This window comes from Hyalella azteca, unplaced genomic scaffold (assembly GCF_000764305.2).
Source record: "Hyalella azteca isolate HAZT.00-mixed unplaced genomic scaffold, Hazt_2.0.2 contig7452, whole genome shotgun sequence".
NCBI lineage: Eukaryota > Metazoa > Arthropoda > Malacostraca > Amphipoda > Hyalellidae > Hyalella > Hyalella azteca.
The window spans coordinates 1-52,079 of NW_025937577.1; the positions used below are offsets into that span (position 1 = coordinate 1).

At 35.8% G+C, this 52,079-nt stretch overlaps 1 protein-coding gene across 1 annotated transcript; it reads left to right on the forward strand.

Annotated features, from left to right (window-relative positions):
- The first annotated feature begins 47,064 nt into the window (after positions 1-47,064).
- Positions 47,065-50,708, forward strand: LOC108677641 (carbohydrate sulfotransferase 14-like). Its single transcript, XM_018165896.2, has 6 exons — positions 47,065-47,280; positions 47,460-47,603; positions 48,077-48,683; positions 49,011-49,142; positions 49,690-49,905; positions 50,344-50,708. The coding sequence occupies exons 2-6, from the start codon at positions 47,512-47,514 to the stop codon at positions 50,647-50,649; spliced, it is 1,353 nt and encodes a 450-aa protein (XP_018021385.1). The 5' UTR covers positions 47,065-47,280; positions 47,460-47,511; the 3' UTR covers positions 50,650-50,708.
- Positions 50,709-52,079: the final 1,371 nt, after the last annotated feature.

Consider the following 52,079-nt stretch of genomic DNA (forward strand, 5'->3'; position numbering starts at 1 on the left):
CATTATTGTAGACATCGTGGGATGTGCGACGATAGAATTATACTATTGGTATTGATATTAAAATGTAGGGGGTGTACGGAAACTGCTGGTTTTAAAATGCTTCTCACATGAGACTGCGGAGTTTATTGGGAACTACAACCGCAAGTTTAGATCATTAGAGAACAAATGGTCTACAAGGTCCGACTTAATTGCCACGATTCTCTAAACGACTGGCTGACCACAGCTGCCTCCAGTTATGTTTCTGACCGCCCTTCTAAATTATTGGACCGTGTAATCTAAAGGCTAGTATTTTACCGAGTGAAACCATTTGTATACAAAGCGAGGCCCACGTGAATGCTGCGTTAGTTTTAGGCTAGAATAATCACATTCGAATCGAACGAGGAAAGCGGGACGATGACCCTTGTTCGATCTTGCTATCACTATCAGTAGGATTTGCGAGTGAAATTCCGGCGTGTAAAAAGATTTGCTTTTTAATTGTGATAAACAGCAATTCAAGTTTGTAGCTGATGAAGGACGATTGTTCGACTTACACTAGCGTGATCTAGAAATTATATATGCTAGAAGTTTAAGGTAATTAAATCCAAAACGCGTTCCAGTTACTGATTCTTTTGGGCTTTATGTAAAAATTCTAAATTGTATAGCAATTTTAAATATGTAATTGTTTCAAAGAGAACTCAGAGGCTTTTGCATACAGTTTTTCTCATTGGTCCTATCATTTTATTCAAATATCCGCGATTGGTCTATTCATTATCATTTGTACCTAAGATTGTAAAGACTAATTCTTGAGCGCACTGTTTGTGCTAACGCGTTGGTCAATGCTTTCACTATAATATTGGGTGTTCAGATTGAAGACCCAAAATATCATCTTCAAATGACGGATGAAAGAGGCACTGCTTACTCTGCACGAAATTTTGTGTTGCGTTTGATAATTTTTAATGTGTTATTAGCAATAAGTAAAAATACCTTAACTACACGAACTGCTCTGCATACAACACGTGCTTGGTCAAAATCATTGAGGCTTAATGCAAGTTCTGGCAAGGAGCGCTATTGCTTGGGCAGCGCCAGGGGCACGATGGTATCTCTAACGTTTGAAGAACTAAGAGTGATGGCCAAAGTTGCTGAGAGGCCTTCCACTCTCGGCAAGGCTGAGAAAAAAATCCGAAAGCCTGGCATCTAACCACAACTTTCAGGTGACTGCGACCCGTGGCTCACAATCTGCACTCGAAATGAAAGAAAATGACGAGGATTTTCTCCCAAACGGGAGATTTCTGTGAAGGTTGCTTTAATTAACTTCACCATGTCTCTTGGTACGAGGAGGCTGTCTATTTTTGAGTACTATAAAGACGAAATCTACGCGCCGGATTATTGTTAAATTTTATAGATGGTATACCTAAAATGTAGTGGAGTATCGGATGATCTAAATAAGTTTTGCGTAATGGTAAAACATACTTTGATGCCTTCTAATAGGAAGATTCAGATTAACTTCGAGCAAAATTTATACAATGACCCCCCCCTCCCCCACCTTTACATCGTTGTTTGCAAGATTTATCTGCCCTGTTTATTGTCTATATAGTTGTTTTTCAGCAGAAATGAAAGGTTTCCTGAGAATTAAAGCAAGATTTGCGTCTGTAACAGCGGTTGGGAGCGTTTCTTCGTAGCGACCAAGAGCATATAACGGCGATCTATGACAGCGTTTGCGGTGTTATTTCTATAGCCGCCGGATGCCATTTTTTTGCTTCTGCGGGACGTTAGGATCACTGAGCTACCATCATTTTCTATTTATGAATTCCTCTGACTTCCAGTGGCAGTGTCTCTTCTTCTTACATTGTCAACAGGGAAAAGCTTCCCTAAAAATCAAGATCGTTTTCTCACCATCACGAAACCTCTGTTTTTGAACACAAGGTATAGTTTTTACGTTGCGAGATTGCAGCGCAACAAACCGTTTAGTGACCCCTATCGATGTTTTGAAAAATCGAGACCATGTCATGTCATCGGAGCTTCCTAAGTCCTACCCTTGCTACATGGAGCTGCCGAAGTCATACCTTCACTCTTTTCTTGCTGGATATTGAAAATAAATCTTGCTCATGGCTTTCTTTCCACGGACACTGAGAATTTATGATTCGAGTATGTATGAGATGACGTGTGTCGATGTTATAGGCAAGCAGATAAATAAATGAAGTTCTGTTCGAATGTCCCTGACGAATATTTTCGAATATTTTATTTTAGTTTGACTTCCTGATCATTCTTTGACATTTAATTTCCACTATTTATTTGTAATGTTTTTATATGTGCATTGTTAGATATCCAACACTTTTGAAATTCACGTCATACGATATTATTATTTTCACGTCATTGTTTTTGATACATAAGAAGTTATGTGAGGTTGTTCTTGCCTTTCTGTTAGAAAAGGAAGAATAGAGCGACTTGTTATCGAACCTAATTCTATTATTCTTCTTATACCGTCAATATTTGAGCAAAGAACCACATTTTAAAATGAGATTCATCAGAAAATATTTCATGCTAGTGATTGTATTGACTTAGTTGAAGAATATATTCAATCGCATCAAATAAAGAAAATGCCATGAGCTCAACTCCCAATACTCTGATTCATAGGTTCAAAATCATTATTTTGAACTCAGGCAGCTCTTCCGCGCTAATATTTATGAACAAATTTTCCAAAAAGGCTTAGCATTTATTCATATCGGACTCATTTGTATCAAACTCATGGGCGTGATATTTGCAGAATTTGCTGGAAATCATCGGTCACAATTTGATTCGAATTTTCTAGGAATTGATGGCTGCGTTGGAAGCTTTGGGCGGCCTGTGACCGTGAGATCGGCTTTGAGTGTATGGTAATGCGCTTCCAAACAGTCATTAGGAAGGCATCTCTTAGGTCTGCTCTTAGGTCTGCTCTAAGGTCTGCATTTCTTATAGGATTGCTCTAAGGTCTGTATCTTTTAGGTCTTCTCTAAGGTTTGCATCTCTAAGATCTGCTCAACGGTCTGCTCTAAGGTCTGCTCTAAGGTCTGCATCTCTAAGGACTGTTCTAAGGTCTGCTCTAAGGTCTGCATCTCTAAGGTCTGCTCCAAGGTCTGCTCTAAGGTCTGCTCTAAGGTCTCCATCTCTAAGATCTGCTCTAAGGTCTGCTCTAAGGTCAGCTATTAGGCCTGCTTTAAGGTCTTCTCTAAGGTCTGCTCTAAGGTCTGCATCTCTAAGGTCCGCTCTAAGGTCTGCTTTAAGGTCTTCTCTAAGGTTTGCACTAAGGTCTGCATCTCTAAGGTCTGCTCTAAGGTCTGCATCTCTAAGGTCTGTTCTAAGGTTTGCTCTAAAGTCTGCTCTAAGGTCTGCTCTAAGGTCTGCTCTAAGGTCTGCTCTAAGGTCTGCTCAAAGGTCTGCTCTAAGGCCTGCTCAAGGTCTGCTCTAAGGTCTGCTCTAAGGTATGCTCTAAGGTCTGCTTTAAGGTCTGCTCTAAGGTCTCCATCTCTAAGGCCTGCTCCAAGGTCTGATCTGCTCTAAGGACTGCTCTAAGGTCTGCTCTAAGGTCTGCTCTAAGGTCTGCTCTAAGGCCTGCTCTAAGGTCTGCTCTAAGGTCTGCTCTAAGGTCTGCTCTAAGGTCTGCTCTATGGTCTGCTCTAAGGTCTGCTCGCTAGAAAATCTTAGCCAGGAATAGATGACCTCCTCATGCGACCCGTACGTTCGATCTGCGCCGCAGTGAAAATAATAGTGGAATAGAAAAGTATTGAAGTTTATTTGGTGGGTATAAATTATTTATTCGATTTTGGATTTCTATCATTTAAATCTAGTAGACCTTGCGGTTGAAAATATAGCGTGAGTCGATTGTAATTGGCATTAAAATTGCTCAATAATAGCGAGTTTTAGGCCATGTCTAGAGCCAATGGAAAAATTCAGAACTGATGCCAATCTTGCATAGTTAAATGACATTGTTAAGGTGACATGGAAAACTTATAATAAATGAGTACTTGGAATTTAAAAATAGAGGGAAAATCAACATAATTTTATTTGCAGATTAAATTAATGCAAAATAATCCATTTCTACGTTTCAGTTGTTTCGACAGCAGAATTCCTTTCCATTAGGCAATGTGCGAAAAATCGTTACATAGTTTGCAAACATATTTAGAAATTTTTATAACAATAGTAAGATATTAGTTTTCATCGACATTTTCCGTTCCAGTAATTCCTTATGATTTATTTTTTAATAATTGATTTCAAGATGATTAATAATTGATTCCAAGTCAATTCGTGACTTGGAAGTCTCTGCAGTGACACGACCGCTATTTCCAGCCGCTCGTTCGGAAGGCAGTTTGTCGTTCCAAGAGCCACTGGAGTGACACCAGGAAAAAATGTATTTGGCTGACGGCGTGGTCATTAGCGAGCCAATGCAGGAGGTAATTACGTATTCATTGAATACCGGAATTGATTGTGTGAGATTAGCTGTTGCCGTCGCCGCGCTCGCGTGTATTTAGACTCGATGATACGACAGTCCGCGCTCGTTCATTTAAAGGCATCAGTAGCGAGATGCTCTTCAAACTGGACCAGAATTAATCAGCGCCTGAGAGAATTGCGCTTATACATTTAATTCCACTTGGTATCTACTTGGATAGATAAGATCTGCCTCGGACAAATGGATCTTGTTCCTATTTTGCCCATAAAAATCGGGTAGGGTATCGAAAAATTGCAATTTATAGCTTTGGAATACTTCGAAGCAAACATTGCTCGCGAGCATGCCCAAAATTCATGGCTAATGGCTATTCATGGCTAATGAAAATACTGTGTTTACATTTTTTGTATTGGTGCAAGTCCTCTCGATTAATCGATATAAAGTAATATTGAATACTGAATGAAATCTTAGTTTATTTTATACAGTTGATGCTTCTCAATGTAGTAAACGAGTATCATAGCATTTGAGGTTTTCATCGAGTTAATGTTTACCAATAAAGTTGATACTTTTATACATTTGATGCTAATCATAACATTTAATGTCTATCAATACAGTTTATGATTGTCAATTCAGTTGATGCTTTTTGCGCAAATGTTACAATAAAACAGTTGATGCTTACTAATGCAGTTGATGTTTATCAATGCTGTTGATGTTTATCAATGCAATTTATTATCGTTAACACATTGATGCTCACTAATGCAGTTAATGTTTGACAATCAAAATGATGTTTATTTATGCAGCTGATGATTATTCAGATGATGAATATTAATTCAAATGATGAACATACAGTTATTTTCATCAATACAGTTGTTCATCATATTGGTCGAATTGGCACGCAATGACTCCGAGATCTAAAAAATGTAGTAAGGGTGGAATTTGGAACTCATTTGATGGCTTTTAGCGGGTCTATAAAATGATTCATTATGAAGCATTCCTTGCTAACTTATAGAGAGAAAAAAAATGTACAAATGATGTCAAGCAGATCAGCGTAAAATCGTTCAAATTTAGACAGACAGTTCCTCATTTTCAGTTAATTGAATTCGCCGCTGCTAAAATGTGGGCCTCTGTGCCTAATCAAATAGAAGCTTTCAATTTTTCCCGCACTCTGAATAGAGCAATGACCGACAAACTCTCGTCAATTATTGCAGCCTGTGACTTTAGGAATCGTATGAGCATACTCGGCTGCTGATTTTGCTCAATTTTTTTTTACTACCGAGTGAGAAAAAAATATTAATAAAAAGTGAGAATTAATAAAACACTTCACTTTAAAGAGATGTTAAATAGTATTTCTGCTATAAAGGCCATCTGAAGCTTATGTGTTCAGTCGTAATTTTGCTCTCCTCGTATATAATGTTCCTCGCATTTTTTTGCATTTCCTCTATTTTTGCATAAATCTAATTTATCCAGTTATCATGATCGTTCATTTTGCATGGCTTGAATCGTTTCGCTGCTGGTATAAGAGAAGAGCTTCCGTGGTCTTGAGCTGGTGTATCTAAAAAAACCATGTTTTCTCCGCACACCGAGTAGCTAAGTTTTTATCAAGTCGGGAAAAAATGTTCTGTATAGCATACATCTCTGTAACTAAAAATAAAAAGAAAACAGGCATTCATTTTGCTCGAAGTAGCCATATTTTTATCGAGTCAGAAAAAATGTTATTCGCCGCTTACATCTCTGTAACTAAGGATTAATAAAAATCAGGCATTCATATTGCTCTGAGTAGCCATATTTTAATCGAGTTATGAAAAAGGTTCTGCGCAGCGTGCATTTCTGAAATCAAGAAAAAAAAAGGAATTCATATTGCTGTGAGTAACCATATTTTTATCGAGTCAGAAAAAAATGTTCTGCACAGCACACATCTCTGTAACTATGAATTAAAAAAACAGGCATTCATATTGCTCTCAGTAACTATATTTTTATCGAGTCAGAAAAAATGTTCTGCACAACACATATCTCTGTAACTAAGAATTAAAAAAAACAGGCATTCATCTTGCTCTGAGTAGCCATACTTATATCGATTCAGGAAAAAAATGTTCTGCACAGCGTACATCTCTGTAACTAAGAACTACTATATCATCCTTTATCCCGTTCTCAGGAGCCCAGTCTTCGTCGGGCCAGAAAAGAAAAAGCCGATCGCTTCAAACCGATTCTCACTCTCCTTCGAGGCGATGAGATTGAATTGGACTGGTTCTCGCGATGTGAAATTCAAGTGATGTCAGACAGTCTTTGAGGCCATTCTCTTATCAAAAACCGCTGGCGTGTCGCCTCGTGCGACGTACGGCTCAAAGATCGTTCTTATCCACTTTTTGCCACCACTTCTTGTATCAAAGTGACGTAAAATAATGAAATATTGCAGCTAAATTCAATAGACGCCGTACAAATGGTAGCTTTCAACTCTGACTGTCCTATATATTTGTTAGATCAGAAGCTTTTGGCCAAGGATAATTATATTGCAGCACGGGATCTCATAGTTTCCGCATCCTATCATAAAAAAGTGTTGAGATGACTTTTTGTCTGAAATGCACTATTTTTTTCCACGAATTAATGCACAATGAACACATAAAATAACGCATGTTATTGAGTGAAAAATCACTTTTTATGCTGCATACCAAAATATTAAGGGACTAGATTCAATTCTTAGTTGACTGATATGTTTATACTTTATTGAATTTGATCAAATGAAAATCATAAGAAAAAGTTGTAATATCTTTATGTTCAAATTAACTTAATTATTTGAAGTGTATAATCTATTTAAATGATCTGATCGATGGGTAGTTGTTTGTACTTTATTTCAATAAAACTTCAATTGAATGAGAGGTGAATTGATCTCTAGAACCGCACTCTGACACACCATGATTGGCTTTCTAGAACACACTCTGAGGAGCTTTGTCACCAACGGCAATTAGTCTGTCCAATTGATGTACGACACAAAGTTAACCGTAGTGCTTGTATGCTTGTTTTAATGGACATGACTCGTTTGATTTAGGTCTTCATATTACAATCCTGTGTAGACTACAATACATTATTTTATTTAGATTTAATCGGTGGAGTTGATAATGGCTTGTACAGCTTCAGTATGCGTTACTAATGAAGGCGAAAAATTCATAAAGGTGTCCGAGAATAATTGATCGTGTAACCTGGGCTCAGTGGCTCATAATGAAAAAGGGGCAATTGGGACAATTAAATGCTGATTGAACGCAATTAGTGAACAATTTAAATCGCAAGAAAAATGGTAAATCGAGGAATTGTGTTCGTCATACTACCCTAGAAAAATGTTGCTCGAAAGATTTATTGTTTTAAAATTTCGGACACATTCTTTCAGGTGCAATTGTTTGGTATATACCAGCTATGCCAGAGTGCCCATTTTTTCTATAACAACTTATACATCTTATTTGTAAGGGGAAATAATTTCTTCGAGAAATGTTGATATCATAATACAAAAATTACTTACTGGCCGCAACTAGTGTTCCATATTGAGTTGAGCTTCGATTATTGAAATCGAATGATGAAATCGCTCAGGTTTCTAGGCCTGCGGGCCTTGATGGCTCCGCAAGATCAAATTCTGCTGTTGCCCCAAATTTCCCTGGTCCTCAAGAAGGAATTTAATTTTTTAATTTAGTATATTTTTTATTTTCTGGTGCTGAAAAATTTTGATTGCGAAAATTAAACTTTAATTGAAAATTTATTTACTAGACTGTACAAATATAGGTCTCAGTTTCCATTGGCTCCTATAGCGAAAAAAGTAAGGCACAGTAGCAAATGACTACTCATGCAAAAAATATCTAAAATTAAATACAATAGTTAACTATGACTGAATTTTGATGCTTTAGCAGGGAACATAACCTGACGATCTGAAACTGGAGTCTCGCTCCAAGAAATTTGGTTCATGATTTGGAAAATGTAATGTGACGTTTCACATCGCCGTCCTTCAGCGTTTTTCACCGGTAATTGCTGGACGAAACCCGGGTTGAAACTGAGGCCGGGATACAGCGTCATGCTGCCGTGTCTCACATTAATCTTCGTCAACTTCAACAGAGAGGGCCATGTGTCTCCCTCTGAGTCTCAGGTAACTTCCTATCTTTATGACGTCTATAAAAAGTAGATATCAGAGATACCCGCTCACGCAAGGACTCTCGGTCGAAATTCCAGACACACGGGTGTCCTGATTGCTTGGATTCCACATGGAAGCGATTCCCAAGGTAACTGCGAGTTTTTGTGACGGATATTCCGGCCAAGCGATACAATGCCAAGCATTCTGTTGACGTTGATGGGCACTTGCCGAGCAAAAAAATTCTTTACTCGAGGTAGAAAAAGACGAAAAAGTAGATAAAGGGAAGCAGACAAGCAAGACGAAAAAGGAAAGTAAGAAAATGAATAAAAACCAACAACTAGAGACACATCTCTATTGGTCAGCGAAAGAAACGGACAAACATTATTTCATTGAAGACTCAAAAATTAAAATTTTTGATAATCACCTTTCTCTGCAAAGTAGACTATTCAAAGCGCTAAAATCAAGTTATAGATAACCTATGTGTATATCATGGTTATTCAGATAATACCCGAAATAAACGCGTTGAATAAAGTAGAACTGAAGTATACTTTTGATAGACTCAATTATTAAGCAAAAATTAGGCGCCTAATTTTTTTTATTCTTTTCGACCTGCAAGGAGCAGATCTCTTTGAAATTTGTTGTTCATGTCTGAAACCGATACTCAAATTTTAAATGTCTCATTTTTCACTGCTGTACAGCTGCTTTATATACAAATATTTTAAAGTTAGAGACTTCTTTTCAAGATGTACCACATGACAGATCTGGAAATCTCGGCCTGAAACCTTTCCCCAATCGACTACACAAGCGCGCACTCACTGACAGAAGCGCACCACGCCCGCAGCTGTCATCTACTAAAGCCGTAGACTCGACTTCTATCTGCCCACGTGAATAGATCAGTTCTGAATATCCGTGGCTGTCAATATCGATGTAATACGAGCTATGATCGATGCGATGTAAAAAGGGTAGATCTCACAGGAACAAATCCTGGCCGTCAGCCTTCTTGACAGAAGCCTTCCGTTGCATTCGAGAAAATTATCGGAGCATGAAGCCGGTAGCTTTGAAAATTGTTGGCTTGATGTCGTTTATCGATATGAAACTATTTTGTGGGCACCAGTTGTCTAGCTATAATTTCATAAGTACAATTGAAACCGGCAGATCTTTTATTTCCTCTATGCATATGTTCGAAATATTCTCTTCAAGACCTTTCCATGCCATTGGTTTTTAATATTTTGCCCGAGTTGCAGCTAATACTGCTATGTTAGTTAAACACGAATGCAAATTCATTAGCATAAGTTATTCAAGTTTCACCGAGGCATATCGAGTCCTACACACGCGACACAATAATTTCTCTGTCATAGCCGTAGCGTTGCTGAGACCATCTACATAATATTAAGATATGAAGCAGTGCCCCGCACTGCTTGCAAATGAGGATTAATATGCGCAGATCGGGTGTCCGGGCGCGGTAATCGAATGACCAAGTTAGTGGGAACTGAGAAGCCTAAACATACAGGCAGTAGATAACCGCATAACCATTTCTCATTCATATACAGTTGCTTCTTTATTATGCAAGATACTTTGCACCTGTTACAACCATCGAAACCAATAACTAAAGTTTTTATTGGTGTCATTAAATAATTACCAGCATTAACGTTCAAAACAATTTCCGAATAAAATTGAACATGCAACAAATTATCACAGGCGACGAAAGTAGCGACAGACCTCGCTACTTTCACCCGAATTAGAACATTAATATTGATATAGTTCTCAAGTTTCTCTCGTGTGGTACATGTATAAATTAGTCCATGGAAGTAATTTGAGAAGTAATTAGTACATGAAAGTATCAATTAGTACATCAATTAATACATGTATAATTCATCTATGACATATCACTTTGAAAGAAAATTTTCGCTGTGTGATTTTTACTTACTAAAGTTGTCTGATCGCATCGTCAATTTCGCAAACGTTTCATAATTGTTTTGTTATCAAATTTTAAACTCTCAACGCAACTAACTTGCCATGCCAATTAAAATGGAGTTACTCATGTGAAGGGAAACACAGAAAATCTTTTACAGGTTTACTATCTCAAAGTTTCCTCCGAAGTTTGAAAATTTGAAAAATCAGTTTGAGAAAAATATGGGGTAACAAATTGATCGAAATATATGAAATTGACGAAGATTCTAAGTTTGGATACAGAATAATCCTGATAAATGGGAGGTTCACTATAGTATTCTCAAATTTGGCCTTTTACTTTTAATCTTCCATGAGTACAAAATAAGCGAAGAATTTAGTCACAAAAATATTCATCAAATAGAAGACACTGGTCACTATAAGGCTATCTTCAGGCGAGTTAAATTCCAATTATATTTGTTAAAAAAAATAAAACGTCTTTATGCATTAAAAATGTTCACGCGAAATAATAAACAGAAATAAATTATAATTAAATAACCAATGTTGTGGAAATATAGATTGTCAGAAATATTATTGTTGTTTTATAAATATGTTAGATGTATTTTAAATAAGGACTCGAGATGTTGGGAATGTACTCGATGTTTTTAATTATGTTCGACATGCTAGAAATAGAACCGATCTGTTAAAAAAAATTGTCAGATGTGTTTGAAATATACTTGATGTGCTAATTAAAATATGCTTGAAATATGTGCTAAACTTGTTTGATGTTTTTGAAAATGTTCTATTCGTACAAAATATTTTCGATGTTCCAGATATATTTTCCTTAATTCATTACACAAACTTCTACTTGTAGCACATTGTTTCAATTTCTATTTTTTTAGATTTGTTGGCTTAGTCTAAAAATTTGGTGCTCAAATCTACTCTGGGATCTTTTAAAACTGAGTTCTATTTGAAATATGAACCTTAATGCTGAGCTTCCGAGTCGAGAACACACCTCATTATCTTGCATCCGAGGCGCTTTGCAAAACACTTAGCAAGACGCGAGTTTTATTGAGAGCAAATACAGCACGCGAGTCTCATTAGCCGGTCGCCCACCTCAATATTCTCTCGTCTCGAGTGTTTTGGGCTCATGGGATAATTGAAAACTTTAAGGATCTTAGCTCTTAAGCAACACGAAGCCTCTCCTAATAATATGCAAAATTGCAAAGTGAAGTTTTTTTGGGGACGTGGCTCCGAAATTTTACTCGTAGGATCTTATTTGCAGCGCAGTATGAAGAAATTCCTCAGGCTTCCATCTGCCATGCACGACAGAACTACCGTGCGCCCGCGAATTGTTAGCTTACACAATGGCAGCAAGATGAAAAAATTTCCTTTATATTCCATATATTCTCGTGAAGAACTTCGCGCCTTTATATTGAAATGATTACAGTATTTTATTTACAAATTGATTTGTATAGACAAAGTAAATATTATTCTCGTATAAAAATCATTGCAATCGCAGTATCGAGCATCAAAATTTGTAAATGACGTGTTTGTCAAATCATTGTAATAAAATCATTGTTGAGCGGGAGTGAAATTATCATTAATAGCTTGTGGTTTTTGCATCAGACTTTACAAGCGTTTTTAACTTAATCATGAATGAATGAAATGCTGAGTAAAGCTAAGTAAATAATTTATATAATTTAAGCAAATGATCAATCTCGCACATTATTTGAGAGTTATATCCAGCAAATAGATTCAACTTACCTCGAGAACAGCAGCAGAAATATATTACTAACCTGCAGCTAAGAGAAGAAAAGATCCAGACGATAGGCGCCCCAGAAGCTCCATGATGAGAGCTATCGTAAATTTCATGCCGTCTCAGGGGTAAAGATGATACGGCACCTCAGTGTGTCGTAGAACGCATTCTGCGTCGACTGGATCTCGCGACAAATTATGTTGATTGCAAGTCAACCTCCTGCTGTCGGTGACGCAGAGCTGGTATTGAACACACTCTGGTAATTATTATTTTTTCTATTTAAATATGTTTCAACTTATAATCAGGTCAATGTCAGTAGCGTGGAGTCGGTATTGAAAACAATTTAGTCCTGATTATTCCATTTTATTTAGGCAGGTATTAACTTATGAGGTTTCATCGAGAATATTGACACGGATTCAAACACATGACGTAAGTACAGATGATAGTCAATGCTGATTTGATCCTTATCATTGACAGAGATTTTTTATGAAAGAATAAAGTTATAACAAGTAATTGTACAATTAAATCTACAACAAGTATTTTGCGGTACATTCCGGCTAACTATTTCACCCACAATGACATATATATAATTTTTTCTTTACCAAATTAATCAAGTTCTCATTTATCAAGAATGATTTGTGTGATCAACGTATTTTTTTGCGAACGAGAATAATGATTGCCACCGTATCATTCAAATGAAACAGCCTTACTTTTTAATTCTAGCTCCGAAAAAAATGAATTAAATTTATTCTACCATTCACTAAATCCGAACAAATTGCTGTATTTGTTTCCAAATTTAAAACTCACGATGACAAATTGAAATATCATAATAATTTGATCTTACCGCCGATTTTCATGAAAATTTACTCGTTTAGATTTAATGCCAGTCTTCGAATAATAGGTTAATATTTTCATGGGTAAAGTATTGCAATTGAAAATACAATAAATAGTAATTGGAATGCCTGTTAAACTAAGGTACAATAATTGACATTAATGAGTGTAATGCTACCCTTTGATAATCCTGAATAGATTTGCCGATGAATTTTCCGCTCACATCCCTGTTTAATTTTTCGTTTAAAATTACAAGTAACCATAAAATATTATTTTGGTAGTTTTTAGTGAGTCGATACTAATTAAAATTCAAGATCAAATTTTAAATTTATTCGCAGCTTGAAAAATGAATGAACAACATTCGTTGACTAATTTGGCAATGACAAATATCCAATTATAATACATGATGCTATAACTCCCTATCAAAAATCCAGTCTGATTATAATGTCATCATTCACTGCAATTAAGCTTTTGATGCCAAGCTTTCCTCCCATGACTACTAACAAATTTTTTACCATGCAAATTTATAGAGGTATTCCGAATACAGAAAAAGATTGCTATCTTTTCCTGTATTCGGAAAATTCCTATTGTATTTGTATTTTCCTATATTTACCATGCAAAAATACGGTATTCCGAATACAGGAAAAGATTGCTATCATGCATAGAAATGAGGCGTGAAGTCGTGGCTTCGGGAATAACGTTTTGTTCATAGCAAAAATAACTCTTGGGGGATTGGAAGAGTTTCCGCTCAAATCTGAGCTAGTTGAGCATGATGCAAGATGTTATTTCAAACATTAGATCAGCAAGGAAATTTTCTGTCAGTGTATTTTTAGCCTTTAGCAGGACTGCGAAAATGTGGCGAAAACCTCCAAATTATTATTTGTTATGTTTACATCCATGCCCGGGATATTAACTGAGAAAAATGACATCCATAGTCGGTGATATAATAATTGTTAATTAATAGTTTCAGATTCTATTAATAAATTTGTGCTAAAAATTTGCATTCAATTTACCATCTAAGCCGCTATTTAGAGGTGAATCAAATTTCATCTGCACCGATACTCAATTTATACTAAATGAGAATCTATGGTTTTGAGGTGAAAATCTTAATATATCACATTGTTTTCCACTCAACTTATGAAAAACGCAATTAAAAAATAATATATGTTTTTATTTATACTTCAGCGCGAAGAAATTCAGGACGAGCCTCTCTTTAAGAAAATGGATCATAAATCCATATCCGGCTGATGGTCTGTGTGGCGATAGAATGACCCCGTGATGTTTGTAGTCCTGCAGTTTGGGTAGCAACTGCGGTATGAAGTTTGGTGGGGGAAAGATGTACACCTCCTGCCACTGATTCCAGTCGACTGCTAGGACATCTAAGCGGCTGAGCGAAACGGGCTAAGGCTATTTTGTGCAGTGCTTATGCAAGTAAAATGAACCTTATTAAGTAATCACTGGCGGAGCAAGAAAGTAATCTCACTGAGTCACCGGAGCACTGAGTCACGCCCAGCGTGAGTCAGCCTAGCTGACGCCCGGCGACTCTCGCTTACAAGCGCAAAACCAAACACTGCACTCGCGAACTGGTAAACAGTTATTAGTTATTGCGCCTGCAGGGCTGTGGTAAACTGGTGTGGTAAACACTGGACTGGTAAACAGTTATTGCGCCTGCAGGGCTGTGGCACCACTCAAGGTCAACGGTAGAAAAGCTGCCAAAGGCGGCTTTCTTCCTTTTTCTTTATTGCTACGATTAAATTCGAGGAAGAAACAATCCAAAGATCAAATAGAGCTTTTGAAATGTTAAAAGCAAACAGCCTAAAACGGAGTTTGCTCTAATTTGGATCATAAATCCGGCTGCAATTTCAATTTCATGTGTGCGGAGAAATTTGGACGAGCCTTTCATTAAGAAAATGACTCAGAAATCCAGCTTCAATTAAAAGTACACCCCCTTCCGGTACTCGAAGTTTTGAGAGGCCAGTAAAAAACAAGATATTGGTTCCCTGCAACACAAATGAAAGATGCAGAGATAAACATCAATATGGACCAGTCGAGAATGAAAATGAAGTACGTGGCACACATTGAATTATATAAAAATTCAGACTAATTGGTTAGTGGCAGTTACAATACTAAATGTATTTAAAGATCGAACGGATGATCTAAACATTAGAGGGTATATTAGAAATGAAGAACCATGAAAGTCGCACAAATAGTCGCTGTAATATCTAAGTAAGAAGCAATCATGATTCAGCAAGACCAAAAAATGCCTTATGTCAAAGCCCTTCGAAGCGATAGTAATAAAACCTGCCGTCCGGAAATCAAATTTTACAAATGGCCTCTCAAACTGCGACGCGGAAAATTAATCAACAACAAATAGCAATCAATTTTCGTGAAGCTCCAACTTTTTACTGTGACTTTCGTCTGTCTAGGCCAGAAATGTCAAGATGGCGCCACTTATGTATAGTTCATTGTCTTGAGTACACTGCAGCTCTCGAATCTCTTTACTGCAACCCTAAAACTTTTATTAGTCTTTTGCGCATAAAGAAAATGTCTGCTATTATTCGTATTGCAAGCACTCGTTGCCATATTATTTCATTGACAGAGACCATTCAAAAGCTTTGTAGAAGAGCGCCCATAGAGCGCTTGTCTCAGTCCTTGAGAATGAGAAAATATGGCAGAAATTTGTAGGCTTCAATACCACTTTACGGAAAAAGTTTTCCCTTTGCCGCATATTTCTGACTCGTATAACTGCAATACAGAAATTCTGTGCAAGGGTGCTTGAAAGCAGTGTAATTCTTTAATCATGCACGTCATTTATGCAAAAGGATGATGAGCTGCAAAATATAATGCAAATGTTTGCATTAATGCATCAGCTCTCGACTTGAATAAATACTATTTCCAAACTTAGGATTTGTGTCTGCACGAAATTTTGCGAGGAAAAATTTAGTTCAGTATAGTAAAACCTATTAAATTGTAATTTAAATAAAATGGTTATTTTTCCAAACAGTGTATGTGGGCTCTACGAGCCACGAACACTGCACGAGGCTCGTATAGAACTCCACTAAAAAAATTTTAGGTTTATGGTGACTGTCCAATAAATATTTGTGTTCACAAAGCACCGAGTTAAAGCAAATAGGACTATCATGATTGTTCAAGCAATATTCCAAAGAATAGGGCTGTTTGGTGATTTCGCTATGACTGAAAATATATTCATTTTGAAAGTTGATTGCACATAATTTGGATTGATTCCTTGAACATCAATCGATACTGCATTACCTGGATACAGGAAGATGCTAAAATCTGATAGACATATTTTAAACTTCACAAAAAAATTCAGATAAACACCCTAGCCGCAGCAATAGACGCCATCTTGGCCATATTTTAAAACATCGAGCTTAATTTGAAGACGCTGAGCGCAAGGCCATTAGAGCTGTCTGGAAAATTGCTCCCGTCTTAGAGCGTGAAGCTGCGGATGAAGCCCGTACGCTGGCATGAACTTTACTCTCTAAAACTTCACCAAATTGGTTGCTGGAGTAATAATGGTTGTAGGCTGCTGGCATCCAGGCTTTGGTGAGCACCACAACAGCACAATAACAGCAGCAAATTCCCCTTTAATGCAAGTCCGGTGATAGTTGGCCAAGTCCATCGTGGTAGACGATCACAGCTAAAGCGATCTTGCAACTCACACCCCGAGATTCTCCAGAGAATCCCGAGCACTGAATTCCTGCCCGAAACTCGGGATTGCGGCCTCGATTGGATCAGTGTCATTGCTTCATTATCATACGAAGGGCTGATATTTACAAGAGAAAACAAGGACTTCCCTTAGATTTTCTGAGTCACATGATGCTATCCCAAATTCCTTTGTTGTTTAGATCTCTTTTAATTCAAATTTTACGCTGGGATCATTGTGCCACGGTGGCTGATTTTCATGAATTGGAAATTTGCTTCCAAGGAATAACTCTGCTTAGAAATTGTACATGGATGGATACATTGAACAAATTGTTGTACATAAAACGTTATAATTGTTAGTAATAATATAACTCTGGCTTCATGCAATTCTTAAGGGGTTTTCCACTGGGAAAAGTCAGTTTAGGAACCTAATACATGATTAATACATTGAAAAATCGAGGTTACTCGGAAGTGAACAGCTGTTCATCAACAAAGTCTTAGATTAATCCTATAATTATCTACGATGTACATTTATTTATGTCAATATTAACAAAATAATAATTGCGTTCACGGGATGCTTTGTGCTGAATCAAGGTCCACGCGAGCGAGAGTAAAAAATCTACAGACTTGCAGCATTTAACATTTAATTATGTACCTGTTAATATTTAATTATGCACAGCCCAATATTTAATTATGCACTTGTTACGGTTACTCGCCAGGTGTCCGGTTAATATTAATTTGTGGAGCTCATTAAAGATTAATTATCGGTAAGTAATATTAGTTTGCCATATTTATATATATGAATTTGAACTTTTTTGAACATTACTTCCAAGGTTTTAGAGTACACAGGGTACGATAAAATTAAAATGGGCAATAGTTGTTAAGTTGAATCGTGTACCGAGAAGAGTTTAATGGTGCAGATGCATAAGTACTACAATTGCAGGAGCAAAAAAAAAATGTTACTAATGAAGGCATGTGAGAGGGTATGCATAATTTTAATCTATCGATGATTCAGGCAATGGATGTCATGGAAGCAATAACTCCGATTTACATCATCTTATTATAAAGAACACGAGTTTTCAAGCCGAGCTGAGAATTATTCATTCACTAGGCCAGCTATGAATGAATTAACTTATCAATAATTTCGTGATTGAATGAGGCTATCCATTTTTTATATCTTCTAATAATTGCTAACAATTTCTGGGTGCATATTCTTTAATCGTTTTTGAGATTACATTACTGTATGTCGGTAATGAGTCATTGAAAAATAAATGTAATTGTCGATGTTCTGATCCTACGAAGCCGCATCGACGACGTTGACGTTCTCACTGGAGTAGTTTTTCACATAACGCTTCATTAATTTGAAACTATCGAAATTCATTTAATAATTATCAAGTAATGATGAAATATGAGTCACTTCCACTCTCTCTGCGTTTGAGAAAAATTTCCCTGCATTTTGTAAAATTAAACCTTCGATGCCTGTTGCATTCGTCACTGCAATTCTGAACTTCGCATTTTGTTCTCTGCGTGAGAAGAGCAGAACAGAGTTCCAGTGCAAGCGATAGCGACATCCGCAAGCTCCTCACCTCATGCAAGCCGACGGCTGACTGGCAACATCTGAATTTAGAAGCCTTCTTGGTCCCAGGACGCTTAACGTCGTGAATCTGATGCTGCGTCGTCAGCAACTTTTAATATCTTCATCAGCTTTAATAACTTGGATAACCCGTGCAAATTATGCAGCATTCCTCATCCGCCAAAATAAACCTCCCTACAAATATGTAGGGTATAAATGCAAAATTTTTTAGTTCTCAAAAGTCTTGGGTAAAAATCTTGAAAAATTTCAATGGCTAAAATGAATCTGATATGTAAACTCAAATAATAAAATGATAAAATTGTCGAAAAAGTCAGATATTAGAATAAAGTAATAACATGAATGTGGTAAATTCACGGGAAACTAAAATATCCATTTTTAATATGCCGTTGAATTCTATTTTCTGCTTCAGAATGAAATGTTTGAATTGGAATTCAATGGATTTGCTCTGATTGTTAAAAAAATATTTCCACATTTTGTTCATTTTTATTCACTCTTCGTAAAATAAGTAATAAAATAAGTTATTTGAAAATGAGAGAGGGAAGAATTACTATTAAAAATCTCTTCTGCGAGTTTCGTAAGCGTATACAGATTATTATTATGCGAAATATATGATATACGAAATATTTCAGTCCGTTATTTCCAAGATGAGAAGTACATCCATGAGTCAATAACCCTCGACAGGTCGAGACAGAAAATAATTAGCTGCATAAATTATAACGAATAAATTTCGGAAAAAGAGCCCATCCGAATGGGAGTTCATTTTTCATCTTCTAAGTTTGAAATTATACTTTTTATATTAATTTAACTTCAAAACAGAAATTGTGTTTGTTAGTTTACCATCAATTTGTTTATAACTGTGGTTGCGCAGGTAAAGAAACAACTCATTGGCTCATCTTCGATGGCTTCATCGTGATATTAAATTTTTGATAAAGTTCACTTTATACCACGTAGAATTATTCCTATAAACTGTGTCATTATCGGAAATTAACCGATGCTAATTAGTCATAACATGCTTTTATTATATGACTAATTAAAAATAGGCAGGCTAAATAATTAATAATACATGCAATTATGAATACCGAGCTTGTTCTCACAAGGATGTCGAAAATATCTCATTATGTGAACATCCTTATTTATATTTTCAATAATTGTAAGTGGAATTGTATATGCAAATTTAGATTTCAAATTATTTTAAATCAGGTGATTTTATTATCAGATGATGAGAAATGGACAGTAGAAATTGATAAAACAGTAGATTTTTCGGCTGCGTACAAGGCAAGGAAACGTTTCCAATTTGTACATTGAGCCTGTACTTTCTTTTGATACATGGTCCCACATTATATGCTCGGACAAATTTTAACACAGTCATCCCCTAAATGTTTTAACTAGTGGCATTCCTACCGCCCCACAACCCCTCTCGGTAGGCTCACTCGTTTTCTTTCTCTCGTTTTCTTTCATCACGAAACCAGGCTTTACTCGCGCAAGTTGTGTGCGGTGCTATAAAGAGCCTGATTGGATGTACCTAAAATAGCCCTACCTTGCATGCCTTAACAAATCTTACCGTAACAAATCTTACCTTTGAGCACATACCCATTGAAAATGGACTCAGGGAAATTTATAATTTTCCTTGGTTCAATGCAATCAGATGACATGAATAGTTGTTGGGTTACATACGCTGCGTCAATGGCATTTGTTCAAAATCATGACGTAACTTAAAAATGGTGAAATATAAACATCTGAGGCATCGTAATAATGTTTCACGGAAATAACTATAATATTTCCGATGGTACAAGTTGAAGCAATAACATTAAATTTTTAGGTTTATAGTTTTCAGATGTTTGAGATCTGATGAAGAGTTGCAGACAACAATTTCATACAGCAAGGTCGAACGAAGGTATTTTCTGTCCTATTCCTGAATATATTTTTTTTGTTCTGCTGAAGATAGCGAAAGAAGTAGAGGAGTCTCGCAACTTAGAACTTAAGCCAGAAGTGAAAGGTCGGTACCCGAGTTGCTTGGAAAGCTTTTTAATAATAAATTTCAAGGTTTCGTTCCCGTCATGGTTAAACTAATACTTTATAATTACTTTATCAGTTCAACCATGGTTCCCGTGGGGATTCAATGTCCTTTTCTTTTCCATAATTTCCCTCAATTGTCCATATAGTTGTGAAGTTGTCAGAGTAGCTCATAACTAGTGGGAACTAAGAATATTATTGATAATTATCAATCCCTCCTCTCCATTTTCTCCTCGATTTATTTTTTAACTGCATATGTTTTTCCCTTTTCTGCTTCCAGCATAAAGAGTAAAAAAAAAACGCAGGACGCATTTCATTTCTGATATGCGAATAATTATATAATAAAAAAAGTCAAAACCTCGGGCATAAAAGTCAAAACCTTGTTTCAAATTTTGTCGATTAATTTAAGTATCTACGATTAGTATAAGATAAAATTATAGTCCATTCGGTCCATCCTTATTCAAAACTCCTATCTAGTTCTTCATCCAGATTCAATCAATTTGTGTAGGAATAATTGCTTTCACAAGTTTAGATATCTCAGTTCTAACGTATAAAAAAAAATTTAAGCCTCATTTAAATTTTTTACTTTTTTATAGCCTCAAAGCTTGTGCAGCCCTGTACGCTTATCATGAAGTTATGAAAAAATTACAACTCTCATATTTAAACAAGAAATCAATGACCTGAATCAAGATTGAGAGTAAAATTTCGGGGTAAAAATTCTGAGAAAGCTTTAGAGTATAAATTTATAGAGTACAAATTTGAAGATGAATGACTCGATCCATTCATTTTCAGCTCATTTGGGTTGAAGAGGAAAAACAGGAAATCTAATATTTACTTTTCAAAGATGAATAGAAGTTCTTTTTTATGCACGATCAAATGAAAGAACGGCGAAGCTGTTTGTTATGAATGAACAAAACAATAGCTCGAGCAATCAAAGCTCAGAAGATCGTTCCTCATTTGGGGTAATAAAATTCATGATAATTGAGGGACTAATGACATATAAGATAATTGAAGGTAAACGAATGAATTATAATTGAGGAAAAGCAGATTACGAGATATAGCATAGATACAAATAATCGCATGCTCGTTTAGTAATTAAATCCTCAAAACATCGTTATATCACTATACAAGTATCAATTTTAATTTGTTTTCAAAAAAAACGGAGCATCTGTGTAGTCAAGAAAATAAATAGCTGTGGAAACTTCAACGAACTATGATGATAAAAAAAAAATTTTCAATATATAAATCAATTTCAAGGAGGATCAAAAATCAAGTAATTGTTTCGTTATCCCTGTGCGCATTTATCATTCAAGTGGTTTTCGTTGATTTATCGATTTGATTTATGAAGTGATTAAGGAAGCAATTGCAGGCTTAATTATGGTAAACCGTCATCTTTCTATTTATTAAATTACAGCTACCAATTATTTCGTGGGATACAATAACTTTGAAGTCATCCAACCCTCCCGAAGAGAAAAACAAATTTAAGACATTTATTGAGTAGTAGTTGTTGTTCCCAGTGAAGGCCAATTAGTCTGACTTTTATGATTCTACCTAAAAATATGGAGAACTAATACAATCAAATGGGAATAAAAGATGAAAAGCAAATAATTATTTTATCATGAAAATCAAAAAGTTTATGAAAGCTTGGAGCAGATGTTTCCAATCAATTGCTTGCTCCCTAAGTTATTGATAGAACTATTTTTACTTATTGAGCATTGTGAGTCTTTGAGAACCATTCGGATCCAACAAATGTTCTATCAGTTTATTGTATACAAATAAAATAGCCTGAAAAAAGAAGGATCTTTAGAGTGCGAGTTGAAAAAAAATGCTCGTGAAAATCCTTGGAGAACGCAATGACTTTTATTATTCCTACTGGTAGTTTGTGTGCATATTTCATTAGAATTGATAATGTCCGGATATCATCAGTGATCATGAATTTACATGAATGCAACGAATCATTTTGAAGATTGCAATTTTTTATCAGCTGTTTTACAGTCGTGTTGAAGTTTACATCAAGTACATTCAACAAGTTACGAAATTCACAATTCATTCAGAAGCAAATATTTTAGCAAAATTTCTGAACTGGATTCCATAGAACAGTTCCTTGAAGGAATGGATACTTTCGTTGTTCCATCCCTGATCCCAACTGTCAATTTAGATTCAGGTCTATGCTTTTTGGCATCTCTGTTCCGAAACCATACCTCCCTCGAGAAAACGATCTCGATCCATGAGACGAAGTGCATTCCCCGGAATCATGTTTCGCAAAAAAATACTCCGTTTTATCTCTAAAAACACGCGCGCCGGTCCATAGAAGCCCCTCATTTACCCTGTAACTCAGCTCGCTGTTTTCCCAAATTCAGTTGCTTTGCGATCGTCTTCGCCACTGTCTCAGAAAATTTGCATATTTGTCGGTGTTTTATAAGGATGTATCCGGAGCGTGAAAGTGGACTTGCTGAGGCAGCGGCCGTTGCTTGATGGATGATGTTTTGGTGTACGCAAATATCCTCCGATATTGAAGTGATCTGAGAACAGGGGATAGTAGGGATATTTTGGTGAGTGATTAGAGAAACATCCGTTAATTATTCGAACAAGTGAATTCTTTATTCATTGATAAAATATTAAACCTTTTGACGTCGAAAATGGTTTCAACGAAAGTAAGCGAAAAAATTTTCAACACTTCTCAACCGGGGATTTAGGCCTTTAAATGTTGCGCATGTACCGACGAAAACCGTGACACGCATAAAATGTATACAATATTGTGTACATATTATCGCGCATGTTATACGTATGTGGAAATGTTTCGCGAATGTTGTGAAGTGTGTTTAATACCACAATTTTTTTGCTATCCTAACGGAGAATTAATTTCATTACCGAATAATGAAATGGAATGGATCGAAATCAGGCTTAATTTTAATGAATGATACAACCTTCATAATAATTGAACCTGAAAAGTTAGCCTATAACACAGCAAACTGAATGTCAACATAATACTAAAGATAGACGATGTTACCTATAACATTTCAAAAACTCTTCGGGAGAGAAACCTTCGGCGACGAGCTGTCAAAGGCGTATCATTATCTGTTCCATAAAATATCTCCATTTCGACGCGACACAAAATTTGGATAATCCTGATTTGCATTTCAAAAGAAGCGGAGGAGGTGCTAAAATTTCCGAGCCTGTCTAGAACCCTAGCTTCAAGAAACATTGTACGAAATCGACTCGCCCTGAATTTTTACTATAATCAAATAATAATTATCCAATTGAGAGATTCAGAATAATGAATCATACAGTTTAATCGTGAATCACAATCTTGACTCTCAACGAAAAACTTGATGAACTAAATATGATCTTTTCTCAAGGTTAATTCATGAAACACATATCGGCTATGTTGTATTTAATCATTAAAAATTTAAGCAAGCTTCAAAGTTATTAGAAATAACTAATATGTGCTTCTGTTCGTTCAAATATTTTGATGAGGAAATCAGGCAAGGGGAAAATTCCATTATAAAAGTAATACAGTATTTTATTTGTGATACCGTTGATGTCCTACGCATTACCTCACTTACTTGGAAACCGGCAACGATTCAGTGGCTGATCGAACGTCCAGACCAAATAAAAAACTTATTACGGTTATACGAGTGATATAATGAGCACGATATTGGGTTATAGCTCGAGGCACTGAACTTAGCTTATGAAAAAAACTTATGAAAAAACTTACCCTTCCTCTAGCAGTGACGTTTCACATTTTTCTTCTTGTATTTTGTATTATGCAAAAAACTACGTTTTGCAGAACATAAAAGTATTTATTATTTATAACATTCGACCAACATATTTGAAGCATAAAATTTTATAATAGGGAACAAACAGATCCGATTCGGCTCTGAACAAGACAATAAATCTTAATTAACAGCACAAATAAGCGGTACTCGCTCCCGCAAACCACGCCGTATCAAAATAACCTCAGACGGAAGGTTTTCCCGCCGAGGCGACGACTCCATGACATAAAACGGGCGGCGTATGTTATTGGCGAATCAAAGTGTCGGCAGGAGGCAGCCGCCTTCCAATATGAGAAAAGTTTCGCAGGTATTGGATCTCAGACTTATTATAAATGAGGCTCTGCGCTAATTAAACATTGCCAATTCAAGAAATTGGTGTTCTTTACGAAAATTTTCCGAACAATCCTAACGCCGGGAGGGATAACATGACGGACTGGGAATATGCGATATAAATAATAAAATATGAAATAAATTACATAAAGGTCTTAAATGAATCTTTATATGACGATGATTTGTCCTAACTACCGCGACGAACTGGTTTTGAATGATGGTGGACAGGCTGTTGAAATATGATTAAATTGTCGGTTGTTTCCATTTTCTCGAGACACAAGGAATAAACTATGACTTAATACTTAATTACTCCATCTGATTTAAAATCGATTAACGATAGATGAATTAGTTTCAGTTTAATTTAATTTAAAATTTATCTCTCTCCAGTTCAACTCTAAATTTTGTATGACCGTCCGATAACTGAACCACGGCCATGCACTGTATATTTATTTGGGTTGCTTAACGCGCTGAAATTCATAGTTGTAAGTCAGCTTTAGCAAGAGCAGCGGTGACAATAACAGCGATTCAGCGCCCGTTGTATTGCATCTTAAAAATGTTGGCCTTGCGAGTCGTTAGTGTCCAGTAAATTCGGTCGACTGGACCACCAGCAGCGGTCCTTGAAGACGCTTGTGAGTTATGAGCGCGCGGTCAGTTGACTCAGCTCGCTACAGTGCGGGATTTGAAGCATAATTTATTAAAGTCTTATTAAAGTCTTAAAGTCTTTTATTAAAGTATTTTATAATTGAAGAATTTCGAGATCGTTGTTAGGCTTTAAATCTTAGGCTTTTCTTAGGCATAAGTTCATAGGCTTCTGAGGCTTTTTTAGCCTCAAAAGAAAGGACAAATTATCGTCTTAATAATGAAATATTTAAATTGTGATTTATTATTCTAGCATTAAATTTTTTCGCACCCACTTCAAGATTTTTGCAAATTTAATAATGTGGTTTCAAATCAGATTTTTATTGTTTATCACGACATAGAAATTTCTCCGCCGGAACTCTCCTTGGACTGAAAGAATTCATTTAGATAATCTCATTAATGTTTAAGTCACGAAAATTGAATAAAAGCCGAGGAAACATCAACTTCATTTTGTCCAATTCTTACTGGGTAGAGCTGCACTTACCTGCACAATAGCAAAATGATAAGAATAATGTTATGGTGAGATAATTTCTCGGAGCAATTGATTCAAAACAAATTTATTTTCAACTCCATGTTGCGGAATGATTATATTGTTAGTTCAAGGATTCAATTTATATTATGAGCACACTTACTTTATTATTTCTTTTCCATTTCTTCTTCTTCCTTCCATATTGTCACTAGGGACAATGTTACTGTTAAAAATGTCGCTGTTTATGTTAATAAAAGAAAACTTTCATCATGTTAAAATTTTTACCAGGTTAGAATAAAATGAATAAAATTAAATGAATTGCTAGAAAAATTTCTTTCAAGCAAGCTTGAAGCGATCGATTTCAAAATTTTCAGCAATTAACTGAAATATTCGACACAATCAAAAATTGTACAGCTTTTCAATTATTAAGGGAACCAAGGTTAGATAGAAACCTTCGTATTTGATTCCATGACGATGCTAAGAAACTGAAGCGAGGTGAAATAATTGATTTGAATTTCGATGAACTTCCATTCATTTATAAAATCATAGCGCTTGGCTTGGATCAAAATTTCTAATATTTATATATATGAGAGACATTGACCGAATGAAAATATTTAAGTTTTTTTTTGTTCGCATGAATGAAAAATTAGGCGTCATAAGTGAAAGTTCAATTTCAAGGAGAACTCGAAATTCGAAAAAATTTCGCTTCATATATATCAATATAATCTGATGTCTTGATTATTGAACTATTCAACTATATGCAGTCTTAACTTGATTCAACTATCACATAATTTTGAAAAACTGTTGAAATAAAAATACAAGAGCGTCTTGGAAGATTTAATACATGACGAAGAAGGTACATTTGAATATTGTATAATTTTTGAGTTCATGTACTCATGTATTTATGTATGCATGCGTGTAGATATTGAGTGGCACGGCCGGCTCATCGTCTAATAGCTGCGACGAAACACACCTGCTGCGCGCGTGTGATGAATGTCTTTTTCAAGGAAACTGATGGCGCAAAGAAGAAAAAAAAGGCTCCTTTATAAAATTGGGATCTGGGGACTTTATCAAAACAAAACTGATGATTAATGCATTTTGCAAGGAACGAGCAGACAACAGGAATTTTCTTATCGATGAAGTTTGATGTATTCACTTATATAGTGGTTAAAGTGAAGGGTTAAAAAATCATTCAAAAATAAAAGTGAGGGATTTTATATTAAACGAACGAACTTAGAATTTGAAAATAAATTCCAGAACTTACATATTTCCGATTATTACTATTTATCTGTGCACTTACTAAGAACTAAGCAAAGCACATGCGTGAAATAACTAATCAACTTGCTTTTTGTGACAACGAATTTTGAAGTCTTGCGGAATTTTTCAAAATTAACAATTTCATACTTTCAGATGTAAAGAGGAGCGGATGGGATCTTCAAAGGACCTTAGTATGCATAATGGATCTTTGTGACCCAAAGAGGAAAATTCTTTGTTATAAAAATGGTCGGCTTTACGGAAGAACTTTCATCTCTGGTTTAGGGATGATGAGATTCTAATACATAGGATAAAATTGAAAATTTAACATTATAAATTTAGTTAAAACATTCAAGTTTAAAAATCGATTTACTCATTAGCTCGAGCAATTAACTCACGACAGATAATTATTGATGTGGAATCAATAAAAATTAATTTTCAACTAGTGGTTTTAAATTGACGAATGACTTTATTTAGGCATTATTGTATGGCTTCAACTAGTTAGTATCGTGTGACTTTAAATAATTAGCATCGTATATGTGATGGTAAACGCCTACCACCGTGGGAATTTAAGAAGATATTCATCAGTGAAGATGAATAGAAAGAATTATAAATAGAAAGCACTTCAATTAGATAGCATCGTGTGGCTTTTACTAGACAGAATCGCGTGATTTTAAGTAGATAACGTCATGTGACTTCAAGTATTTTGAGTCGTAGAACTTCAAGCATATATGATGGCATCGGATAACTTCAATTGAATACTCATGTGATATTAAGGAGAAAGGAACTTATTATGCAAAGAATGAAAAGTATTGTGCTGATTAACACTTGCCTCTTCATTTAATAATTGTTTGATTTCTTGAGTTTCACAATGCAATTAATTACTAAACTAAGCATCGGTCGGAAAATGAGGCTGAGCTTCAATTAAATACAGCACAGAGAATATGTATATTATTGTGAACTGGAAACTTTAGCGGGCTAGAATTATTTTTTGTCGGTATGTGTGGCAAGCAGTTGATTTTGCAATTGAAAGATGTACAGGGTGACACAAAAAAAACAGAGCTCACTAAAAGTCTTATAACTCCTGAAATTTTATTCAGTTTGAAACAAAAATTCTATGGAATTATGTACAACCTATGTAGCCAACATCTGCAAAATCTCAATTCTATACCACAAAAACTCTTTGTTCTACAGCCGCTCAAAGATATGTATTTGCTCTGTAGTCCAAGGCATCTCGAAGCTCACACGTGGTAGACTCTTAGATCAATCCGTCTTCTTAATGAATCTGAAACAAATAACAGGATTACTTGAGTATTGTGGAAATTATTCAACTTTTTATGAGCTCTGTTTTTTTTGTGTCACCCTGTACTTGGTGTACTACATCTATTTTCTTCTATATATTTAATATTTGTGTCTATTCAATGCCGCGTTTTTCGTTTGCCCTATTTATCGTGAGAACGAGATTAGTTTTTTATTATATTAAGTATGGATTTTTTAGCGCAAAATTTAGAGGTATAAAGTTGTTATGAAACAATTTTACCTACAAATATTAGGTAACTAATCTTTTAGGTCATTATCACTCTTCACTTTAGTTTCCTTAGATTTAAACCGACCTGCCATGTCCGTAGCGTCTGGCGAGATACGGCCAGATTCACTGTAGAAATCAACTTGTTTGATTCTAGGAGGCGAAGAGCGAGCGTCTCCACCATGAGACGTAATCTGTTGAGGCCGCGGCTCACGCGTGCACAAAATTGATCTCTAAATTGATTTGGCTCGTCCAATGATGTCAGGTGATGCGGTCGGCCGACCGTGTGCCGGATGTTGACACTCTGTTTCAAGGGCCAATAGAAGTCTTGTAACTAGAATGAAGTGGGAAAATGTGGAAAAAATGGCTCTTTATTTTTCAAAAAGTATTTACGGAATCGCCGAGTTAAGTAATGAAGCTAGGATATTTTATTAATAAACATGAACTTTTTATATAAATGAATTTACTTCATAGAAGACTTTTCAAATTATTTTACCAGGATTTCTCAGCCTTAATTTACAGCTATTTGAGAAAATGGTTTATCTGGCGCACACAGGCAAAAATAGTTTTTCAAATCAACAAGAAACTCGAGGCTGAGAGAAACACAATTATGTTGAAAAATATATCAAATTTTTCAAACAATTGTTTCACAAGAAATAATTGAATATCACGTTCTTCACAAGCAATAAATAATAATAAACCCAGCGCAGAGTCTACGTCCGCTCTCCAGCGTAGTACTATTTTCAGCTGCCGAATCCTAATTTATGGAAGAGATTCCGCTCAATTCGTTGCCGATTGCGCCCAGATTCTGGAGAAGAATCTCATTTGCAAATTAGGCCAAGGTTGACGGAGGCTGAATTGCTCGGGATCAGCGGGAAAAGTTGAGTGCACCGAACTTCGGAAAAACATGAAGATAAAAAGTTTCGTAAGCCAAAAAAGTGATTCAAAACTTTTAGGGATTCACTGTTTCAAAGTAAAGATGGCTTTGGAAAACAATCTTCCAATGGATTTCCGAATTCGTGTCTCCAGAATTTACTTACCCCTAGAACACTCGAGGGAAACTTTCTTGTATATTGTATTGATTTCACGAAAATTAATTTATGAAATTATTTTAACTTTTGAACGTTTTTTTTAATTGGTGGTAAATGTTCTTGTTAAATGAAGTTTAATAGAGTAATGGAGCTTGGTAAAATCTACGCTTTTTCAAAGACTTTTGCAAACGAAATAGGATTTTTAGATTATTTTGATAATTGGTAGGTTACTTTATAGTAGAATTTACATTGAGAGGAAAATAAACAGATGCATTTTCTTTGTATATGTTTAAAAATAATTTATCGCTGATATTATTACCAAATCCATTCTAAATAGCAAAAAGAACGTAGTAGACGAAGAAAATTTTTAACAGCTCCAATTTGCATGACCTGGAACTCAGATTTCAGGAAACTTTTTAGGAAGTTTCGAGGATAATCAATTATGCAAAGGCAGTCATTCCCTTACTTCGACATTTGGCGTGCCGGTTATGTATAAAGAACGTCGCTTCGTTCAATATTGTGCATGAGTCAAAACTACTATTTTACTTTAATGAAAGCAAGGAAAATTATTTGAAGTCAAAACATTAATTCCGGAGCCCCCTGTTTAAAAAGTTTTCATTGTGTTTTTCACCTTGTATTTTAAAAACATTTTAACATTCAAAACATTTTAAGTTTTCACTTTGTGTTTTATGAATACAGTTGAACCTTAAAACACAGTTTGCTTAATCTTACAGCCTAAAAAATCCTACTTTTTCTCTCTGACGACAGACGAACTGAACTGCATAGTAGATTAATGTCCGGCTATATTACTCCTTTGCTGCCGACAAGGGTCCGGTGAGCGAAAAAGTTCTCCTCGCATCAAGCAAATGCTCCATTGTGATTACTCCTTAAGGTAAAGTGATAGCACTTCATGCATATGGACTCTTGTTTACCATGTAAGGTATTTTCCCTAGACCGCTTGAAAACCTTCTTGCCGCCGTAACCCTAGGGAGGAATTACGCCTCGTTATAGCACTTAGGCCTCCTGGCCCACGACAAACAAGTTGCCTGGGGTCCCGACGGACGGGGTTTTTGACCCCACAGACGAACGCATGGGGATTTTTACATTTAAGTTAGCATGCGTTTCTATTAAAAGAATAATTCCTGCATTCTTACATAATGAAGAAGAATTATTATTTTTTCTTAGGAAGAAATAATATTCGGTACTGATTTCTTTTGCAAGCAGTTTTTGGATGAATCTTGAAGTTTATTTTTTGAAGTAATAGTCGACACAAGTTGTTAGTAAGTGTCATTGAGAGTATTTATGTTGATACGGGCATTTTTCTTTGAACAGTTATCAATAGCTCTGATTAATATTAACTGAAATTTATAAAATCCGCACATCGCTAATATTAAATAATTCGTTGTTGCTACAGCCAAAAAAAAAAAAAAATGATAACTATAAAAAAAATTCGTGGCACAAAGTTCGGCGAGTCACGTCCTCAAATAATTTAGATTTTTATTTTTAAAAGGAACACTATAAAGCTGGAAGAATATTTTTTTAATTCATAGTCTCAATACGCACCATCCATTGACAGGTGTTAAGGTTGCTCTAAGCGTATTGATGATATCAGCTTCTTGCCTAAAATCTGACATGGTTCAGGTACAATTAAAATTACAAGGTCCAGCCAGAATTTCTGTTACTTAATGACTTAATATTTTTAACACCGCACATCAATAACTCTCTGCTTACTCGAAAAAAGTACTCGAAAAATTGAAAATTACTGTGCAAGTAAAAAGAAATGCATTTGACTCTCATCATGTTTTTATTAGTGTAAATGTTTATGCCAAAAGGATTACTGTCTCAATTGTCTATTGAAGGTAATAGAGATGAAGAGATAATTTCAATTCTCATCCACAGAGCGTATAATTTTGTGAGTTTGTTGTAGGTCGTTATGAAATACGTAGCCGAGTTTACATCGCTGTCAGTGATTACCACTCTCAAATCTACATTTTTCCAGGTATTTGATTTGAGAGATATAGAGAATAATAAACCAGTTGTTGCAAAGAATAAGTTGATCATCATTCCGCGCAAATAATTTAAGCATGTTTTCTGCACTGTCATTTAAAGGCTATACATCTTTTTGATGAGGCTGGTGGGAATGAATTATTTTCAATTGTGTAATTGAAATGTTTGCTGTGACCTCTTTCATCTACAAAACTACTATATATAATTAAATTTTTTGTTCTATTTTGAATATTTTCCATTTGTAGTTTTTTATTGGAATTGACAAATTTATTTTCATGTATATCGTGTTACATGCAATTCGTAACTGCTACTTTATCCCACGTCTGTTCTATCGCACAGTGGACACGGGAAAACGTTTGAGCTAATTAATTGAAGCTCCCTAAATTCAGAAACAATTATAATCTCGTAATCGGAATTGTCTCTGATTATATTGAGAATCGTTCACTATAGTGAAAAAAAAAAAAACTTTAATCAACATTTGTATCATGCATGCAACATTTGATTGCATTTATTTTCTATTTAAATAGTTAATTAAATCTCAATGTCTTATTTAAGAAAGCAAAAAATGTTCGAACTAAAACATGAAGTTAATATTAACGCTCAAGTTTCTACGTAATCCAGCTGAGTACCCAACAGAGTAAGAGTTTTGAGATGCACACAACAGTCACCCCTCGAAATAGAGTGCTGGCGCGTCACAGAAAACGGGAGCGACACCAGGCCGAGCTGTCGGTCGATAGTCGGCACCTCAGCGCGACGCCACCTTGTTTGCGACGCTTGGTCGCCGTCCCTGATAAAAAATTCTGAATAACATAATTAAACATCAAGAAGAACAAGAGAAAAAGACAGGCAGGATCTCAGACAAGGATTCACTTGTTTTTCGCTCACAGTCTCGATGAAAGGAGATTAGAATTGCCGTGTAATATTGCTGTATAAAACGTCGACGCGTTCTCGAACTACCTGTTGATTCTCTTGCTGCTCCAGTCAGCGACAGTTCAACATGACTATGGATTGTAAATATTTTAAAATTCTTTGTTTTCTCACTTCAGTAGGATTCTGACAATAACATGGTATATGTAAATAGACCGATTTGAATGTTTTATCTTCGAATATTTAGGACAAGATGTTCATAGATTATAGTTTAAAGTAAACAAAGAAATAATGGCATTGCTGTTTAATTCGGAAGCAATAAGTCATTTGATTATCTGAAACTTCCTTTACGGCATGAAGATTTTTCAACTGGATAATTGAAATTCTTGCAATAATTTTGTCGAGATTACTTAGTTTCAAACAATTAATACCGGTTTAAATTTGGTTTTTCCATGCATTGATGATTTATATTTCAAGAAAATTTTAATACGAAAACTTCGCATGAAAAATTGACACATTAAAAATAATTATACTTCTACCGTGCGCAGTAAAATTTAACCTTAATAATTGATAATTATACTGACCGCGGCAGAAAAACACCAAAGCATTAGGAAAAAATAGCTTTATTAACCAGATAATGTAAACGATCTACTGACAAAACGTCATTTCAAGAAAAAATATTCATATATTTGATGCCATTAGCTATACAAACTCATAAAGTTTTTAATATGAATGTCATTATTTCAATGAAGCTATGTAATTTAAGCGGATGCTATGGTCCTTTTCATGAACAAAAACCAAAATGCAAGTGGTAATAAATTGCTTATAATAAATTGCTCAAGTATAACAGCTTTCTTTTTGATTTTGAGATTTGGCGAGTTTTGATAGGTAATTTTACTTTGTTTCGAGTGAAAATTATATTACCCATATTAAAACCTCACTTGAAAATTTTCATGCTAAGTGTTGTTTTCCAGTTAGCGCAAGGAATTGCGACCTAAAAATTTAACCTTTGGTTCATGAGGAAGACATCGTTCGTTTTTCCAAGCTCGGCCTACGAACGTTTGTTTTGAGTCTAGTGCGGTCAGCAAGAAGAGATCGCCGCAATCAGGCGATAATAGAGCCATTTATTATCAGAGATTACTGCTCTCTCAACAGAGCGGTGTTTTTCATAACTTACTTCCTGACAGTCTGATGACCAACATTAGAGTTTTTGCACTCGGTTATTGCGCTCATAAATGACCAAAGCCCACAGGCCTACTATGGAGGGAGAGCGAAAAATAACACTTAAGTGGTTTCCAATGTTAAATGTAATGAACTCCTACGAGTAATGAATGTATGGATAGTGTGAATGTTTACTGCTTTTCTTTTCGCGAAATATAATTTGAATTACGGAGGTTCCAATAAGTCAATCATAATTTCCATGTTTTTTGTTAGTCCCGACGATTCAGTTCTGACGTGAATGTAATTACTGAAGTTTAGAAATTTGGATTTTAATGTTTCGAATTACCGCCCATAGGCTCCGGAACTCTTGGCGTTGAGTGAAGAAAGCCTTGCTTCAGTAAAATGTACAGAGCTTGGTCTCCGTCGGTCAAGATACTATAAATTCCACTAGAAATGACTGTGAATTCGTAATTTCTATATGACAATATCCGTCAAAAGTTTGCTGTACAAATTTTAGTTAACGAGCAAATGTAGTCTACTGTATGTCTGTAAATATGGAAGAAGGGGAAAATATATGGTGAATAAAACACCCATTTTAATGTTAAGCATTCGAAGTGTGTTAAAGCCTGATATAGTATAAAAATTTAACTGATTTTCTGAAATGGTGTATTCCGCCGTTATACATATTTCCCATGAAACTCACTGATAAAATCTGGAAAGATTCAATGGCCTCGTATACCATATTATTCGGTTTAATCTGGAAGTTAGGTGTCGACTTCAGTTATTGTGTCAAGATACTTGTATGTATCTGATAAAAGTAGAATCATAAATAGTCAAGTAATGATTGAGGGGCTCAAAGTTGTTGCTTTCAGTTGTACAAGTAATCTTGCCTGTTGAGATTATTCACGAAGGGGATTATTTCTAGGTTTTCTTCGCAAATTCAGCCTCGGTATAACATTTGTCTTCTCAACAGTGATTAATTCATTAAACTTTAGAATAATTTCTTGTGATTACCGTAAATTTAGTTTTTCTTCTTGTTCGATTATCTATGAGGGTAAAGGGCTTTCATGTAGGAGTTGATGAGTTGATGGTTTCTAAAATTTGATGCTGGGCCGACCTTAATGAAAGTTTAGAAATTTGCTAATACTATGAAACATGCTGCCAAAAAACTTTAAATAGAACTTGGCTAAATAGAGAAAAATATTCAAATATTTAAATATTCAAGAATGATGAACATTTCCGTAAATTCAGTCTATGCAAACTAGTGTATTTCATGAATCTGCATCTGCATGTAGTGCGACTGTACGAACGAAACTATATAATGTAATAATGAAATTGTACGGCTTTAATACATGCCAACTGATTTAAATAAACAGACTTCCCTGTACACTCATTCTAATTACAATAAGCTGGTTCTTAAATAATTTTTCATCACTACTCATGTCAGGCATTGATTTTGCATGACGCAAACTCCTTGCACCAATATATTGACAGTGAATCTTTCATTTAAATTTAGTACCATTATCATACAGTTTTCTATTATTTGTGAGGTGCTTTCATAACTCTTGCTTTCATCTAAGGTCGACTAAAAAAATCATTCCATATGTAGCTAGTCCTATTTATACGCTGTGTTCGCGGTAAAACTAATAACGTATTTAGCTTGATACACGACCAGTATCATTCTTAATACCAGTATTTTCAGTGGCACCGAACTATGCTCGTGGGACTGTAACGAGGGCTGGCTTCACCACACCAGATCATGTTCCTTCCCACACCAATTAGCAGGGTAGTGGACGCGTGCGCGATGCCTCTGAAACGCGCTCGGCAGCACGCCATCTAACGATAAAACTGCGCTCGGCCGAGGGCTGATGACGGAACGCTGCCGCAGGCAATAATGTACTGACCAGCAGACTTATGCTCCACTAAAAACATTTAACGTTGAAATCCTGCTGGAAATAACATGGGGAAGACTAGGTTTTATGTGGAAAAAATTGTGGAATGATGCTGTAGTCCTGTTTTTCAGGTATTCAGTTTAAATAAATTCATCAGAGAAGCTTTTATTGTCTAATTCATATTAATTTAGGAGCGGAAGCGAAATTTTCTCCGAGTCATCACTAATTATTGTGCAGGTTCTTGCCTATATATATGGAGTCATAGTTGTGACTATCAAACAATGTCGTCTCAATTTTCCCTTTCGAATTCATGCTTGAATCACAAGCTTCGTGGATCCAATAATCAGCTATTAGATGCAATATAAAAATCATTTTGATAAACACTTTGATTGAGTGAACTATCAACAGGATTAAAATGGCGCTTGTATTGGCGCGTCGGTCTGAATTTGATAAAGTTTGAACATCTAATTACAATACTGATGATTAATGACGTACAAAATATCAATCTAATTAGTGCTTTCGAGAGAGAGTAAACAAACAGCGTAATTCATACCTTGCTATGGATCAGCAAAAAATAATTTAATATCATGAACATCAAAATTGTTATCGATATAATTTGTCTCTTAGATTATTAGGCCTACGATCGCTCAAAATATCGGACATACTTATTTTGTATGAAAATCAACATTATAATTACGAATATAAAATGCAATGTCCTTATTAAATGTCTCCTTAAATGCAATGTCCTGCAATGTTCATATTTGAATGTGAATTTTTATTCAGTGCAAATGAGAAGACATGAGAGGTTGTCCGCGGCTCTCAAGGCCGCTCAAGCTACGAGATCGTGACCCTGTCGGCAAACATTTGACTTGGTGGGAACATGGTCAATATCGAGCTTGGTGAGAAGCTTCAAAGAGCCCCGACACACACCTTGGCGAGGCTCGAGCTCAATTCATGTAAATGAAGCCCAATGAAACGTTGGCCGGGTTCTGTGATGAACTCCTGCTTTGTTTGCAGCCTTGTTTGGTAGCTCAGAAGTAAACGGAGAGGCGAGTGAATAATGACGTGAGTGGAAAATAAGCGCTGGTAAAAATTACATCTGGTGCTTGAGTTGTGGAATTTGTCATGTCAGGTATGGCCGGGAGTCGCTGACACATAGAGATACAGTGGAAGGTCTCAAGCGTATTTATGATATACTGATTTATATTCATATGGATAATACTCAGATTAATCATTTATATAAATATTATGCGTTTCAAAATTACTTTTTAAAGACAACACTTCTAAAGAGACCACTGTCTCCGATGTTACACATGTACAGTAAATTTCTAATTTTATTCTTAAATATAAGAAAAACAATTTTGACATCTTTTATATTTGAATTTTTTTTAATGTTTTAAATTAGTTATTCTGTCAATCGATTCAAGCATTGTCACGGCTTAACGCAAGTGTGCATAATTTCAGATCGATTAGACAGATAGAAGTGTGTTAAATATTGTAAGATTTATAGCAGACAAACAAACACCACGAAGTGAAGTTAAACAGAAAGATTGTAAATATAACCTTTTTTCGTATTGTGAAATTAAATCTACTTGACTAATGAGTACAAACTCGTTTCTTTGGCCGCATTGCTTACCTAAAATGATACCCGTAGGCATTTTTTAAAAATTAAGCTCCCATTAATGGCCGAGTATGAGGCATGATTCTCACCAAGTAGTAAAGAGACAGAACGCCGCGCTACCATAAAAACTTATCAGAGAGCTGGCACGGCTGCAAGAAAACTTGTCTTGTATCAGAAACACCGTGGAACTTTGCCTCCGTGTGATGTGCCTCTGCCAGCTTTTTCTACTGGAAGTTCCCGGGCTACGTTGATCCGATTTCTTCTCTGGGACGATTTCAAGGGATTTCGAGCGACTTGGCAAACTTTTCTGCTGCATTTTTCTTCAGCGTGAAAGAGAGTTAGGATCGATTGGTTGCTTTGTTGTATAATGCAACTTGGTTTACCCCCTAAATTTGGGTTTCTGCACCGCTGCTATTGAAATTCTAGTTCCTTGTTGATGCGGTGGAATGCGATGAAGATTTTAAAATTCAATTGGGGGAAAAGCTTCACAGGTTCTACATTTTCTGCAATAAATTTAGTACATCAAGTTAAATTTAAATGAAACAGAATTTTCCGTTCTGCTCCATGGCAGCATATGTCCTATCTTTTCACGTTGAGAAACAACAGATTCAGGTGAAAATTTAGAAGAAAAGAAAACAAATATTTCACAGCATATCGACTCAAGCATTTCTGATGAGTAAATCAAGCTAGAAACTTATTTCAGAAATAATTGCTGGGAGAAGCCTAGCTGTAGTTCCTGGCTCTCTTTCCAAGCTGCATCCATAATGACTTGGCATAAAGGCATTTAGGAGGCGCGATGACTTCATCTTCCCTTTAGAGGGAGGCCTAACTTAGACGGCCTACACTCATTATTAATTCACTGCCCGTCAACAGGAGTGAGATCATTCCGGCCAAAGTGTATTGTCTTATCTTGACATCGTACATGTGTGAGGTGTGGTTTATAGTCTTCTATAGTCGAAAAATTATTTATAGTCTTAGTTAATCCTAGGATGATTCTTTAAGTCAATTAAAATTTTTTTAAAAAATTGTAAGGATTTTTTTTGCCCACACAAAATATAAAATTTTATTCCGAGTACATTTGTTCACTCGGTAATTTATTCTATTTGTTCACAATAAACGTGAATGGATACATAAATATTCGCTGATAATTAGGGACAGTAAATTTCATGCAAAAATTTTCAATCATCTTGAATTAATTAAACCAGAACTGATTCTATAAAATCTCTCTTGATTGAGGCATCCAGATTTCCAAATCCTTAATAAATTCAAATTTGAGGAACAATTCTGTGCTGAATTTCTTGCCATCAAACAAAGCATACGCTCGGTAATAATTGGCTTTGAAGCAAGCAATGCATGTGCAAGTGGCCGACGCTCCCAGCGAACATGCAAGTGCGGTATCATCACGGCAGCTGTAAAGCCTGCTCTTGGCTGCCTCACGTTGGCTTGGAAATGGAAAGTCATCTATGAATATTCATAAATTTGCCTTGCTTCTTAACCGTCATGGTCGTGATGGGCAATTCGCGGCTAACAGCGCTGTTAGCCAACAGAATCAAATTATGGCGTTGGTGCAGGATGCCCGACAATCTGCCTACTGTTGACGCTCTGAAATTTGCGATATTGACAGTGAGCAACTGAAGGCGTACTTTTTTCACGGTTTCACATAAAATTATTTGAATTAATTTGTGTGATTAACCAAATTTATTTGATTTCTGATGATCACATGCTGATGAAAGCTTATGTGTTTACGAAATTTACTACCAACAAATTAGTTGACTTTCTTGGCCGCCAAAAACCATGCGTTTTCAAGTGTGAATGGCAGAGCGAGGGTGAAATCCTGCTTCCAAAATCAGCTTATGTTGATGAGTACATGAAAATAAATTTACACTTTTAGATCCATGGAAACCTAATTCCAGTCACCGATGCAACTCATGTAGCATGGAAAGTCGAGAACCGCGAAACGTGTGCACATCGCCTCGGAGTTTCGTCCCGAATTACCAAACGAGCCACAAAGAACGTCTCCGTGGATGCATTTCTGTGAACGACGTACTTAGCAAGAATCTATTTCATGTCTTTTCCCTTGAATATTAGGAGTAATGTCATGAAGCATGGCAATGTGCTGGAGTCTGGCTTTAATTTAGGCAAGCAATTGCATGCAGGCAATCCGATCGAAGTGTTACGTAAAAAATAATGAAAATATTTTGAAAATCATCGAGAAATAAAGATAATGTTGGCACTAAAGTGACCCGCAGAGCTGGCGAATGATTACTGATCACACAATTAATACGTGAAAATGATATTGGTTAAAGAAAATGTAAATTTTTGATAACCAAACTAGAAACTAGCCCCTGACAAGCAGAATTCTTGTTATTTTCGCAATAAGTTATTCTACGAATACGCTTATTTTAGATGCTACTTTTGTTCATAAAATATGCTCTGTCGCCCTCGGCAGTCATGCCAGTAACTGTTTTAAACTCTCATTAACTTCTCATGAGCAAAAGCAAGTAAAGTCTTCGATGTGCGAAAGAGAAAAAAATTGCTCCTGATCTGAGCGGTTGGAAGAAATGAGCCCGTCGAGATTCTGATTGATAGCGGCCACAATTCTGCAGCTGAAGACTTCATACAGACAAACGAGACCGTAATCCACGAGGTTAAAGCCACTCTAGCTCCTCTGTAGACGTTCATCATAATATTGTGAGATGAACCTATTGCTATGGCCATTGTGAGGCTTGCCCAGTTGGGATAGCGTCAGGAAATGGTTCCCTCGAATAATTATTATTATTATTTTATTTTATTAAAAGTGCTTTAACCGTCATAATTTGAGGCCGACGGTTTAACAAGTAAAGTTCAGTACGGAAATTAAATTTGGCTCGAAATTTTCTGGTATTTTCTTGGTTTTCCTGTGTTGAGTATAAATGATAAATAAACAAAAAAATTTATTTGTTAGCCGGATATATGCGATCTATCTGGCCGTATGTCGCACCGAGGAAAGAGTTACAAAATAAATAAATAAATAACCTTTTGAAAATCGACTGCATTGTAAAGTAATTTTTTTTTCAAACTAAATCGCGCAAAGAAAATCTTATAACGTCTACACTCGAATTAAATGTCAACAACAAGAAATAAATTAGTTTGTTATCTTACATAAACAAGAAATTAGTTATCCCAGTTCTCGACCGGGAATAAATTAAAAAACGATCTTATAAATATTGCTAAAATCACAGGCATGACTGAAATATAAGGAAATAATACAAAATTATAATACATCTCTTACAATAAAAAATTTCATGATTTATAAAAACAATTTCGGCCATGAAATGCAATCCGCCGTAATCAAGCATCAGCCAGAAACCAGAGGTTGCATGAGTAGGAGCCCCTTGGGGTTACACGGTCATTACATTTCATTTCGATTCCTCATTGACATGGAACTGATCTCGGTTTGTTTTGTAGACTTTATTTCCCTTGAGTTGGAAGTCATCAGAATGATGAGAATAGCATTACCATCTGTTTAATGAAAGTGCGTTTAAAAGCGAACGAATATATGAAAAAATCAGTGTTGGAAACTACATTTTATTGATCACGTTATCCTTGTTACCACTTTTAAGATTTGATGTTCACTGTTGTTGATATTTTAATGTGGAATAAGCAGTGGAGAATAATTTTGGGACAAAGAAGCATATTCAAGTTGAAAATGTATCTAAATATTGGTGATGAAACATAACTTTATTTACTGTAACATAACTGTACTTAGCTGTATTACAGCCAAGAACTTATTCGCAACCTGTAAACTGAATTTTGAATTCAACACATACAGCGTTGAATTTGATACGTCGCGTGTAAGGCTTTCAGCTCAGACACAACCGACGACGCTGGCCTGTTCAGAGCAGCGCAGTCGAGTCTCTCTCTCCCGAAATATTAACAGATTAAGAAAAGCTGCCAAGTTCGGCAGTGACGCCGAAAGAATGGTTTGTGGGGAGAGTGAGTGCAGGCAAGTCACACTTGTGAACCGCAGATGCAATAATATCTAATTGCCGCAGCCATATGGTGTTAAGTGCACTCTTCATGGCTGCAATGACCGTCCATATTTCTCCTGTCATGCTCTAAATGATACTTTGGAGATGCCTGGATCCTAAGCTGAGGGTTGTGGCACTTCGTGTGCTGACGGAGAAAAGTGAGTAACATGTCCAATTTCGGATAATGAAAATAGAATTATCGCATGAGTATACGTATATTTATAGTTTCTATTATCTAAATCTTTTTCTGACTAACTGATATCCATTGGTTGCAATGCTTTTTTTTAAAGGTGTCATAGTACTCATTCGGCCTGTTTACTGTGATGAAAAATACAAGCTAACTAGTATCGCGGAAAGCTGTAGACCTTCCATTTTGTTACCGGTACCTAATTGTATTTTGAATAATTAACGAAATTAAACATAAAGTTACCGACTGTCATTTATTATGCCCTGTTCTATTTATGATGCATTTGCTTGAGCTCAGTCTTGAGCTCTGAACGAAAGGAAATTCTTTTTGACGATTGTTTGTTCCTTAATTAAACTCGAGGACCTTACAATTGAATGAATAATTTTAAAGTTAATGAACTTGCTCAAAAGTTCTCGGGTGTCCGTACAAGGTTTCAACTTGCAGCAGCAACAAATGGATGCGTCAGCGGGAGGCAATTGTGGATACGGACGGCTTCAGCGGCGCTAAACTTTTCTGGTCTGCAAAATCAGGGCTGGGCTGTTATGGGGTTTCGAGGCTTCAGTAATAACGAGGTTCAAGCACATTTTCTGTATTGTACAGAAAATTCAATGCAGAAAATTTTGCATTTTCTGTATTTTTTGTGTAATTGCATTCTCTGTGTTCTACAGAAAATGCGCTGAGGTATTCTAATATATATTAGAGTAATAAAGGTATTCTAATTTTTAATTTACAATAGTTTCTCAAGTCGGAGAAAACACGAGAAAAATTGACTTTAATTGAACATGTTTCATAGTTTTAAATATTTTCAAATCTTGGACTTTAAATTACATGGAAACCAAAAATCCACTTTCAAGTTCAATGTTATTGAAATGAACGCATGCACCGAAGAAAATTGTCGGTGACTTTTACCGCATGAAATGATGACTAAAATAAAAATCTTGTGCCGTGGTCCACGAACACAAAGTGCAGGTCTTCGGAAATCAGAAGCCTTACAACGTTAGGTTAGGCAAAGAGCATTTAATGGAAGAGCGAAGGGGAGGCAAATGGAAGGGGATGCTGGACGAAAGTGGCGGAAGTAAAGCGTAGGGGCTGAGCGGAAGAGAATCTCCGGCTCCATTCGACGCCATCGAGCCCGAGCAAAAAAGATCCTGCGACCTGTGACGGGCAGACGTCATATGAGGAGCTTGGTTTGGTCTAGCCTTGTCTACGGTGAGGTTTACTGTCTCTTCTACCATCTATCATGACTCTTATTGGTCTACAGTCATATTTGCATCGACGATGGCTCCTATTTAACTACAGTGATTTGGAGTTCGTATATGTGATATTATTGAATATATGTATTGAATATTCTCCGTATTTCCGCTAATTGGTTAATGTACCTGCATTAGAAATTAATTAAAAAGCTATTACAACCTATAATTTCTGATAATGCGTAATAATAAACTTTAGTTGTATTACAGGGTGGGGCAGAGGAACATGCTTATTTGAACTAGCCTTCCTGAAGTGTGATTTGCTACGATAACTTTTAGGAAGGGCTTAATCAAGAGCGCAAGCTGTAAAGTTTTGTTTATACGATGATCCGCATTAATTACTTTATTTTTTCTTTTCAGTAGTCATGGAATGGACGAACGTAGAACGTGCTTTCGTGGTTGAGGCATATTTTTCCTGTGGTAAATCAATCATCGCCACACAGCGTACATTTCATCGGCACTTCCATGTTGCACCTGAAGGCCGTGTTCCAGGACGACAGTCAATCCTTTCGTGGGTGAAGAACTTCAGGGAATCTGAAGATGTGAAGAACAAGAAGCCTGGGCCTATACTTTAAAAAAAGTTAAGAGATCGTAAGTTCATCTGCCAATGATTGACGGCCTTTCAAGCGAAATCCGCCAATCATAGACAAGAAAATAGAGCGTAAGTACTTGCGTTTACTCAGCGAATTTTGAAAGTTTGGCCCCTGGTCTCCAAAGAACTGCAAGATCACCACAGAACATCGAAGCGGTGCTGCAATTCATCTTGAGGTCTCCCCGATGATCTTCTCGCAAGCATGCATCAGCCTTTGGGTTATCAGCTCGTTCTGTTAGACGGATTCTTCATGAAGAATTGAAGTTCCATCGCTACAAGATTTCTGTCGCCCAGGAACTGATTCCTCGGGACTTCGATGATTGTGAGTCTGCGTGAGATGCTGGAAAGAGTCGACACCAATTTCCGGACACGACTGACACTGTATTGACAACAACGGAAGTCATTAGCCTGATATCATTTTTAAAGTGACAAATTGTAAAATTTAATTGTTCTTGATTATGCTATTACAAATAATGTTCTTGATTATGCTATTGCAAATAATGTTCTTGATTATGCTATTACAAATATTACATTGATTATGCTATTCAATACTTTCGTTATAATATATGTTTCGAATAAGCATGTTTCTCTTTCCCGCCCTGTATTTGAAAGCAGGGTGGCTAAAACAAAAAGCAAATTAAATTTTAAAAATAACGAGACGCTTAAATTAATCAAATAGTGCTTCAAATGCGATGTCTGTTTGTTCTGAATTATTTGTCAGGAATGGCAAAATAGGTCATAATTATTTGCCTAGAATTATTTTACAATATACGTCCAACGAAATAAAAATATCCCCTTCTCACACATTATATTCGTCTCCTACAGAAGAGATGACAAAAGTTGGAAATAATTAATTAAATTTAGAAATACTCGTACGTTTACCTCTGGAAATGTAATATATACAAGGACGATTTCATATGAAAGTTCAAGTTTCCCTCGATTTTATTTGAGTTCAGACGAGAAATCTTTCATTTTGAAGTGGCTAGGAATTTCACTTTCGATGTGTCTAAGAAGATGGCGTGTGTATTTTAATAAATTTGGAATTAATTGGACTACACTTTTTGGATCTACGTATGGTAATTAAATTTCATTTTAATGATCCAGCTGAGATAAGTTTGAATCAAATACTCTCTCGAATAAATTTACGATTGGGTGAACCTTTTTGGATGCACTCCGTTTCACCTTGGTTGCACTTGCATGAGGTTACGGACGGCCCATATGGCACCTGGTAAATAGAAAGATTGGTATTTTAGCGAAAAATTTGTGAGCGTCGTGGCACAATAAAAGCACCGCCTTAGGGCGCTCTTCAATTCTCGACGCCACTACGGCTTTTAGCGCCGACACAATGGGAAGAGTTGGGGTTCTCAGGGTTCTGGGGAAGAGGTGGGGCTCCGAGGGTTCAGGGGAAGAGGTGGGGCTCTGAGGGTTCAGGGGAAGAGTTGGGGCTCTGAGGGTTCAGGGGAAGAGTTGGGGCTCTGAGGGTTCTGGGGAAGAGTTGGGGACTCAAAGGGTTCGGACGGAGAGGTGGGGTTCTCAGGGTTCAGGTGAAGAGGTGGGGCTCTGACGGTTAAGGGGAAGAGTTGGGGACTCAAAGGGTTCCGATGGAGGGGTGGGGTTCTCAGAGTTCAGGGGAAGAGTTGGGGCATGAGGGTTAAGGGCGGGCAAGAGTTGGGAACTCAGAGGGTTCGGGCGGAGAGTTGGGACCCTGAGGGTTCAAGGGAAGTTGGGGACTCTGAGGATTCTGGGGAAGAGTTAGGGACTCGGTGGATTCTGGGGAAGAGTTGGTGACTACGAGGGTTCAAATTCAGGAAAAGTTGCGCTGATTCCGTGATATGATGGGCGTATTTTGGGACGGGGAAGAAAAAGAGAACAGGGGAATTAAATGGGAGATGGTTAGCAAAAGTAGTCGAGGTTAAGAGTGATAACATCAAATGAACTAATTATGGGAAGGAGGTTAAAATCAAGCGCAAACCTTCTAAATCATATGAAAAGTATTCAAGAATATCAATGAAGTTTGTGCGGTTATTGAATAACTTATATCATTATGTGCTGCAACAACGGCACGGTACGAATTGAGAGAGAGGTGAGAAGGCTAGCTAACGTCTCCGTTGACGTCTTCTTATGAGACGTCGATAATATGTGACGATATAATTTTTTACCCAAAATCCGTCAGAATTTATCCATGATAAACTCAGATAAAAAGTACATTATGGTGAAAATAATAATGAAAACTCTAAACAAACAAGGTAATAAAACTAAAGAAATATTCGATGTTTTTGAGTCAGCTACAATATTGAAGTGATTAGTTAAGCAATGGGATAAAAATAGCACGAAGCGTATCAATGGCTGCACCGGAAGAGAGGTGCAGTAAAACATAGCGTACTCCGGGCATCTCCACGCAGCAATTCATGAGCAAATAAGCCGTGTATATACTTATTCCTTACTTGAATGATTATAACCGGCGAATGCTTATTACCTATTTTTAAATTGATTTTTCTTCTATTCTAAATCTCGAGACGAGTGAAATATGTATGGCATGTTTTAGAGGGAAACCATGGCCGTATTTTTAATTATAACTTTTTGAATGAATGCAGACTGATTTTGAAGCTTAGTAAGCTTTTTTCTAGTACCTCTATTTGAATTTAAATTTGAATCGTCACAGAGAAAAAGTCTCACATTTACTTTTTTAGTGGGCTGGCAGCGTGTAACGGGCATAATGTAAACTTTAAAGTTATTTCTTACGTCAGTTTATAAGTAATTAACAAATTAAAAAAATCATATAGAGAAGGAATGCTGGTCATTTTCAGGCTTCTCTACATGAGAAGGCTGTTAGTGTGAGGTTTTTGTTGAGGCGTTTATAGACATCATTTAATAGACGTGCAACAATGTCAGTATGGCTCCGGAGAATGTGGTGCGTTAATGAAAGTCAAACGAAGCGAATTTCTAATTTTAATTGATTTTTGAAATGGACTGATGATCCAAATATCTTAAACCGATGTTTAGTAGTTTGTAGTAACCAAACTATCGCATTTGTCTTTATTTGTCCCCCACAGATCACCTCATTGATTTTTTTTCCTAATTTTTAAATAACCTCTTCGGAAAAAATCGAATGGAGCTAAATCCGATGAGCGCGTCCCCTATTAAGTTAGGCCATCTTGCCTACGGCCTCAGCGGCGAGCGAAGGTCCAAACCCAAAAACCGAAATATTATTTATATGATATCGCTGCATAGGTTGACAATGAGCTTGATCTATAGAAACGCAATAACACATTTGCTTTTCATAGAAATACGAGTGAGGCGCGTTCAAACCGAGCATGGAATATTTGGCACTGTTTGGAATGTTCGATGATGTTCAATTGAACTTTACATCAGTGTCCAGTTGAACGCAGCACCAAATGTCACATGAAATGGACGCCTAATGTCCAGTTGAACGCAGCACCAAATGTTCAGATGAAATCGCATAATCAGATCAGATTAACGCCTAACTGAACTTTACACCAAATGCCCAGTTGAACTTAGCACCTAATGTTCAATTGAACTTATTATCGTTATTGCCTAATTAACAGTAAAACGTTGCATATAATGTTAAGTTGTTTGAATTATTTAGAATTTTTATTCCATTTTTACACTTTAAATATTTTTCATGAAATACTTAGTTTCAAATAAAAGTACATTGTAGGAGGCGCTGTGCAGCAGGCTATACAACCAGATATGTAAGAGCACAGTTGTACACGGTAGCAAGTGTTCAGTCTTATATTTGTTATTTATACGCTAGAAATTCGGTAACAAGTGTTCAAAACCTTTTTTTTATTTAAACGCTAGAAAATATCGAAGAATTGTTCGATTCAGTTCTATGTCCGTAACAATGAGCTAAGTGCTGCAGGTGTGCTGGTATGTGAGAGTTCAGTTCACTCTTGACTGACGTGGTGAGTGCAACAGGGATTGTAAATCTACGTTCTCACAGCAGGAGCAGCAAATGTGCAGCGTGAAGCGACCAGTTCATTTTGCACTGAACTGATGATGTGGGCGTTCAGTTCAGTCTGCACTGACCTAGTGATTGCATGGGTCACTCTATATGCACTTAAAGCTAAACTCTTCATGGTCGCAATTACTTATACATAAAATCACGTGCGAGGAAAATAATTGTTGTGATACATATCGGAATTATCATTACTTTGCAATGTTGCATTGAATTTAACAGCACAAATAATGGAGATTTTGATCAAAATTGAACATACATGAAAGTCCGATAAATAAAATTCCCATAATTTAATGAAGATCCGTTCAAAATTTTGCTTACGTGAATTTGTTGTACATCGTTTTGATGGGACAAAAGTTTTGTGTCGAAAATTTCATAAATTCTCGCTCGCACAAATTTTCCGGCATCCCTGAACATGTGGAAATGGAAACTGGTTCGTAGCAACTATTATTAAGGAATTTCCAAACATTAAATCACTGTGTGTTTTGAATTTTCATTTATGTTTACGTCCTCGACAATTAACTCGTACAAAAATATAGTGAAATTACCGGCTTAACTCATAGTGATTCATTGCTGACCTGCATATATTAAATATTATTTTATTATTTTCAGGATAATTAAAACTTTGGATTGATCATGTGCCCAAAAAGCAAGACATTTGGTTATGGAAAAGAAGATATTACAAGTCATGCATTGCAGAAACTACCACCCTTCGCTAATTTTTTTTGTGAGCTTCTTTTGCTTCACGTGTTTGATGTGAGTTAAGCTATAAACGTCCCATTTTTTTTCTTTTTAAATTTCACATAATGAATTATCTGTTCTTTAGAATTATTGTAAATGGAGAAGAATTTTGAATCTGAATCATTTTAATTGTGAGATCTTTTTCGGCTTCGAATAATTTGTTTGGTTTTAGTTGAACCAATTTAAAAGAGAACTTATATTTAAGATGATAATTATTTGTTACTTAGTTGTAGCCTTCCCATATCATTAATCATTCAAAAAATAACTATAGCAATATTTCAATTAAAAAATTCAATTATTAAAATTTCAGATAGTAAGAGTTTCCTCAGAAAAAGACATGCTATGAAGTTGCTATATGAAAAAGCAGGAGCGTTATTTGTTCAATAATAGCATAAAAGTAGCCTTAATCAAATGCAATAAACATTTTCAGTACAATTCGCCGTAAATACAAAAGAAAATACTTCAAATTTCTTATGTTTTCACTCCAGGTTGACAAAATTTCCCGAGAAAATAAGAATCATTGCTCCTCATCAAAACTATTCATGCCAAACTGAAAATGCTCTAAAAACAGGATTCGCCACTTCATGGAAGTCTCCTGAGAACGTTTATCGTGAAGATAGGTCTGCTATAAACGCTTCATTATTCCACGTATTTGAACGACAGCTTAACGCACGGGTTGCTCTTAGAACGACAATCAGAATTTTAAGAAACAAATACCAGAATAATTCCCTAAATCGATACCAGTTAAAAATCCAACCGAAAATTCCGCGGCTGCACAAGCGTTTAGAAGTGAAAGAACCACCGTCGCTCCAGGCGATTCTCTTCGACTACAAGCAAAACAAGTCAAGATCGTCGCATGTAATAAATTTTCCTGGCAATAAAAATATTGATGAAAGAAAGTACAATAAATTAGCTGAAAAATTAGATTGGGAAGAGATGCAAAAGAACAAAATTGATCGACTAAGAAAAATTTGCAAGAAAACCACTGATAACTACCACCATCCCACGCTGGACGAATTAAGTAATCGGAGAGAAAAGCTGCGGAATATCCTCGTTGACGATCGACACAAGCTGCTCTACTGCTACGTTCCGAAAGTAATATTAGACTAATTTTCTTCCTAAAATATTCAAATGTGCAAGCAAGTAATATGTTGTAATTTCTAATTTCAATAATTGTACTGGGATTGTATTGTTGCTAATTGATTTTCTCTGATTAGTATTGTAGTTTTTAATTATTTTGATGGCATTGAAGTTGTTAAAATGGAAACATTTAATTTTATTGTATGACAAGTAATATTTTGTAATTTGTAATTTAAATTTTCTATGATTATTTTGTTGTCAGATGATTCTCTCTGATTATTATTGAAATTTTATTTTTTAATGACATTTAAGTTATTTGAAGTGGAAATTACTACGTTCAAGGTGGCCTGTAGCCAGATTAAGCGAGTTATCCTGAAGTCTAGCGGGCTCACATCGAAGGATCACTTGAAGATTCCTCAGCGTCGAGTGCACCACTTGTCATACATGCTCGCTCTCAGCAATCCATTTTATACAGTAAGTCTTTGATATTCTTTTTGAGTGCAATGATATCATGAGAAATATAATGATAGTGTAAAAATAATTAAAATTTTGAATTTAAATATAAAATGGTTGTAGTGATCAAATTGATTACAGTGACTTTTATTTTATACCCAACTGAATTCCATATGATTGGGTGTTGTGGTCGAAAATACTGCATTAGATTTTGACAATTTTAATAGAGTAAACTTTGACATATTGTTACATGTGCAAGAATAACGTGTGCCAAACATCATTCAGCTGTTCATCATTCATTCTGTACAGAACAATAGCTTCTCGAAACTTTATGAATGAAGAGACCTTTAATTGAGCCCAGCATGATAATGCTAAATGAAGCAATTAATCATATTATTGTGTACTATTTTTTATGACTTAAAAGTGGATTGCTCTCTTATATAGTATTATAAATATACATTGTATTATTATTATTCTATATTATTAACAGTTCAGATTGTTTATTCTCGCATGGTTCATAATTTTTTCCCCAATATTTTTGATCACATGCTGTATATTTTTTCCCAAGCGTGAAGAAGTGAAGCGGCGACTGACAACATACAAAACCGTTATTTTTTCACGCCATCCCATGGAACGGATCTTATCTGCTTACAGGGACAAGTTCGAAGCCAACTCCAACGAGGCTCAAGTTTTTTCAAGAATTTACGGCCCATTAATGCTAAATTTTATTAATAAAACAGCAACGTATCTGGAAAAATCGATGAAAATGTCCATAGCTTTCAGCGTAAGTTGAAGATCTCTCGTTTCTTTGCATCATTTTATTCATATGGATTGCAAGAAGGAATATAGCGAAATTACGTTGGCCTGACCGCATATTATCACACGTATACTTGTGTCTGATGCAAATGATTAACTTCCATAGAACATAATTTGTATGTTTTGTATAATAATACGTAATTCAATAATTTTTAGTTTTTCATCGAGCGTCATGAATTCAAATTTCCACGTATAACGGTATAAAATGAAGAATATTGACAGAATTCACTCTATCTCCATTTAAATTTTACACTGGATCTGCAGATACATGAAACTGAGTATCCGGCATATAACCATAGGTTTATTTTTTCTGGCTATACAGCATTCAATCATAGGTTTATTTTGTCATTATCGTTGCTATCCCATCAATAAATAGCAGAAAACTCATTAATGGTCACACTTTCAGGACATGTTGGAGTATCTCAGCATCAGCCCACCGGAGAATGACCAAGAGCATTGGAAGCCGCTCTACCATATCTGCCACCCATGCACCATAGACTACCAGTACATCGGAGAGTTCAACTCATTAGCACAGGACGGCAAGGAAATTTTTAACAGGGTTTTAGGATCAGATAATGTTGAATTTCCTTCAGTTATTCATTCGGCGACCTCGGAGTTGATACCAAAGTATCTTGCTAATGTGTTGCCTGGTATCATTAGGAAATTTAGAGAAGTTTTCCGGTTGGATTATGAATTATTTGGATACTTGTGATAGCTTTATCAGACACATTTTGGTTCCAGTGAAATTAATAGAAAATGTTTATTCTTACTTATGAGTGTTTCATTAATTAAAGTAGTTCGTTATATTTTATATCATATTAAATTTAAATATTATATATTATATTAAATATACATATTTGTATTATAAATTTATATTATATTTAATAAATATATATGTATATTTATTATCCATATTTATATTACAATAAATTAAATAGTAAATTGTATTGAATTAAAAATGGATTGATTTGTTTGTACAATTTCCCACAATTCAATTTCAAGTTGTGAATAAGAGAAATAGATAGTTTAAACATTAATGTTCATTTCACTTTTCACGTTGTAATACTGTAAATGTCCGCTCATCATCCAAATTTAACTGTACGTTGTGAATAGTGTGCTAATTTTACGAAATTTTGCAAATATTTTTGATGAGGAATTGAATGAGGTTAAAATCAGCGGAGCCCGAATTTTGAATCTTCGACTGCGAAGTGTTTCATTTCAAGAGCTAATAGTGACTCTTCACTCGTGTTTTTCAAACGAAAGATGCAATGGTTTCCGAATTTCTAACAGTGCTCATATTGAAGCGAGAATTAATCCAGGGTTCACATAGTAACAAGCTTTTGAAACGTCAAGTCCGCTCGGCTGCTAAATTGATATTCGTGAAGTGCAGCCAGATGGCTGCCTATTCGAGCGATATTGATTTCTTATTACAGTCAGAAAATATTAAGCAACCCAATTACCGTTCTTATTGGAAATTTCAGCACCACCGGTCGACAGGAACTGAAACTTTGTTCTCTTTCGGTCCGTCAGGGAACTTCAAATGACGTGCATCGAGGAAATGACGAGGAGATGGCAGGGTAGGAATAAACCCTTATATAATTTGCAGGATATTATAGGAGTTCCTCGCACGGAAAATCCCAATGCTCCTGAATATCGTGTTAGCAATGAGGTTCTGAAGTTGGAATTTAAGTAGGAAAAGATTTTTGCGTAATGTGATTTCCACGTTCAAGATTATCGTTAAAGCTCATAGGCACCTCAATTTTTGACGTTCTTTTGATGGGAATTAGTCTGCTATTGAAAATTACGTAGCAATTACCTTCTGGATTCAGAAACAATTTCGTGGAGAGAAAGAGCACGGTAGCCCAATTCCTATCTAAACACCAATTTAATATCTATTACTGCCCAATTTTAGATTGTATGTTGATTCATTTTTTTCCTGGTGAGTAGAGATTCATGCGTAAATGTTTCTTCTTTTAATTCATGTCATCGGAAGTTTTACACACTCATTTTCTTCGAAAAAATATATGTTTAAGTTCATGAGCTTAGCTATTTTTAAGTGAATGCTTCAACTTGAGTTATGGTTTTTTTTTGCGGTCCATGAAACCATTTTTTTTTCCAAAATCCTAAATTCATAGAATTTTT

Bases quoted from the DNA above. Each gene is read 5' to 3' on its own strand.
- LOC108677641 (XM_018165896.2), top strand. From the start codon at position 47,512: ATGGAAAAGAAGATATTACAAGTCATGCATTGCAGAAACTACCACCCT. The intron at 47,604-48,076 runs GTGAGTTAAGCT...TTTTCACTCCAG, and splicing joins TTTTGCTTCACGTGTTTGAT to GTTGACAAAATTTCCCGAGA. The intron at 48,684-49,010 runs GTAATATTAGAC...ACTACGTTCAAG, and splicing joins TCTACTGCTACGTTCCGAAA to GTGGCCTGTAGCCAGATTAA.